Source organism: Trachurus trachurus, assembly GCF_905171665.1.
Source record: "Trachurus trachurus genome assembly, chromosome: 3".
Classification (NCBI taxonomy): domain Eukaryota; kingdom Metazoa; phylum Chordata; class Actinopteri; order Carangiformes; family Carangidae; genus Trachurus; species Trachurus trachurus.
In genome coordinates, this window is record NC_139893.1 from 29,405,672 (window position 1) to 29,473,090 (window position 67,419).

Sequence of the window (67,419 nt, forward strand, 5' to 3'; positions counted from 1 at the left end):
TTTCTAATCAGGTCAGCTGATTGTGACAGGAGTGAGAGTTAGAAACAGCTTCCTTTCTTGTTCCGTCTCCTTCTATTGTTTTTTTAGTTTTTTTTTTTACTTTTTTGGTCAGATCCGAAACTTTTTTGTGGACTTGTCCTCTTGGCCCTCTCATCTCTATCGGTGAATCGTCTGCAGAGGCCGATGGATCTGCCCGATCTCCCCTTCCCTCTCTCCTCAGCGGACGACCTCTACGATGACCCCTGCTTCAGCACCGCTGACATGAACTTCTTTGATGACCTGGACACTCGGCTGTTGCACACTGGCCTGCTGAAGCCAGAAGACCATCATCATCATCATCATCATCATCACCACCAACATGTCCCCAAGGATGAACATGTGCGGGCCCCCGGGGGCCTCCACCAAGCCGGCCACTGCCTGCTGTGGGCCTGCAAAGCCTGCAAGAGGAAGACATCTAATGAAGACAGGAGGAAAGCAGCGACTATGAGAGAAAGACGAAGACTCGGCAAAGTCAACGACGCCTTTGAGACCCTGAAACGCTGCACGTCCTCCAATCCAAACCAGAGGCTGCCCAAAGTGGAGATCCTGCGCAACGCCATCAGCTACATCGAGTCCCTGCAGTCGCTGCTGAGGGTCGGCCGCGACAGCAGCTTCTACCCTCCACTTGAGCACTACACCGGGGACTCGGACGCCTCCAGCCCCAGCTCCAACTGCTCTGATGGCATGGTGAGTCCAACAGCTGAAGATTTCATGTGCTGCCTCATGAAATGTGAAGAATGTGTCCTGGGTATTTATTTCTGGACACAGTGATTCATTCTGATAAATGGAAAATGCACGTTTGAAATGTTTAATACAGCAACTTAAAACTCGATTTTCTACACATTTGTTAGAGTTTGGAAATAAAACAGGTTTCCAGTCATGTTGCATGTCGCATATCTTGGGACATATAACAGTTTATAGAGGCAGTTCTTTATTGTGTGTATAATTTCAATGGTTTTTTCTGTTCTTGAGCAGCAGATTTGAGAAGATTTGATAACATATACTGTAAAATTTTGCTAATAAGATTCAGGCTGAAAGGAATAAAACAATAATACTAGTATTCACTTTTCATTTACTGAAAACATAATGAAGTCAACAGTGTGTCAGCTCTTTGTACCTGCTGATTCATCATCGATATTCAGTTTGTGGACTCATTGATTTATTGATCTGTGCTTTCAGATGGATTTCATCTCTCCGTGTTTGGACAGAAGTGAGAACAGCAACAGCAGCCGGACAGACGGTCAGTTTCACAATAAGTCCATCAGCTCGTCTGCTCTTACTAGTTTCTGTTTTCATATGAACAGTTTCATTCTCTGCTTAGATGTGACTCATTTCTGTGAACATGTGTGATCGGTGTCTCCTGCAACAACCATATTCTCCTTTAATATCATGCATTCCTTCATAATGATTTAGATTTATCTTTTAATGTGACCAATATATAATGTTATGTTACTTATCAATTCAACCCTCCAAAAAAAATTCAGTTTCCTCACTCAATAACAACCTCAGCTCAGTTTGAAAACGACCTCCTGACGTCTTAGGGTGTACTGGAAAGATTTGATATTTGACACCAAAACCTTTTTACTCAAATAAGATACATGGAAAGAAAAAAACATTGCAGAGCTGAAACCTTTGACTTTTACTGCAAATCACTGACTTGCTTTGGAAGTTGTATGTGGCTGAAAATGCACAACATCCTCAGTTCAGTTTTGTAACTTTAAAAAAAATATTTTTAGTGCTACGCTCATGCACATTCAATTGAAGGCAGTGATGCATAATGAAAATTCCTGCAGTGGATGGTCAAACTCTAGTGATTTGGTTCCTTCCTTAATAAACCCCCAAAAGAAATAGTTGAAACTAGTCTTTATTAGATAAATATTAGAATTAATAGGATTTTAAAAGGAAAACTGGTTATTTCAGGGGTAAAGTTACATTATACCTACCATGTCCCTAATTTGCAGGTGTATCTTTTAGTTTGACCTGGTTGTTGTGTTGGTGCGACTGAGTTCATCTTTGTGACACAAAAAACAAAACATTTTCAGTCCAAACTGACATCTCCTTTTTTCCCTACAGATTCCAGCAGCACTAAACCGTCCCTCATTTCCAGTTTGGACTGTCTGTCCAGCATCGTTGAGCGGATCAGCACAGAGCCAGCCATGGCCCCCGGAGGAGACAGCGTGGTCCCCCGGGGCCCCGGATCACCTCACAACAGCCCTGCTGCCTCCAGTCCCTCGGGTGAACCCAGCAGTCTGTACGAGCCACTCTGAAGCCGATGGAGCCGAGGACTCAAACCAAACAGAGACGGACTTACTCCCTCCATCTTTATGGAGGAACAGGCAGGAGGCATCATGGGGAAACACTGAAATATTCCCTCTGCTGCTGGAGCTGAGGGATTTTATACCATCCCTCAAAAATGATAAGATTTCTGTTTGGATGAAGATTTTCCCCTGACGTGTCCCTCAGACCCTCAGGTGCTTCATGGCTCCAGCCTCCTGGGGGTTCTGCAGGTCTGATACAGAACCAGGAAGACGAGCAGATTTTCACTGCAGACATAAAGACCAAGGACCATTTTGTGCATCTGTAAATATGAGTGGCTTGTTCATATTACACACACACACACACACACACACACACACACACACACACACACACACACACACACACACACACACACACACACACACACACACACACACACACACACACACACACACACACACACACACACACACACACACACACACACACACACACCAGAAATTCAGGGATTGTTGTGTCATATGTTCGAATGCATTATTTATGAGTGAATGATATTTTAATAAAGAAATATTTATATTCTGACTCACTTTGTCTCCATTGCTTCGAAACTCAAAAAAACGAAGTCCTTATACAAACACTTTGGGACAGAAAACACTCTGCACAACGTTCATTCATCATCACCTTAAAGCTGATATGTCCATGACTTAGACTTTTATGTCAAAGAAAAAACAAACCATAACTCATTTGTTTTGATCCAATCCTTCATATTTTTTTCACTTTTGATGAAGTTTAGTAGATGTAATTAATTAGATACTGCTAAGGATCATTTATTATTTCATATAATATTGTGCTCTTAAGTTATGGATTATTTCATTATTCTTCTCTGGTGATCAATCACTTTTTTCCCACATAAACACTTTGATGACATTTTGAATATTTCTTTATTGGCACTATATTCATCCAGAAAAAATCATGTCACTCAAGCAAACACAGGCAGTAAGATGTCCAGTTGTTGCCGTTGTTCACGAGCTGCGAGTGTCACCAGGGTGCGAGCTGCTACTGTAGCTGGGGGAGGGGCCTCCTGTCTGACTGGACCGGCTCCGAGGGCCCGCTCACTTCCTGCGGCGTGAGGCAGCTCCCTTCTTGCTGCTGCAGGGCGCAGAGCGCAAAAACAGAGTCAGATCTGAAGGGTTTATCTTCTAAATGACCCAAAAAACCAGAACACCACCACATTAACACACCAACAGGCCAGGTGGAGCAATACTGAAGGAGGGAATCTAAATTATATTTGATCGCTTCCACAGATTCTCTACAATGTTGCATGCCCCAACCCTTTATAAAGAGTGGTTAAAAGGGAACAAGATAAGTGGCATTGTTTTAACTTTTGTTTAACCTCTAGATCTTTAATCATTTCTCCATATAGTACTGGGAAGATGACTTTGATTAGCCTCGCTACCATTTAAGCAAGCATAAGTGTTGCCTTTGATATATAGAGTCTGAGTCAGCTGTAAATCTCTTTTTGTATAGTAATGATGCTGTGCTAACTTTTTTTTCTGTGATATTAGTTGATGTCTCAGAGACAAATTAACATCTCTTTAGTTAAACAAATTATTTTTTAAAGACAGTGGTGAGGGTTTTCTGAATCATTAGAGTGCCATTTTACGTTAGACAAACTGCAAAACGAAATGACCATAAGCAGTAGAGATGGTAAAAGTTTATGACTGGTGAGAATTAAAATAACTTTGAGGATAAAATTTAAGAATCTAGGTGTTGAGGCATCTTTGACTTTTGGTCATCTTGGGTGTTTGTGTTTATTTAGGTAATTTTGCTTTGCTTTATGATTGTGGTTTTCATACATAAAAAAAAAGACAAACTCTCATTCAGAGCTACAGCGCCCTCCTGTGGACAATCATATAACTAGATTTTATCACATGTTCATAAAGAATAAAATTGACCAGACTAGTCATAAGCAAGAGCAAACCATGCAATGACAAACTGATGCAAAATAGAAACAGGGGTTTGAAAGGTTGAGGTAGCAACACACAATAAAATCACAGTAACACACAAATAGACAAGAACATGGAGCACTGACCTTCAGTTTGTTGTGTCCAAGAGACACAACAAACTGAAAGTTAAAACACAGAAATAAAGACAAAACTAACCATAACTGATTATATCTTTTCCCAGTGATTCACTGGATTTAAACTGCAGTCTCTCCTACAGTATTCAGCTTTAATAAGCAGTATATAAACATGTAATAAACGTTTTGTAACAGTGTATAATGTAGTTCTAATCAGCCATATGGATGTTTTGAAGTGTTAATTAATGGACAGTAATTATCAACTCCTCATTGCTTATTGCATTGCTTATTACTAGCATGCACTGTTTATAAAGGCTGAAAACTACAGTACAAGTGTTACTGCCTCTACTTGTGTTCAGTAACTTTTCATCCGTTGTTTTCGTCATGCACACACTCAGCCAGTGAACCGGCATGCAGCAGTTGTGTCGAAGCTTGTGAGCAAACACTCACTGTTTCTGCAGCTCGTCGATGCGGTTTCTGAGAGAGATGACCTGAAGACAGAAGCACACACATACGTCTTACCTGAGAGTCTCACTTTACAGCTGGCATTTACACCTCAGAATAACAGATTTTAAAACTACTGTGTCTATTTCACACCCCATTCTTTTGCCTAAAATGTGGTTGTCTCTTTGTGCTGGGACAAGGTGTGATCACCTAACTCAGATGTACAGAGTGTCTCTCACCTCATATCTCTGTCTCTTGAGCTTCTCACAGTGGTCATATTTAATTGCCTCCAGGCTGTGCAGCATCTCCCACAGCTCCTTTGCCTTGTCCCTGACAAACACAAACCAGAACCAATCACAATCTAATAACATGATTCATGGTGTCATGTATTAAAGCAACCAAAGAGACATTTAGGTAAATATTTTTAGAGCCTGTTCTTCATAAAAAAAAAATTAAAAAAAATGCTGGTACGCTGTTTGGACAACAGTCCCAAATATTTTTTTAGACTCTCTGCTGCTCTGTGTGAAGTTTCCGCATTATAAACTGTGACTTGTTTTTTTTTTTTTACCTCAGCTTGTCATCGCTCATGGCGTCGACGGTCAGTGGTTTGCATCTCTCTGCCATAATCTTCTTCTTCTTTTCTCTTTCTGTCTGCTTCTTGCCCCTCCTTTGGTCAACCTAGAAAAGTCCATCTCGTTATAACTATATGTCTACGGAATGAAATAAAATCTGAACACATCAACAAAAACACAGAAGAGAGGAAGAGAAATCAAACGAACCCGCTGCAGATGGCTGCTGAAGCCCGATCCCATGTTGGTCAGAGCAATCTTCTTCTTGGCTTCATCATCAGCCTTCCTCTGGGCATCGGCCTCCTCCTTTCTCACCCGCTCAGCCTTTCAAAACATCACAATTCACATCCAAGTGTGGTTTAATTTAAATGATAAATATTAAGAGTAATGTATCATCTTGTTTTTTCTTTTTAAGCTACAGCCCAAGTTACTGTGGCAGCAGTGACAATAAATATTATGTCTATGCTTGGGTAGCACATACAATACAAGGGGACCTAGATTAGAGCCCAGGGGAACTACTTGAAAAGAGTGAGATGAGGACAGAGATGTTCCTTTCCACATAACTGAAGCCAACAGTAAACTCCAACCATCCCTGGTCAGATGTGCACCAGATGTGAAGCTTCTGGACAGTAAGGGTGTGTAGAGTGAAGTTCAGAAACAAAAGCACTGACATTTCAACAGCAGCAGAAGTTGCATACCTCCCTCCTGGCCTGACGCTCCTTATCCTTCTCTGCACGAATCCTCTGGTGCTCGGCTCGCTCAGTTCGACGCTTCTCCTGAAAACAAGAATTAGATGACAGGATGCAATGATTTCTACCATGTGCAGGATATAATCAATGTTTTAGTTTTTTTATCTGAGTAAAAATCTCACAATTCTATCTTTGAGAGCGATGAGTTCTTCTTCCTCCTTCTTCCTGCACTCAAAGTGAGCATCGATCAGCGACTGAAGCTCAACCAGGTCTTTGTTTTGACGTTTCTTTTGGATGTCCTGTAGAGGAAGTTAGACAAGCTATGATGGACTGACTAGTTTCCCCTGAAATTCCTAGCTAATTAAAAAAAGGAAGGCCTATGTTTTCTATGTGTGCCGTTTTTTTTTGGCGGACATACGTTCACCACCTGTTACTTAAACTGGACCCACCCTAAATAACTTAGAGCCATAAGAAAAAAGTAGTAGTATGAACAGTTGAATACAGACCAAAACTGTTTTGTTCCAGACTGTAAACATGTTTGTTTCTGTAGTAAAGTTGGACAGTAGAGGAACTTTTATTGCTTCAGTTTTCACTTCTGTTTGTCGCACCTTGGCCACATAACATCATGTATTATATATGGAATAGAGGTGGAGCTAACTTTCCTTGTATTTGCGTCAGTGAACAAAACATGTCAACTTACGTCAAAGTCCACTTTGTCGCCATCAGGGATCTTTGGTGCGGAGGGTCTGAACAAAGACAAAGCAAAGGCAAATTATACTGAGGAAGTAACTTTCAGGAATAAAAACAGCTTTGAGATAAATACTCACTTGAACTTTGGCTTCTCTTCTGGTTTTTCAAGCATCACAGGAGCAAAGAGGGAGAGAGGAGAGATATGAAACAGTTAGAGTCACAAACATGGAGGAGATGATGAGTAAATAGTGGCGGTTAATGAGGGGGAAAATCCATCAATCCAGGTGGACAAGCTGAGTTACATCTGAGGGCTGCAAGTTGTTTCACACCTCCAATAGATCACTGTGATGTGAGTGTGAGTCTAAGTCTTAGCCTTAGCAATACCTTCATCATCAGTGGCTTCATTACTGTGCATTAGCCTCAGTTTCAAGTTGTGTAAACACACAGTAACACAGGTTGAAGATCAACACACGCAGAGATATGGACTTAAAACATCATTAACTTTATTACTGCGCAATTACTTTGAAGCAAAGGTAAGTGCACAGGAATGAGGCCACTGTGTTGCCTTACTTATGTTAATTTGTTGTATATTAGTGTGTAAATCAAACCAATCTAATCAGAGACATTTAAAGTGCTAATCAGGATCATAACCCACCACTATTTTTAGTTTGCTTTTCCGAACATACGTCAGCGCACACTTTCACATTATAAGACTTTGACTTTGTAATACTGTTAATTGTTTCTTTTTTTTCTTTTTTCTTTTTCAAAGTTTGTGATTAGGTGTTTTATATTTTTATGAGACCTTTGCATTAAAAAAACATAACAAAACAAAACAAAAAAACAGATCAGACAAGGTTGAAAATGCAAGCAAAGCAACAGTGACTCAGCAGGAAATACAAACTACCATCTTGATCTCCCTCCTCCACTGGCAGGACACATTCATGCAAAAAAGAGAAGAAGCAGAGATAAGCAGTGGGGCCCATAACCATGACTCAGCATTTCTGAACGCTTCACCGTGATCCTCGGCATGGCCTGTGGCAGCCGACGCTCAGGCTAAAAGCCAGCGGGTAATATCTGCTTCTTCCTCAAGGCAGACAAGTTAAACAAACTGATGCACACAGTTTAATTTATTCAGTATTCACATGTAAAGACTCTACCCAACAAGAAAACAGACAACAGGTCCAATCAGAACAACAGAGAAGAATTCAATTCAACATACCTTCCTCTTCATAGGCCTCTGCATGCAGCAAGCGTCCAAAGCAAGAGCAGAACAGAAATCATTAGTGACGGGACTGGGAAACCGGTCCCTGCATGTCCTCTTTATGGTGCACAGCTTATGAAGCACATTTACCAGATTGGGGTGTTGGTGCTGTTGTTTTAGAGGCAGTGGAGGCCACTGTACAAGTCCCACATCATTATTGCATCAATTCTAAATGAACACATTATGAAGGAAACTCGCTGCATGTTTCTGACTGTGTCTACATAAAGACACGTGCATCAACTCCTTGTCACTGCTTTGGCCAACAAGTCAATTTGTAGACCTGTAAACTAGTTCAAAAGAAAAAGAAAGAAAAAAAGAATCATCAATATTTTCATCTGTATGAATTCTGACCTGTTCTTTTTTAGTGTGAACTGCATAGTGCAACACTGAAATAAAATCTGATCAGTTGAAATTACCTGGTGAGTCAGTAAAAAACAGATTCATCAGTTCATCCTGCTTGTCTCCAACGAACATTACCATGCAGATACTGTATACTGAAAAAAACAACGGTGAATTCCAAATATTCTTTGTCCTTTCTATAGAAGCTATACTGCCTGTGTCAATTAGAGTCACCAATCAACCTAATGTGCATCTACTGGTGCTGTGGGATTATGCTGGAGTACCCACAGATAACATGCAAACTCCACACAGGAAGGCCCAGGTCCTGGATTTGAACCCAGAGCCTTATGAGCTTCTACTGAATATTTCAATTTTTCTGCTAACCTGGCCATAAGGGCTAATGACCCAAAGCTTGTTTTGATTTGTTTTTGACATCAACAAACTGTGTATCAGACTCTTCTTACACAGAGAAACTGGATTTTTTCTGACAGCACTGAGGCAGTGACACTGAAGTATTAGTAAAATTGCATTAAATCCTGGGACTTTTGCAGTGACTCCATCTGCACATAAATACAACTTATTGTATCTGAACAATTAAATAGTGAGAATGATTTTGTTGCATCAAAACACCCCAATGTAAATGCTTTAGAGCAGCTTCCCAGTCTCATTCTTCATATACACATAGAGAGAACGATGCTAAACATGGACTGAAGGGAGGTGAAGAGAAATGGCTTTTACATGATTGAAATTACCCATCATCCTCTCTGCTACGGCCTTGAAGATTAATAAATGAGTTTGCCAAAAGGCAAACAATGGAAATGGTCGCTGACAACAACATGAGACATAAAAAATGGATAGAAGGCCTGGGATGAGTCAGGGTGGGTGGTTCATGTAACGCCAGCTTTTTCTTCTTCTCCCTTGCAACATTTATGCACAGCTCAATATTCAAAACACACACTGACACTGTGCAGTGATGCTGGAAACAGCACAAAATGTTGTGTTGTGGTTGAGTGTCAACTAACAGTGATGGTGACGTGATGTGATAACTGTGGATGTTTTACAAAGCAAAGCCCAGACGTTTGCTACAGTGAACTCAGAAAAAACAAACAAACAGGGGTTCATGTGGGTTCTTTGAGAAGCCCAAAGACACCTGAAGGCACCTTACCAGCTGTGACATGAATTACATAAGGGGTTAACACCTGATAATAATTACACATTTTAAATCATTATTTTAGATTTATTAAATATTTAATTAATAATTGATGAAAAAAAAGTCTTCCTACATTGATTCTAATTACTCTGCTATTTATAAAGACAGTTATTGATGTTTAACTCCAGATTAATAAATTCATGTATAATGTGTTGAATTATTTAGATGGACATGGATGCTGCACTTGGCTAGCGAGTGTATTAATAGATGTTTTATTAACATTTATTGATACTGCAATTCATGATTAATTCAGATGGTTACTACTTGTTAGTTAACTATTTTATAAAACATCTATTAACACACTCACTAACCATTAATGTCTAAATCATCGTACTGTATGTATAAATGCAGCATAAATGTCCATCTAGTCAGATAATAATGTATATATGATTATTACTACTATTACTACTACTAATTCATATATGATATGATGCTTGATTTATAATGCTTAATCCAGCATTTCTAAATTATAATACAATACAATTAATGAACACATGGATTAAGTATTCAACAATGCTTCATTGTGTGTTGTTATTATAAAGTGTTTCCTATAAAGCTGCTGGAGATGTGGGAACTGGACATTATCTCGACACTGGTGCACTGACCAGTGACGAGATAATGTCCAGTTCTGTGTTACTGTGTGCAAATGTTGCACAGTGTGTGCTGCTACTGGCTGGCTGCAATATTCATGTCTCTAGCATGAATGAACAAACCCATGATTTTGCTACTCTCAGAGTTTTCTTTAGCAGTGGAGTGTAAATGTTGTTTTGAGTTTGGCACTAAGGGAAATTGAGTTATTGAAATAAACAAAGGTTTGTTGTGTTAAATGTGCACAGCAAATAGATCATAGCAACAATGACACTGGCCAGGTAAAGAGATGCCCTGTGTGTCGAAAGTGTGTAAGACGTTTGTCCTAAGGATGGCGCTAGAAGAAAAGTCATGGAGCAGTCCATGTTGAAACCTCTATGGAGCCCAAAAACTTATCAGCATCAAGATAAATTAATATAATACAGAATGTACACTGTATAAAAACTACATGAATGTAGAGTATTTAATTTGTTTATATTTATTTTATTCATTTATTCATTACACAGTTTGCTGAGCACATCAGTCAGTGCCCTGATCTGAATCTATTGCAGCTAAATGCAGAGGTGAATGGGTCTGAACTATCTTTACAAGAGTGTAAAACCTCTTGGCTTTGGTCTGAATATTAGTGCCTCTTACTGCAACTTTAATGTATGAGTCATGCAGCTCACTAGCTTGAATGCTGCTGTTAAATTTAGCTGGCCAGCTTACATGTGGGGTTGTGTGTGTGTGTGTGTTTTTTTTTTTTAATTTCAGATTGTCTGTTCTGCTGCAAATTCATCCTATAGCCTCTATTTACTGTGCAGATTCACTTTTGTCATACATGGGCAGTTAAGGTAACTCCAGTGGAAAGGGCTAAAGGCAAGCTAGAGTGGGACTACATGAGTGAGCTGCAAAAATATCAACCGTAACAAGAGCTTTGATTAATTACTTTTTTTTTTATTATCTGGAAGCAGAGAAAAAAAAGGAATCTGCCTGTAAACAATAAATGTAAAATATCTCCATAAACTGGCAGATTTCCTTTTACTGTGTCAAGGTTAAAAAAATGTTCGCATGATAGGACTTTTCTAGCACTCCCTTACAATCAAACATTACCTAAAAAATTGCATATCTATTTAAGTAACACTTAAATATGAATGAATGACCAAATATTAACACCCTGATAAGATAAAGGGAAAATGGTCGTTTAAGTTTGGTCAAGTTTTTTAAATAAATACCCCAAAAGGAAAATCTTAAAAGGCTGAGCACTGATTGTCAGGAAATGTAGAAACAAAAGTTCAGATCATGCTGACGCCTGCTCCTGTGAGACTCAAACCTGCGACTTGTCAGGCTGGATATGTTTTGCAGCGTATGGGTGTGGACAGGACTGACTATCCTTGAGCAGAGTGCTGAATGTCCTGCAGGAGACACATACCTTCCTCCTCATGAACCACCTGCTGCACCTCCTCTGGTTCTGGTTCTGGTTCAGGCTCTACCTCTGGCTCTGCTTCTACCTGGGCCTCCGCCTCAGGGGCTACTTCTACTTCTACTACCTCCTCCTGGGCTACGGGCACGCAGCATGCACCAAACCGCCGGGGGCGAGGGAGGGTGTCGGAGAAGGCCGTTAATGAAGACCACAGACATTACAGAGCCATTAGAAACCAAAAGTGAGAGATTACTTTAGTTACAGAGAGGATGGGTGATTGAGCGAGGGATAGCACTGCTGGAGAACAGAGAGAGAGAAACAGATGATGATGAGAGAAAGTCACTTGACCTTTCACACAGAAGCAATATTCAACTGTTGAGGTGGACAGCAACCTGAAGAGCAGCCGGTCTTGTTTTGATGTCTTGCACATCAGCACAAAATCAATACAAACCAGAGTATGGTAGCCTGGAGAGGACACATTCTCTCTGTTTCTGCCTGTTGTTCTGAGAACGTTCTTATCTATTGATAAAGATTTTATGTATTTAGCATGAACAGATTCAGCAGATACTCATTTGGAGCAAACCTGTCGCTTGAAAATGACAAAAAATTTAGATATACTGTAATTGGCATGCATTTCTGTCTCTTCAATTTATTAGTTCTAAACATATTCTACACATTCGTTCAATTAATTACATTGAGCTTCGACTAAAAATGTTTAAACAACCTCATTCAAGTTTTTCTTCTTGCTAATACAAATAAATACAAAATATATGTAATAATCTTGTATGTCTGTTTTAGCAGGATTTGTTTATAATTGTCTTTTCAAGTGTGTTGAATTGAATCGTTTATTTCCAATATTTTACAAAATGACAGCCTGGAAATCACAGTTAAAATACAAACAGACATATATAATACAACGTATTTAATCCTATCCCCCCACTCAAAGTAGAGGGCAGCTTGAAAGTGTCACCTTTTGTATTTCAGTTTGATATAATTATGTACAGAAACTAATAGCTAACTTATCTCTACCTGTATTGTGATGCGACTGATTTCTCTGACATTAGTAACAGTTGTAGTTTAATAAGACTCATCCAGGTAGCTTCCACCTCCACTGTTTAAAATATGGCCGTTGTGTGAATGAGGTCAGTGACAGTTGCACTGATGCAACCGTAACAGATGACCATGTAAACATGTCACATACCAAGAAAAGAAATGCAAGTCATTTTTTTCTTAACCATGTGAATTGAGACATCACACCATCAGAAGAAGTCGCCTTTATCATGGAAGTGTTTGAATGACAGCTGTAGCCTTACACTGGGGTAAAGAGAGGATGTAAATACCCTACATATCCGCATATACTTTTAGTTTTGCACAAATGTGAAAAAAAGCTCTGCAATAAAAGCACAATACACAAAAAGAGTTATCATTATACAAATTCTATACTGTGAGTGATGCAGCTGCAGATAATTAAGGAGACAATGTTGATCTACACAACTGAGATTCTGATCTGTTAACGTTTTACCAACTAATGAAAATAAATTAGGTTTCCTTGTATCGCTTTGCATGACGGAAATTCTGCTAAGAGTTAATAAATAAAATCTGTGCAGATGTTGTTTATTCTGTATAATGAGCAGGTGTCAGAGTCAAACACTTCAAATAAACGGTGACAACAAGCAGCTGATAAATTAGTGCAGTGGATAAAGGTCTTAAATGTCCTCTTTACCTTCCTCGTCTTCAGTTTTGGAAACAAACACATGGTGGGAGAACAGAAATAGAAACAACAAAAAGTCATTTCATTTCACTACACAGAAATATTTTGTGGGTCAAGCTAAACATGAAATTAAGTAACATAATATAGGTACAGTACATGCATAGCATTTGAGACATATTTCCAATATATTTAGAAGAAAGTTATGATAATAAATGAGATGGGTGACAAGTGTGCAAATTGTACCCTGTTATGGACACAAAATAAATCTGAAATAAAAAATAACATGAATATATAATAATTATGTGCAAATTATATGAATTTCTAAGCTTTAGTTGTGATCATTTTGCACTTAAAATGGAGATAATATATACTGTAAATGGTGACTGGGCGAAGCCTCTGTGTGAAGTAACAGATAATATTCATCATTTGAAAGTCAAAGATAAATGCTAAAAGACACAAATTACCACAAAGACACAAAAACAAGTAAAGAGACAAAAAAAAGACCACAAAATGACAAAAACTGCCAAAAATGAACATACACACACAACCATAGAGACTAAATATGACAAAAAAGAGACACAGAATTACTACAAAGGGACAAAAAGGGACCATGAAGAGACACAAAACCTTCCACTATGTTATACTGTATGGTCTGGGGGTCTTTAACATGTCTGTGCACAGGGGCCCCCGTCCATGTGTATCTGAAATGTATTTGTTGTGTAGAACTTACAGTAGCCGAAACAACAACCGTTTGAACAGTCGCCACTTACCTTCGTACCTGAAACACAAAGAAATGAGACACTGTCAGTAAAATCCTACATCTACACCAGTGAGTCAGAAAGTGTGGACAGTTTGTGTCAGTGTGGGATTCACTTACACTTCCTCAGTGTCAGACATGGTGACAGCAGACTTCACACCTGAGGGCAAAGACAAAGGACTAATGGGTTGACACATACTGTATAGCAGCTGAGCAACTGTGTTGTTATGAAATGATCATGCGTTTGATCCCCTCAGACATGTTTGTCCTGCTGCAGAGACAACAAACTTCTCCTGCCTCCATACGCTTCGGGTTTTACGCTACAAGAGACTGAACACCTCAAGGAATTTGACATAGCAGGATGTTATCTTCAGAAACGTGAGGGCTAGCATGGCTCTACCTGGAGGTAACAAAATTCTTCCTATACCAGCACCTTCACTAATTTACACGTTTAAGTTCACAAATTAACATGTTACATCTCATTTAACTAAAGCATAACTAAAATGATTAGGCTATATAAGTGTTAATTGGTGAGATTTGGCTGTTTGGTTTGATGTTTTTAACTCAAATACAAGCAAAACTGAAATCCTTAGTCAATTGATAACTGATCAACAGAACATAATTGTCAACTATTTTCATGATTATATAATATTTTTTGTCCTATGCAAAAATCACAATCAGAGTAGCTAATACTTTATTGATCCCTTGCAGAAAATTATTATAACTGCAAATTGCAAATTGCAAATATAATAGCCCTGTCAAAAATAAAATAGTATAGCCCTGAATATTTCCAGTGTTTTGCGCTAAGCTAAGATACGAGCACGAGTCAGTTCAGACATTTTTCAACATTTGACTTCAGCATCTATGAATTTCAACATACATACAGTAGCATTTAAAAGAACATTCAGAGTTCAGATGACCAAAGTGGTTTCATGGTAAGTTTATCAGCAGAACTACAGTACTGTATGTTCCTCAGTTAGGGCCCAGTGAAGTTTGATCAGAGGTGAAACTCCGGCCTCTCTCCTGGATTCAACAACAGCTCTCACAGCTCATAAAAGACACCACGCTCTGGTCTCATATATGGGAGTAACCCCTCTAATCAGCCCAAGTGTGAAAATGTCCCCACAGGCGTCATGAAGTCCCAGCATCACTGCCAATTAAGTCCAGTTCAGAGGGGGGTGAGGAGGAGCAGCCTCATTGGAGCCAAAGAGGCAGGATTTCTGCTCACTGAATATTCTCTGTACAAATACATCATATATATATATATATAAATATATGTGTCTTTGGATGACTCCTTCACACTTAGCGGTGGGCACAGCTGCAGAGGACATGGAGGATTAGTTTTGGATCATATTTCTACCCATCAGCTGAGGAACGGTGTCCAAATAGCTACTTTAATCCCTCGGCTCGGTCCAGCGGGAGGATCCTCTGCACTCAGGCAGCCAATCAGCATCCGACCTCCAACAGACTAGCTCTTTGATCGACTTACAGCTGACAGCAATTTCACCTCTGTGTGTCCAGCAGTCGCTCTGCACATACCGACACTTCAGCGCTCTGTATATTTAGTGGATGGTCACTTCATTTCTTCAGTATGAGAGCACTGAATGCTGAGAAGTGTTTCTGAGTCTTTCTGAAACCAAGACTGGGCGTTGAAACTCAGAGACCGATCAAACAGTTGACACCGCAGAGGAAAATCACCTGAGCCAATCGAGAGCAGAATCAGCAGATTTAAAGGCCAATAGGAGAAGAATATATAGACTCATCACATCAGTTCTGATGAAGGATTTGTGTTTTGCCTCTGACAGCAAACAGACCTTGTGACCCCTTGCTATCTCAAAACCTCATCTTGGTAAAATGTTGGCCAGTCTCACAGGTCGACCAATATGGACATATCAGTTTAAAGTTCACCATACTGACCGAGGGGCTTGCAGGAGAGGAAAGGGGACAAAAAAAATAAATAGAAAAGGCAGAAGGACCGCAAAGAGAAACCTCACAATTCAGCATCTGTTCATACAAGACTTCAGGATGTGATGTGAGTCTGTCAGCCAGCACATGTCTGGTACAGGTAGTCACATGTTAACACGTGCGACAGTGGGTCAAAATCCCACGACCAAAGATACACCAGCAAACTCAGAATACTCTTCCAATAAACTGTCTGTGTCGTTTTCAGGAGCACAGATGAGCTCTGCATAACTGTGTATTCTGTGGTGCATTTTGACCTTCATCTGTGAGCCTCTATCACATCATGTTTGTCTACTGTAAGACACAATTTACATCCAAGGCCAACACAGTGAGTGTCAAATTGAGAATAAATGTGGATAAAAATATGTTAAATATAAAGAGTTTTCATTTATAGTTGTGAATCACAGTCCCTAACTTAAAGTACCTAATTACTTAATAACAATACAGTGCACATTAATCACCATCACTATAATGTAGCTGGCTAATTTCAGCGGTTCAACTTTTACCCCCAAGACTCTCAAGTTTCACTCCATCATTTCTAGTGATGATCTTCTTCCAGTAAAAGTTCATAAAAATGTCATTCAGGCTGTCATTTTAAATTGAAAAGTTTGCTTTAATTACATAAACTGACATTTTTATGAACCCGTGAATCAATCTGGGCCGGAGGAAACTGGACTCCAGCTTCTCAGCCTGCAGACTGTCATCTTAAACATAAACTACACATGTCTGACATGCAGCTGAACATGTCTGCGTCTATTTCAAACGTCCCTCCTGATGTCGGAGGACAGATGGGGATCTGTGCTGTTTTCACACAAATACAAAAACGACGAGGGAACTCAATCTCCTCAAAGCAGCCAATTTGAGTTTAAAAGAAGTGAAAGAGAGTCAGATAGGTGTTTGTTAAATGTTGATGAGTGGTATCAGTCTGTGGCTGTCTTACCTCAGAGGGACAGAGAAGCTCCTCCAGCGATGAAGATGAAGATCTGTAAGAATCTGCAGCCTCTGCTCAGAGAATAAGTCCTTGTGTTATAGTGATACTTGAGCTCATCAGGCCCTTATTGGCTGCGGGATGAGACCGAGGTGTGTGTGTGTGTGTAGTATATATGTTTATGTGGGGAGTGGAGGAGAGGGGGGCGGGGGGGCTTCGATGACCCTGGAGAAGGAGATGGATGAAATACTGTGGATGGAAGAGGAGGGCTCAGGTTTAGGAAAGGAGCAGCTGAGAAGCTTCTGTTGCTAAATTTACAGTGATAGAAGGTTGAGGGGGGGTTACACATCAGCTTGGCATCCAGACAATGGAGCGAAAGTGTGTGTGTGTGTGTGTGTATGTGTGTGTGTGTGTGTGTGTGTGGGTCTGCTTGTGTGCATTTGTCAGCTACTTCATCAGACAGCCATTCAATCACTCAAACGCTCAGAGTACAGCAGAGAGTAAAAGAAAAGTGGAATAACAATAGAACTAAAAACAGAATGCTAAAAATAAATCAAGAGGCAATAGCAAGTTTAAGGGCTGCCGATGATATTTGAAATAACCTGGACCAGTTTGTAGACTTGTTCATTGTTTAGTAAAACCTGGTTTAGAATGAGTTAATTCAGATTTATATCTGAAGCTAAACTCTGTTGCACCATTTCAACTTAAACTTAATAGAGTTTATCCATTGAGTTTAATCAATGAGCAGAAGTTCACATATCTAAACTGAAATGAAATAAATAAATAAATACAGTACATTCACTGTTTGAAATGGAGTTTGAAATTTATTGCAACACAATTAAATTTAATATTGGTTTAGAGGAAAATATAACTCAGGTTTAATTTAATCTTTGTTATAAGTTGTTTGGTGCAACAGAATTTGTATCATGATTTATACTGGAAACACTTGTTCAATGTTTCTTGACTTGAAGTTGTTAAGACGGCTACCTGTGAGTGGTGTTTGAAAATAAGGTGAGTTTGTTTGGTTTATTTTAATATCAATATCTCGTGATTAATATATTATTGCAAATATGTATTGTCCTAGCATTGGTCTTAACCCTAGAACACTAACGTCGGGTGATTTTCACCCATGAAATTATTGTTTCATAATTTTCATTATGTTGCTGTTGTCTGAGTTTCATGGGTCCCTGCAGCTTCATACTGCTCATTGACGTCATTGAAGGTAGGCATGTTACCCTGCTCCCATTCCTAGTTTTTTCAGCAGGCACATGTTCGGGTGGATTTCACCCGACGTTAGTGTTTATGTATCTAAATCTGGCGACCGTTTCTGGTGATGCTGAAAATGTTTCTTTTTTCTTTTAACTCCACCAAATATGGCTCAAATGTCCCACAAATGGGTGGTCTGAAGGACAAAGTCCCAGCTCCATTAGTTTTTTTTTTAAGGAAGTTTTTGTATAGGGTCACCATGATACCTTTTTTTCATTTTGTGAAACATTGTATAGTGGAAAATAAAGAAGTGTACTTCAATTTGCCATGTATTGTTGTATTTTAATATACTTTGGTGAGAAATATTTTTTTATGGGTATATTATATCGGGTAAAAAATACCCGGCGTTAGTGAGGATGTTACTTTTTGTAACGTTAGTGTTCTAGGGTTAAGCTGGGTCTGTCACTTTTTTATGTCCCTGCAAACACTTACGTATGTTGTGTTGTGAGTTTTTTTTTGCAACTCATATTTTGTCAAATTGATAAAGTTGTTTTCTGAATTTGTTGCACATTTGTGTCTTTGCATGAGTCCTGTTACTGTAAGTTGCTGCTGAGCTGGGTCAGTTCCTTCCCTGAACAAAGTGGCAGCAGGCCTCCTATGAGACAGTGAAAACAGAATCAGAATCAGTATTTACTTCATTATCTCCATAGGTAAGTTATTTTTTTAAAGTATATTTGGGGGCTTTTTCCCTTTAATTGATAGTATATTGGAGACAGACGAGGCAGTGAGAGGGGGAATGACATGCAGCAAAGGGCCACCCAAATCGGGATTTGATACCCATGTTGTTACCCACTGAGCTAAACAGCGCCCCCTCCAAGTTCACTCTGCACTCTCCAGGATACAAAAACAAGACCAAAGACACACAGCTCACTTGCATGTTGCACATTCACCTTTTGCACACTTCCCACATATTGCAAATATTGCCCATACTTCAGTTTATCAGTTTATTTTTGCACACCACAACACTACACAGTGTTGACATTTGAATCTTACAAGACACAAATGTGTGGAGCGCCAGGTCTCCCTAGAAGCGACTTAAAGCTTATGGTTATAGCGGAAGCCTAAGCAGGTGGCTGGTCAACTTAATAAATCTTCACCCTGTGGCCTGATGTTTTTTATTTATTTAAATCTGGTTAACCTTCATGTGGGTGCTCTCTGACATGAGGAGTACGTTGTCTGTGTGGAGAATATGGGATGGATCAGTTTGTTTTCTCTACTAGCAGACTGGTATGTGTGTGTGTGCCTATGTGTGTCTATTTGTGTTTCTTAAGTGTGTGTGTGCCTATGTCTGAATGAGGGACTGCTGTTCTGTGCTGCTTGACACTGCCACCAGTGGCCAGAAGCTGTACCACAACAACATGCAATAATATTGATTGTCAGTGGTCAACTGTTTTAATTTAGTTTTAATTTTTGGAAATAGAAATCTTTCACTATATAGTCACATAATTGTTCAACTACACTAAAAACGCAGTTGCAATCCACAAATTCTGTAGGTCTATCAAGACAATGTATGTACTCTAAATCTTCACCAGAAGTGGGTATGTAATCAATAATGGTTGTCAAAGCTGAGACGAAATTGTTTCGCAGCTACTGTTTTGGTAGAGACTAAAAGAAAAGGTTCGGATGATTGAAAGCTGCAGGGTGAATAAATGGCACAGTGAGGGTGACATAGGAAACAACAGTTTGACAGAGGGACTGAGTTAAAAAGCAGTTGAACTGACACTTATCAGTGTCACATCAGGGACTCGTGTCCTGCTAATATACAGGAGCCCATCTGTGATCTGCTGAGCTGACACAGGTGACCACCTCCCTTCAGGTGGAGGTAGCTGCTGGCTGCCTGTAGGGGCTGCACCTCAGCCAGCTCAGGTGGCCTGGAAACCCCCATCTGCCCCCTGCAACACATACTGAAGGCAACAGTTTTATTTTTGGAGTGACCACGGGCACTGTGGCTCGCTCCCTAAAGCTGCAGTTCACTTCAGGATGGGACGGCCCTGTGGCACGGCATGAGCTGGGATTAACAAGCAGAGAGCAGTTTGTCCCAACAGCCGCTCGCCGAAGGTAAACCAGTCAAACTGAGTGTCTGTTGATTGACAAGCTGGTGGTACTGCAGTGTGTTCCTGTCCCGTTAGCCAGGTGCTAACTTGCAAAGGGTGTGTAGGATTTGATAGTGGCACGTGCACGACCTGAAATCTTAAATGCATGATGCATATCAGACATTATATCCATCAGAGGAAGGGCTTGCAATGCTCTATTTACCATGTTGTATGTTTCTGCACAATTTGTGCCATGGAAGATCAATGTGAGCATGAGTCAGCCGTTAACACACCTTCACACCATTACACTGATTAAACTTGAATTCCTTATTTCAGTCTATGTGTCCATGTTTTTATTGTAGGTTGTAAACAAATGAATTATATCTATACCTCCTCTCACACAGTGAATATGTTTTTTGCTCTGCAGCCTGTCCAGCACCACACAAGCAACGCCTGTTTCTACTTCAGGTAAGTGTTGCTCTGATTTGTAATGTAGCAACCTGATGATTAGCAAAGGGATCACCCCCCATTTTGTTTAATTGAGTTCCTTTAACTTGGATAGATTGAGGTCATGGCACAGTTTTATCACAGGGCTAATCTTATACTTTCCTCTTTTGAGCTGCTCCAGTGAAAGCCTCTCAGATATCCAACGGCAGAGCCTTAAAAGGGGGACTTCTCATGTGTCAGCAGGCCATCTTGTCACTGTGACTGCAAGAGTCACAGTGTTCACTTTAAACAGCTCAGAGTGTTACAACTTACAGCATCGACACTTCACAGAAGGCATTTCTACACTGGATCTTTTATTCCTTAATTGTCCAAAGTTGGATATTTTCAAACTTGCAGTGAACACCCTTAAGGTTTGATTATCCTGCATCTCTAGGACCAAACCAGTGCAAACACGACATAAATAAAAATTTAAGAGAATCATCACCCCCGAAACATGAGGCTAAGCTGATGGCTAGAGCAGCTCTGAGAGGATTTGGACTTGGGATTGATTTCCAGCAGACTGAGTCTGTTTGTGTGAGTGTTGGGACAGCAGGCAGCAGGTGCTCGGTGTCAGGATGTTTGCTCTTATTTCCCTAGGTGTAAAATTAGACTGTGTCCCTTTTCTAGTGTCACCCAAAGACCCTCCAATATTCAGAGTGAAATTCACAATTCAGCTCACATTGCCATTTAATACAATCAAGTAAATGTGTACATGTATTATATAGTTAATAAAACCAACTCACTCCACCACACCATTAAATCTCACTTTTGAATATGAATGAATTTTTTACAATACATATATGAATCAACAGCAACTCTGATGTACAGGGTCTCAGATGGACAGAGGTTTCTGTTTCATGTTGTATGTATTGTCAGCTAATTATGTCTTTGACCTTTGATCTCTTTCTAACTGTTTGCTTGCAATGTCAATTACCAAGTAATTTGGACCCACTTCACAAGTTTTTTCTTTGGTTATCAACACAAGCTAAATGCAAAACCCCTCCCTACTTACATGACCCTTGCCACCTTACTGTATCGTTTTGCTTTGGATTTCCTTCTATTTTGTGCAGAGGTCATTTTTAAATTTGACTGTCTCCTTGAGCGACTATTTTCATAAGTAGTTTGTCATCATTTCAAAGTAGCCCTGCCATAAGCCATGAGGCTACATGCCTTTCTATTTCCACCAGTGACGCGTCTTGTAGCCATGCAGCATCTTCAGGACCCAATTAAGAGTTTCAAAACCTGTTAATGAGCCCGTTGTCATGCAAGCTCATACTGTAGTTACTCAGCTGCAGACTTGTCTCAGGGCCATTAGCATGGGTTAAATCAGTGCAGTTGGTTAAGCAGCTGAATAAGCCATGCAGGGGACACAGTGGAAGGCAATGAGCTCACTTTGACTGCATATCACAATAGAAGCAAAGACACAAACTTAACAATGAGGAATCAAACACCAGGAATGCTTTCATTTGTTTTTATTTTACCTAAATCAAAGATATGCTGCTGCTGAAGAACCATGAGATATTATTCACAGGAACAAAATGTCCAGTTTAAACAGAGAAGATTTTTTTTTTACCCTTTCACCTAAAAGAAATGTGAAATGATAATGGATTATTGAAAGAAATGTTCATTACAACAAGATTGAAGATCAGGTCTAGCTTAAGGCTTGAAATACAGAGGATGGTGAAGTGATAGTGGCTAAGATTTGTGCAGTATCAATGTTTTTCTTCTCTCCAAGTCCAAGGCGTGTTTCACAAATCCTCAAAGAAATGTCCATCTGTAAAGGAAAAAATACACATGATCAGCATACTGGATGCATTACAAACTAATTAAAGTATAAGATAATGTAAACCATTTCCTGGGCCTAACTCCAAAACTTATTGATTATCTTCAACAAGGTGATGAGTAACTCTTTGATCTTCTGAGTAGTATTCATAACAAGCAAATAGGCCTACTATAAAAACTATTTTTGCATGACAGACCTCTTGAAGAACAATTTCATTGTTTGTATCTGTGTTGCTGTTGCTCTAAAAAGTAAACTTTCCATTGATTAAGTCTTATCTGTCTTGCAGGAGTCTGAAATGCTGATGGAAGTCAGCTACAGCAATGGGCTTGAGCCTGACCAACAATATCCTCCACCCTTGCTGCCAAAACCAGGCAAAGACAATGCAAGGCTTCAGAAACTCAAGAAGAAGAGAGCCAAGAAAAAAGGCAGTCTGTCTCAGACACCCATCCCCTTTCGCTCCTGTTTGTCACCTGTCAATGAAGCGAGCACAGACCTTGAGCACAGTGACCAGTCCAGCCCACCGAGGACACCAGATTCAGTCTACCTTGCAGACTCCTCAGTGTCCAGTTTTCCCTTCGGTTCCCTTTATGATCACTCTGCATCTGCATTCCCTCATCCCCAGAGCATCCCCTATTGTCAAGGTGGCAGCTCCCCCCCTCAGTCCTACACAACTCACATGAGGACTTCTGAAGAACTGGTGGCTCCACTCTTTGAGTGTTCCTCTTTTCTATTTGATGAGGCAACTCCTTTCATGATGCCACCTTTGGCTTCACCACCCCCATCGCCACCTGAGCAGTTCCCGGCACCACCTCTTTCTTCTGCCTTCAGTTCTAACATGACACCAAATTCCCATGGGTCAGTCACAACAGTCCCTCCAGTTGCTATGTTGCAGTCCAGCCCTAAAATATCAACTCACAGCCTGACCCTATTCCCAGCTGCCCCCAACAGTGGCCCAGGCCCAGCAGCTTCTCAAGTTGCAGACCAACCTCCTGTTCAAGTGGTGCCATCAGTCCCAAACACCCAGACACAGCCTTTTATTCCCAGCCAGGGGGAGACAAACACAATTTTAAAGGACAGCCCTCAGAGCCAGACATCATCTTGGAATGCCAAATCTATGACTAACGGCAACTTTGTACCAAGCCAGATGTCGCCGGAAATAACAGCCTCAAAAATATCACTCGTTGAAGCAATGACAGAGACAAAACCTGCCCCACAAACCAGGATTTATACATCCAAGGCAACATTTTATGAAATCTCTAAACCTTTTTCCATCCAGGACCTCACAGTAACAAACCCTACCTACCAGGGAGAACCTTTATCTGCTGTACACAAGGACAAAGTTGTACCTTCAGTGACTGATCAGAAGGTGTCTCTATCCAGGACCCTAAGTGGAAGGCCGAGGACCCCGTCTTGCAAACCAGCCCAAGTATCCACACCTATTTTTGAAATATCCAAACCTAACCCGCTTTTATTTGCAGCAAGTCCTGCTTTCAACTGCTCCCAAGATTTGCAAGCTCCTGCTATTCCCAATGAGACTCCACAACACAACTCAGCATTTCAAACCAGTGGTACGAATAACCCTCCTGTCGTCACAGAAGAACTAAAGCCAACAGATGTTAAACTTATAACCTCCATCCAACAAACCAGCAATAACAAAGAGATAGAGATTCAACAAAGTCGAAAGAGCACAATAAACCTCAGTGTTGCCAATTCAGGGCTGTATCACAGAGAGAATTTAGCATCAAGTATCAGTCCACCTGAATCCTCTGTGGTCAAACAAACACTGATAGAAGCGGTCATCCCAAAACTAAAAACAAACCATGTTGCAGAAAGTGAGACTCCATCTTTGCCAAAAGTTCCTATATTCCTCTCTGTGCCAAATACTTCCAATCTCAACCCTACACCTGTGATTTCAATGCAAGAATCAACAAGTCCAACACCCATGTCATCCACTCATCGACCTCCTGTGTTTGAGGCACGCAAGTCCTTGGCGTCATTATTGGAGACACAAATGTCATTAGCAACTTCAAAGCCAAAATCACGGTCAACATATTATGGCCTTACTCCAGCTGAGTATGTTGCCTATGGTGGAATTAGGACCATCGCATCTCATCAAAACCCTGTACCCTGCAGGGTTAATGAAACCTCTTCAAACAAAGCACAGTCAGCACAGCCACAGTCTGATGCAACAAAACAACTCAATGGGCATCAAGACCTTCCCACCTCAGTGATGGTCTCTGCTGCTCACAGTTTACAGTCTCAGTCATCTCCAGAAGATTCAGGGCATCCAGCTGAAAGGATGGTCACGTGTAGCAAAGATGTGTTTGGGGAAAGTTGCTCTGAAGCTCACAGTACTGGAATACAATCACTTAAAGCTTCTAACGTGGACACAATAAAACCAGAGTTCCCTCTTGGCTTGGCACAGAAAACAATGCAACAATCCACAAGTGACGTATCCACACCAAAAGCCTCATACTCTGAGGCTCCAATACCAATACCTAAAACAGGTGAGGTACACACACAATTATTCTCTATAGAGGCAGCACTAAATACAACTACGTGCCTGACTGATAGCTGTGGTCTGTTGAGTTCCTCCTCACCGTTACTGAAAGTAGATTCAAAGGCAGAAACACAACATCGTGCAAAAGGGTCAAATGTGACAGAAAACGATCACGAGAAAACTCCTGCAAAAGGAGAATCTAAGGTGACAAACGTAAAACAACAGTCAGGACCAAAAGACATAGTGCCAGTCCATTCTTGCCAAACTGCTGGGGAAATTAGTCTGTCAACAGTCAATGGCTTCAATGTTCAATTTGCTGCCAAGCCTGACCACAAAAACCAGGGTACAGTGTTGGAGCCCAAATCCTCAGGGAGTGTCATTAGACAGAATACATTTATTTCAGCAACTAAACAATCCTCCAAAGTGGTTTCAAATACACCACAGTCAGGTAAAATGGCTGCTGAGACCATCTTACCCCATCAAAGGGAAAAAATTACCCAGCAAAGCAAATTGAGCAGAGAGGTTTTTCTACCTAGTAAGATAAACAAAGGGAACATTTTGCCATCTGTTTATACAGACAATATTCTTGACAAAACAAGCACTGCGTCCAACTCATCAAATGCAGTCTGTAAACAATCAGTGCCTATTTCCACAGGATCTATGCTGCCTCATGAGCCTGTCATGGCTTCTATATGTTCTGTCCAGTCCAGCATCTGCACAGTGTCTGCAGCCAAGCAAAGCACCGAATTCATACAAAAGCTCAGTGCAGAAACACAAATTTACAGTCATGGTCAAACAGCTGAAAAGAATATCAATTTTTCTGGAGCAGGTCTCTCTTTGAAATTGCCTAAGGAACTAACTGTACCAAGTCCATCTGCTGTAAATACTACAGTGGGTAATCCTACTGCTGTAGCCAAAATCCCAAGCCAATCCATCATTGCAACCAAGTCACCAAATATTCCAGAGATTAAATTCCCTTTAGAGACTAATTTATCAAATATGCCATTTAAAGAGCCCCAAAAGCCAACCAAAGGTATTGAGAATGTTCTTGTAAACACACAGAGTAGTATAGATAAAGTTGTACAAGGACCAAGTTTCTGCACAAATTTGAGCAAAACTACAGCAGAAATTACACAAGCCACTGAGACCACATCTAATATCCCGGATAAAGATGTAATACCGTATAGCCAAGCAAACACAGAACCAAAACTTCCAACAAATATTTATAATAACACTAAGAGCGCAAGCAGTTCAACAGTGAACACTATACAGTATCCACAACTCACCAGTGAAAGAGTGGGTTTACTCACTGGGAAAACGGAAGCAGAGCATCCCCCCTCTATAACTACAGGAAAAACTCTAAGAAAACCAGCCTCTAATCTCTCAAAAGGAAATGTTGCACCGAACACACCTATGAGTGAAACCAAACTGTGCAACAAACAATGTGCAGAATTAATTAGTGTCAGCACATCTTCCAAAGACATAGTCTTACCTGGAGAACCAGAGGATATGGAGGCTGGTCAGCACAACAGAGCAGCTGCAGAAACTGCAAAGTCAAACAAATCAATTTTGGGCAGCAATGCTCACAGTATTCCTGCCACTGAAACCAGAGTCACCAACAAGCTTCACACAGAGGCTATTCTGCCAATGACAGATCCGGCAGTGACCAGTAAACAAACATTTACTAAGGGGCAGATCAGTAAACAAACTGTGCCATGTAGCCCAATCATGAGGCACATCCCACCAAAAAGCCCTCAGATGAGATCAGGAAGAGCTGAGAGTCAAGCTGAAACCAAGCTACCTACTGATGCTAAATTTGTTTCTGGCTCATTTGCTCAAAACAGGGTCTGCACAAACTCACAAACTGATAGTAAACAGATTGGCAACAGCCCTGTTGTGCAGAGATCATTTGAGGCATCTGCATCTCAAATTAGTAAACCTGCTGTAAAGGAACAATCCCCTCTGATCCAGCCAATCATTGACAATAAAATCTTAGCAAGCCCTCGGATGAGATCAGGAAGAGCTGAGAGTCAAGCTGAAACCAAGGTACCTACTGATGCAAAATTAGTTTCTGGCTCATTTGCTCAAAAAAGGGTCTGCACAAACTCACAAACTGATAGTAAACAGATTGGCAACAGCCCTGCTGTGCAGAGATCATTTGAGGCATCTGCATCTCAAATTAGTAGTAAAACTGCTGTAAAGGAACAATCCCCTCTGATCCAGCCAATCATTGACAATAAAATCTTAGCAAGCCCTCAGATGAGATCAGGAAGAGCTGAGAGTCAAGCTGAAACCAAGGTACCTACTGATGCAAAATTAGTTTCTGGCTCATTTGCTCAAAAAAGGGTCTGCACAAACTCACAAACTGATAGTAAACAGATTGGCAACAGCCCTGTTGTGCAGAGATCATTTGAGGCATCTGCATCTCAAATTAGTAGTAAAACTGCTGTAAAGGAACAATCCCCTCTGATCCAGCCAATCATTGACAATAAAATCTTATCAAGTCCGAAGACAAAACCTAAAGACTCCATTTCCACTGGTCATATCACAGGTAACATATCTAACATCAGTGTACAACAGCAAGCCATTACAATGCCAGGTCACATCATGTCAGTAAATAATGTTGAAACCTCTGCAAATTTAATGACCTCTCAGACTGAAGTGAAACAGTTTCAGCAGACTGTTACTGAAATAAAAAAATCTATAGAAACTGTCACTCATTCTGTAAATTCTCAAACCTTCTCACAACCTAGTCTGAGTAACTATGCTGCTACAAATATTCAGCCACTTAGTGAAGCCAACAGAGATTTCAAAGCCCCCTTTAGCCCCCGAACAGCAGCCAGACCTTGGATTGCAACAAGAGCTTCCCCTTTACCTGAGCGAAGAGTGTGTAGGACACCTACACAGACCTTTATGCCAACCTCACCACAGTCACGCTCTAGAACCCCTGTATCATTTTACCAAACTACAAAACCAAAACCATCATCAGTCATTATGAATGACCAGGCAAATCGTCCCATTACACCTCTTCAAAATAATACTTCTGGTAGCACTGTTCAGACATCTGCTAAGTCATTGACAGAGAATATCTCAAAAACAGAAATAAAATTACCCACAATTAATGACACTTCAGTCCCTGAGGTAAATGCACATTCCCAAGTAAAAACAAACATAGAGTCAAATTGCAGTAAGGATACAAAACTGTCCCCACCAGAAACTGAAGGTAGTGCTCCCAATCATTTGACTGATAAAAACAGTAAACCTTCTCTACAAGCAAAAGTTTCCACTAACCAGACAGAGTCTAGACCTTCCTCTACCACTGTAGAAACAAAACCCACAGTTGTAAAAGCCGATACCTCACAGTCTCCCCCCGATCTGGTCCAGATTAGCTCACACGCCAGTAATGCTCAGCCTTTGACAGAACTACCAGTGCAGAACAATACCCCTTCAGAACCAGCAACAGATACTGTCATGAAACCACCCATAGTTAAAGCTGCAGTGATTGACTCTACCACTCCTGCCTCTCTGCCTCAGGCCTCAGTCTCAGTCAAAGCTCCATCCCCAAACAGAGGAATGTCACCGCCATCTCAGCAAAAAGCTGGACACAAGGACAAGGATGTTCTGAAGACCAAAACGACACCAGCACCGACGGAAGCCCCAGCAGCCGAACCCTCCATGAAGTCAGCGACATCAATTGCATCTTCAACTTCTGACAAGAAGATTGTAACAGCAGAGAAAGCCCCTACATCTGCTGGGCCTAAGGCAGTCCAGAAGCTGAAAGGCCTTAAGGGTAAGCTCAGTGGATGGACACGGCTGAAGAAACACATGGTTGTTGAGCCAGAGGAACCTACGTTTCCAGAGCAAGATGCCAAATCTCAGGTTGATGCCACTGGCATCAATAAGAAAACAGATCAAGGTGATAGTGAAAAGTCAGACCAGTGTGATAATCAGGATGTAATGGTTAAAAACACAGAAGATCCCAAGGCTTTGAAGATGTGGGACGCCCTGCTCTTTCAGATGTTTTCCAGCAAAGAGCGAATAATGCAGCAGATCAACACCACCAAGAAAGATTTAGAAAAGAAAAAGGCCCCTAAAGATAATCAGGCAGAAGTTCCCTCTTTTGTCAATCGTCTGCCAATTTTACTCTACAGTCCACGTTTTGATGCCAGGAAGCTTAAAGAGGCAGCAGAGAAGCCACTCACGAAAATAGCAGCAGTGTTTGAAAGGGGGCTGATAAAACGCAAAACTCAGGAGGATGAACGCAAAGACTTTAATAGAACAGCCAGAGGATTCAATCCAATATAAAGTTTAGCTATATAGGCTGATGTGCACTGATACAAAAGTAAGGGACTGACACTGAGTAATTCATCAGGAGATGGATAGATAAGGGGGCTTCATAGAAAAGAAATCATAACGAGAGAATTTGTTAGAAAATACTTGTCACACCATTTTTGCTATAGAATAGTAGAAGGCGATTTTATAAATCAGGGCTGCAGAGGGGAGGCAGATTATTCTCCCCATTCTAATAAAAGCTAAAACAAACAAACAACCAAACAAACAAAAACCATCACTGATTATTGCTTAGTTACCATCAGAAATCATCAGTAGTTACCTTTTCAAATTGGAAAGTAAAGTAATGTCAATGAAACAAAAATTCAATGCTATGTAAAATAAGATCATATGGTACATTTCTGATGTTGTCTTACTGTAGGTTGTGTTTATTGAGGACATATAAGGTTGTGTATAAGCACCTGTGATTGCTTGTAGCGTAAAACAATATTAGTATAGCTATAATACAGGGGTGGCATTTTTGCACTTTCAATGAAATCAAGTAATGAAACGTTAAGGCAAAGAAAGCAACATATCTGTGCACCTGTACTAGATAGGTGAACTAGGGTAGATTTTTCTTTTTCATTTGATGATGGCCTAGATTGGATGTAGTGTTGAATGCATGAACTGTCGATACTTTGATAGGTAAAATATTGTTTTATTTCTCATGCCTTTTTCTATTTTTCTAAACAAAGTGAGGCTTTTAGTGTACACCGCTGGTAGGCAGGTTTTAATCTCTGTAATAAATAGGGCTTTTACATTCCTGGACAACAGGGCAGATGGACGTTGAAAGAAGGAGAACAGTTGAATGAAAGAAAAGATTTAGGTTTCTGCAAGTCAGGTATGAAAGGGAAAGTGGTGGGATATATTCTGGGTTTTGAGGAGGGCAGGAAATTATTACAGACTAGTGCATTTTGGGGCTGGGCAACAGAGTATCTAAATAATCCTCTGATAACTGATTTCATTTAAGAGTTTAGATGATGTGTTTTTTCCAGTGTCCTGAGGGATGGAAATGTTGAGTCTGTTTGTTGGATAGTCTGACACTGTGGTCTTGATAGAAATATTTTATCATGTTTAATGGATTGTTATGAAAGTGTGTAGAAGCAGTCATTATCCTCAGAGGATGCATCCTACTGAGTATCGTGATCCCCATGACGTTTCCAACATAGGGCTGGCAACTGAAATGTTTTGACAACAATTGGGCAAATTGCTAAGAAATTTACAACAGATGTTCAAGGTCTGTAGACAAATACAAGTGTAGCATCTGGCTCTTGTTGTACCATTTAACTGTATCCTGGTGTAACCATTGCCCAGCCCCAATACATCAGAATCAAACTGTTGTGTCACTGGTGTTGCGTGAAAACTCCTCAACCAGCTGAGGAGTGTCTCAGACAGTATGTCAGAAAGATATTGTTTTACTGAAAAACATATTCAACAAAGTTATAAATATGTATACATCAGACTGTTTTCAAGTTGGAGATTAATAGTTTTCATTCAACGGTGACAATATGGTGTTTCCAGTCAGTGTTAACAAACACAGTGGTGGACAGTAATTTCCTGCTTGGTGATGGATCCATGAACCATGAACAATATTAAGTGTCGAGATTGATGTGGAAGTAAATACCAGTGAGTAATGATGGTTAAAGTGAACAGGCAAGACCGGAAGAAATGGAGCGACAGTTTAAAGGGATATTTCAACATTTTGGGAAATTCGCCTATTGCTATAATCCTGGTTCAATACCTTTAATTGTCCGTGTAAGCTGTTTTGAGATCTGCGGGGCAGACGTGAGCTCTGCACGGCGCACAGTATTTCCGGGCTTTCCCTCATCAAACTCATCAAATAAACAATTTGACAACTCCAAAACGCTCTCATGGACATGCTGTGACCTGCACATTCACCATGCTATGAAAAAATAATGAAACGTTACGCGACAGAGTTGTTTTATGGTAAATACGTAACCGGAACTACATTCCCGACACGGCTGCTTGGCAGAGTGACTTCAAAAGCGAAAGTAGTTCAGAGTATTTGCTTCATGTGTCGAAATGTTACATTATTATACATTATTATTTCATACTAGCGTGGTGAATGTGCAGGCCACAACTTGTCCATGAGAGCGTTTTGGAGTTGTTGGATTGTGTATTTAGTTTGATGAGGAAAACGTGGAGATACCATGAGCCTCCGTTGCGTTAGCTGAGCAGCTCGCATCTCTGCACAGCCGATCTCAAAACAGCTTGCACCAACAATTAAAGATAATGAACCTACTCCTAAAACTATAGAGATTATGGCAATAGGCAAATTTGCCAAAATGTTGAAATATCCCTTTAAGAAAGAATGTAGAAACAATATACAGTATGTGAAATTTCACAGCTCTGGAGGATACTGCTGCTATCGTAGCATGTTGTACTGTATAAGGTTTTTTTTTTTTACCCTTTTTTTCTCTGGATTGATTTTTTCAATTTGTTTTTGTTTTTGTTCCACATGATGTGGAACTTCTTTTAGGTGAGGACTGTACCCCTATAAGCTACCTACAGCCCTATTTATCACATTGATGGTTAAACTGTAATATTTTTATGTTTATTTGTGCTTCTCAAAAACACATAAAGTTGAATGTGAAATTATTGTCTTGTATTTATTTTTGTTTAAATAACAATGCAATACCTGGCACTGAAAATATCCTAAAGCAATTTACAACAGTTACTGCTAAATATTTAAAAGACCAAAGCCAAGTGCATTAGTCCATATAAATATTTAAAACTAGCTCATAAACAGTATACTGTAGGCTACAATCTTCTCAAAATACAAAATACATGCTAAAAAGTAAAATATTTCATCTAATTTAATAATTTACAGGGCCCATATTATGCAAAATCCACTTTCTACTGGTTTTGTTGCGGTCCTACAGTATGTGTTCCCGTGGGCTTTCTATGACGCCTGGAGGTGAAAAAAGTCTGTTCACTCCCTTAATTGATTGCTACACTTTTTTCCGGATATAAATGCCCGACCCCATCCATATTCCCAATGTCAACATTGGCACATGTACCTGTAGTGAAAACCACACCCTCTCCCCGTGACGGCTGTGGAGTGGACGTGGTTTACACATCTTATTTGCATTTCAAGGTGCAGACACAGAAATGGCTCGTTCTCATGAGAGCTCTGGAGAGCCACTTTTAGATTGACCCATGTGAAATGGTTGAAAAACAGCATAATATGGGACCTTTAATAATGCATTTGAAATGTATGCGTAATGCAGCTGGAAAACATTACTTTCATTTTCCATTTAAGTCTAACAGGGTTGAGGTATTTTCTTACCTGACGGACAGTTTCCGTCTTCAGGAACCTTCTCATACTTGCCATGACCAGTCACCACAAATTTATACCTTTTACCAGGGGAAGTCTCCTGAAATAGAGTAGATTCAAACAATTTTATTAAAATACAGATTTTTTGAAATGTCTGCTGTAACTTTGGTATCCCTTAATCCATTCAATATTTCATTGATCCATCAGTCCAAAACTTTGAGTTCCGTTTTCCAAATTTTTCAGCTCCTTTTCCTTGAGCAGAAATTTCATATCTTTTTCCCTTCTTCCCAGTCTTGTTAATGTTGCCAAAAAATTACAACTGTCAAGATCATGGGCCCTAGTTTGCTGGCGCAGCGCAGGTGGCGCAAGGTAGCGCAGCCGGTCTAATGCAAGTTTCGACCAGCGCAGCCGAGCGCAAAGTCAGATTGGAAGATTGGCAGATCGCGCTGCACTGAGATAGGCGTGGCGGCGCAGCAGGGGGAGGCGTCACAGATTCAGCTTGGTGCAGTGGAAGTTTCGTCCGAAAATGTCCCGCCGAAGTTGCGCTGAAAGCTCGCCACCTCCAACCAGGTCTAGTCTCAGCGCAGCGCGGAGCGCAGCAGGTGCAGTGGAAGTTTGGCTGACTGACCTGCAGTGCACACACGTCACCAAGACCTCACAGGCAGATCTCCACAGTTCCAGACACATTTCAATGCAATAAATATCCACAATAACCACTATTTAATGCAACTAACGGAATCAACACGTGAATTTATATCTATATAGATTGTCCCGTCACATCTTACGTCAGATCAAAGCAGAGATCAAAGGCTGTCGGCGCGTAATGGAAACTCCACCTGAATTAACACAGCAGGGACGAACTGGCACTGAAAAGCAGCTGTGGATGTCCCAAGCAGGACTGAGGGTGGATGACTGCATGTCGCTGCCGTGTTGAGATACCACTCTGCCCTTGTGATGATCGCTGTATTTATTTATTTATTCACTTATTAATTCATAAGCACGTGCGACCGCATCACGCGGCCGTAATGAAAAACAAAACACAAATCATCATCTCTCTTAGTCCAGCACAACAGCCTCGGTATCAGATAGTCAGTATATAGCCTACTACAGTACTCAGCATCTCTATCACAGAAAAAAAAAAGAGAAAAAAAGAGACGGACAGAGAGAGAGAGAGAGAGAGAGAGAGAGGAGGACAGAGAGAGAGAGAGAGAGAGGGAGAGAGAGAGAGCGCGTCCTTGCTGATTTCATCCACATGGTGTGTGTTTATGTTGTGATTAGTGTAGCCTACACCTCTGATCTTATACACAGGGTTTGAATAAATGTGAGTTTCTTTATTAGTTTATTAGTTGTTGTTTCTTAGATTGCGTAGGGGTTCTCAGTGTATCAGATCAATCCTGGTTAAGTATATTAGTAAACTCATTATTGGTCACTCTGAGCTCGGACCTCCGGGGAAACAGCTGTTTCCTCCGGGGAGAGGTTCGGCCTCTGGTGTCGCTGTCTCCTCCGTCCATGTCAAAGTATAAAATGACAAACTTGCAGCGCGCATCACCCGCCGCGCAGTTAAAGGTGAGGAGAGGAGCTCCTTTGATTGGTGAAGATCTGACTCGGCTGTGTCAAACCCACTCCACGCCTTTCTCTCCTCCTCCTGTCTCCCTCCCGCCCTCTCTCCTCCCTCTTCGCCGTTTGCGCCGGTGGGAGGGACGAGGGGAGGGGTTGCGCCGGTCTAAGTCTGACTGCGCGGCCCACGAATCTTGCGAAATGGACCTGGGCCACACCCCGTTGACGTGGCGAAGCTGCGCTGATCACAGACTTCACCTGGTCGACGAAACTAGTTTAAAAGCACACCTTTATAAAATAGGTCTTTAATTTCAGGTTAACTGTAAAGATTTTTTTATTTTTTTTGTCTTTGTCTTTGTGTAACTAATTTATTGGTTACACTTTCTTCATTTGCTGTCATGGTGTCCCTTATCACATTTATATAACCAGAACTTAAAACCTTAAAGTTTAATTTACAAGATTTAATAATGAGCAAGGTGTTAAAAACACTGTCTGTGATTGCAGCTCAAAATTAATGTATGTCTGAGTCTATTCATTTTATGGGAAACATTTGTAATGTTCTTTCATTTCTTTCGTGACCTCAGATTAATATAGGGGCCTCCAATGGAAGACATCCTTAACTCTACAACTCTCATGACATAAACTAAAGCAGCTCACAAGATCATACCATTTAATTTTTTTCCTGACAAAGTCAGATTTTTTTCATCTTTAAACTCTCATCCACTAGAAGAAAAACTTTTAGCATTCACATTAAGACCATAATCTAATAGACACTGACTCATTCTAGGTCTCAAGCCTTGAAGTGTCTGGTTTTCAGTGATATAAGTCTGGTGAGGATGGCTGATGGCTGATGAAATTCTGCAGCATTGCCAATGTAAACTGATGACTTTTAGCATAACAGAAAAGGGGAGTCACGGTCACAATGTGCCTGAATCTAAGTAAAAGTAAAAAACTATTTTAAACAACAACAGATTCTGATGTGACTTCATACCTTCCCATCCCTGCCAGGGGATTCGGTGTCTCCAAGACTCTCCCACAGGTTTTTCTTGTTTAAAACACCACCAGGTTTTATTTCCTGCAAACACAACATACAACACTGTCGCCTCTGCTTGATTGATGTCAGAGTGAATGACATGTAAGTTGCTGCTGCTGCCACAGGGGGGCAGACCTTCACACACTGTTACACACCACACGAGAGAAAACTGGGGTGTGGCTGCAGGAAGCAGAAAGGAACAGAGGCAGAGAACAATGTGTATGAGAGAGAGAACAGAATATGAAACAGAATAATCTGCTGCTTAAGAAAAATAAAGAAAGACATGTTGAGGGGGAATCTCAGAAGAATGGAGACAGTGACAGAACAGTGATGTCACAGAAATTAAACTTGGTGTGAAAAAAAGTGCATTTTGTCAAACACACAGCAACACAGCAACACAGCAGGTCATACAAGAAAGCAAAGTAAATCCGGTCTTACTGCTGGTTTGGAAGGTGAGCTGCACCTGCTGCCATCTTCACTTCCTCTCACCCACTGATTGATCAGATCAGCCACAGCCACTTTTAAACCATCTGCGTCCTGAGGCAAAAAAAAAAAAAAAATAGTAAGAAAGAAAGAAAGTTTCACTGTTTCATTCTACAGGTCTTCCCAATCACATTGGAGCAAGCCTCCACAAACAATTGAACAGATCAGGTGATGTTCAGGTGAAACAACTTGGGTCAGGTTGGTGCAAGATGTGTGTATGTGAGAAGTGCGTCCCAGCAGCTACTGTATCATTTTTACTTGTTTTTTTTCTCCCTTAATTCTGGTAGCAGGCTTGTGTGCACTGAAGATACCTCTGTTGCGTTTTAGGACTGAATTTGTAAGTTACAATACTGCCATTGTGCATGCGGTATATGAACTGAGATAAAGTGTCAGAGACAAGCAGAATTTAATGTAGGCTACTCGACCACTTAAAGCCACAGAGGCTGCTGTTCAGCAACAACAAAAAATCTTGCTTTTAATATCTAAACTCTTTATCAGCGGGCATAAGAAAAGGGAGTAGGAACTTATTGAGTGTGGTGTGAAAAGTTAGATATAGTGGCTGATAGTTAACTTCATCAGTTAACCTGACAACCTTAGATGCAGCGACTGAGATGTTTTGGTTCCAGGCTTCTCCGGCCTCAAACAGGTTTTTCTTGGAGGCGACAGGTTCAGTGGGACTCGTCAGGTCTGTTAGACCCTGGCCGCTGGATCTGCCTTCCTTTGAGGAGACCTGAGTAAGGGAAGTTAGAATAGAAAAGTAAGAATAGTTATGTAAATCTGAGGATTTTCTGTTGATACAGGGCCATCATAAAGCTGGAACAGAATATATGAGCTGTGTCTAAGCTCAAACAACACCAAGAACAGGCTCCTCTCTGAGTTTAGTTGTGTTGCAAAGAGGAGCTATTAATCAATTCCAGAGAGAACAGCATGTAAGAGTTGCTCACATTTGGGAAAACTGCAGTTGGCAGTTTGTTGAGGAACGTTCAGGGCAATATGCACAATAAAAGTTTCCCAAAATACCTGTCACAGTCAATAAAAGGAAAAATCCCAATCAAGGAAAAAGAAACTGAGAGTGTGGTCCTACCTCAAGAGCATGTGTGTACTGCTCTAGTTTCTTGTCAATCTTGGACACAGCAACAGGTGGTGGAGTCTTTTTTGAGTTGCTGGTGCTTTAAAAGAAAGGAAAAATTACTGTTCAATTTTTTTGTGTGAAGTGAACTGTCTTCAGAAATTAACCATTTATACTTCGACAGACACACATAAGTTGGGGTAGACTTAGGGCTACACAAAGACAACTCACACATACAGGCGAATTCCAATAAATTAGAATATCATGAAAAAGTTAACTTTTTCAGTAGATCAATTCAAATAGTTAAAGTAGCCTAATACATTATATAGATTATTTACACACAGACTGAAATATTTCATGTTTTTATTTATTTTAATTGTAATGATTTGACATTTAATGAAAACCCAAACTTCAGCATCTTAAAAAATTAGAATAGCGAAAATTTCACTATTGTAACCTACAGTAATGGTGTCACACTCCGGTATCAGCTAATTGATATAGGCTTAGGCTACACTATCATGGGGATGAATACTGAACTCCATGGTATTCTAATTTATTGAGATGCTGTATAGGATACATTTTATGCAAATGTGCAAATTTGATTGTACGTATAACTACAGCCTTTTGCAGACATGTTTTAAACTCTGTAAAAAAATCCTCTGCAATGGTCAGTATTTAATTTAGTACAGTTTTCCCACATAAAGACTCATCAGTAATGGATAAAGCCTTGAGCCCCACCCACCAACTAAAAGAAAGAGCAGAGAGCATCAAGATGGTTAGAGGAGGAAACATCAGATAGACACAGCCACATGTTTGGGCCTCAGTCAGAACCAGACTCAGAGGGAGGAGACTGTTGAGACTAGAAGATGGGTCCAAGCTGTTTGCATGGTTAGCATCTTTAAGAGTGGTAAGACAGTAAGCATCTTCTATTTGTTTAGGTTGTTTGTTGCCTTTAACCAAGGACTTTGCTTTAACTAGCAGTGGCTGACACAGTGTTAGCAGTTGGGCTAAAGCTAAGCTTACTGTCTGTCTGTACTAACATGGTTTTAGCCCCACCCCCTTTCCCCACAAGTTGGCAGGATTGGTTTCTTGTAGGTTAGGTTCCTTCAGGTCAGGGGCCAATATATATAACCAGAGGGCAGATGGGACAGTTTCAGAGCCTTATAAATAAACAACATACAGTACAATGCTGTAACAAAGTCAGTCATGATGACAATGACCACATCACTCCTGTTCTCCACTCTCTCCACTGGCTCCCTGTCAAAGACCGCATTACATTTAAAGTTCTCCTCCTCACTTACAAAACCCTAAACCGCCTGGCCCCCCCTTATCTATCAGAACTCCTCACTCCTCACCGCCCCACTCGAGTCCTCCGTTCCTCTGCTTCCCTTACCCTCACCATACCACCTCCCAAGTTAAAAACCTACGGCAATCGAGCCTTCTCCCGCACCGCACCTCGCCTTTGGAACTCTCTCCCCCAGCCCATCAGAGATTCACCCTCACTCCCTCTCTTCAAATCCCGACTGAAGACATTCCTTTTTACAGTAATTCAATTCAATATCTTTATTGTCCACAATGTGGAAATTTGTCTTTGGCTTCACCACTTACAATACGCATACCACATAAAATACAATACAATAGCACACAATAAATAACATAGCAAAAGAGTAAAATAAAAAAAAATTCAAAGAGTAAAAATGTGATATACATAGCTCCAAAGTGTCCTGAAATGCATTTATGAATGTAATATTGTGATTGCATGCGGTATGAATGATTTCTTAAAAATATTTTCTGTAGTTTTGGCAGCTCTAGTTATGGCAGCTTTTAGCCACGCATACAATCTCCCCTACCCCTTAGCATCTCCCACAGACCTTCCCCTCCCTCCCTCACTACCTGTTCATATGTTTCTTCTTTTGTGTGTTTGTGATTGTTTATGTTCTTTTCTTTCCCCTCGTTTTTCTGTATGTAAAGCGTCTTTGGGTCTTTGAAAAGCACTATATAAAATAAATGAATTATTATTTATTTTTATTATTATTATTATAATGTGTTTCTTAATATTTTTTTGCTGCACATGAGCTGAATGCATCAGAGGGTAAAGTCTGGCAATAACAAGTTATGCTTCTTCCAGTCTGCACTTGTTTTTTCTACCTGCATCTAAATTAGATCTTTGCTCTCCAGGAGGTAGAGTGATACCAGAGGCCCAAAGAATCTCAATGATTGCCTCAAAACCACAGAAGAGTAACAGATTTCTGAAGCTCTGGTTTGCTCTAAGAGTCACTGAGGGTAATAGGATTGTTGCATTATTACACTGCTCCGTCATGCTTTTAAATCCATCTCACAGCAAACAGACACAGACTCACCTTTTCCTCAGAGACTCAGTCCTCTCCAGGATCTGAGAAGAGAATGAAGAAAATCAGTGGTTAAAACTGATTGTAAATCACACATGGGAAATGGCCAACAGTAACACTTTATTTATTGAAGCAGACTGAGGTTTAGTCCTACAAACTGACACAAAGACAGACATTATTTGTACAAAATAAAAACTGACATTCTTTTTCATAGTGCAAAGCAGAAACTCATGTTCCTTTAGTGGCTGCTTTTTGAGGCTGGAGTTTACAAGAACCCCACGAATCTGGAACATGGACTAAATTAAAAGGAGCTGTTCCAGAAAGAGACTCTGGTTCTGTTTATTTCACTTCACTGTCTTTTAAATGACATAAGTAAAGTGGCAAAGAATAGTAGTGACCTGTAATAGTTTAGCATCTGTTGGTAGTTGTTTCGAGTGATTTCATTCCTCTTTGTTGAAATTTTTGTCTCTTCACTGAGCATCATACTTACAAAAAAATAATAACAGTCACTTTAAACAGAAACATTTGGTAATCAATATTCAATATTTTAAGGCAGCTGTTGATCTTTGACCCTGACCATCTTCTGTAACTGAACTCACTGTGCATTTTCCGTCTGTTGAGACTCTGTTGTTTACTTCATCCTGCAAAGATACAAAGAGCTGAGTGAGTGGTCACTGCAGGCTCCAGCAGCTCTGACATGTTTGGTGAATTAGTGTAAGTACAGCTCAGTTTCTGCTGTTTCAACATTCAGTGACTTAACAATTTTAAAGCAAACTGTGACACTAATTAACAGTCAGCTGAGACATGGGTCACTTACCGGGTAAAACTGTATGAGGAGTTTCTGGTGGAGCAGCAGGGAAAGAGAACGAAATCGAAAATAAGCAAGGTCAACACATGATTACAGACATGTTTTTTATCATTTGTTGTTGGGAAATGGCATCACAAAGTCACAGATTTCCTGGCTGGCTTTAAGTTTAAGTTTCTGAATACAAGCTGTGTGCATTTCTCTTAATTAATATAGAACCTAGACCTAGACCTTTATTTATAACCACACTACACATGGGCATCTAGACTTTACTATACAGCAGAGATCTGCAAAAGTGCCTTTAAAGACCTCCAACTCATGCATACTGTACGTTGTATATTTAAAATTCAACATTTGTAGACAAATAAAAAGGAATGCAGCTTTAATTGATATTTGAATCAGAGACACTTTATTGTACAGACAACCTATTGTATGAGGTACCTTGAACGTCGGACTCATGGGACCATAGCAGTTTAATGGCTCCTCGCCTTCGCTGCTGCCGAGAGAAACCGCAGATGTGTTCACCTCCTCACTCCAATTTCTGCTTTCCACTGAGATCTATGGCCACACCAACACACAAATGTCAACACAACACACAGGAGCTATCTGAGAAACTGAGACTACGTTTTGAGGCATCAGTCATCTAGTGCTGGTACAGATTTTGTAATACTGATTTATTATATTTTCTCTGTCCATGCTCTCTTTACATCATGATTAAAACTTTCAAACCTCACTCACTCTGCACTCTTTGCTGGAAAAGACTAATGAATAACTGGCAGATCGCTGGTGCTAAAAGTTGGAATTTGTTGCAACATCTTATACACCCGAGCTGAAGCAGCTTTCTTTTCCTTTTATTACTTTCAGGTTTGTAGCCAAATTCCTCTGTGAGGTTTATAATAAGCCTTAGTGTGTTTGATGAAATATTCTATATAACACTGGGAGAAGCAGGAACATTTTGGAGTGATGCCAGCTCACTCAGCAGCAGATGTAGCAAAAGAATGAATCCCTTGTTAACACCCTACTACGTGAAAGTGCTTGACAGGACTCTCAACATGTGTTTTAGAGATTCAATAATGTAAAAATGCAAAAACCATCCTTATGGTGGCACTGGTGTGATGACATATGGATATTAAAGTTGTCCTGGGCAGCACTATGAGGTAATGTTTTTACAAGTGGGTCCCTGTTGTGTGTTTATACTCGCGCACATGCACAAATGACACAAATCACTTTTTTGCCAACAGTTTCATGTTATTCCACTTAAATTATTCCACATATAAGCTGAGGCAGGTTTCAGACCAGTAAGAAAAAAAGGCATTTTTGTGAATGTTTTATGAGGAAAGAAATAGATTCAATATGTTTGTTGTTGAGGACATGCACAGTATGTTTTGGTGAGTAACACTGAAAATAAACAGAAGTCCATGGGGCAGCTTTGTTATCAGAGCTATTTAACTGGTGCTCAACACCCTTTTTGTATTTTGATAAAGATTAAGAAATAATAAATAAATAAACTAATAGAGTGTCCTGTGAGCAGTGACAGAAATCCTGGAAAAATACTTAACCCATGTATGTAGAAACAGTTGCTCCTCTGGGGAGAATGAATGTGCTGAGTAAATTTCATGGAGATTACATCATTAGATTTTTCAAAGTCTGTTGCATGAATAAAAACTTTGTTGTGAGAGTTGTTCTAGAGCAAAATCCTCTAGTCAGTGGAGCAAAACAATTCATCCTCTGGGGATCCATGAATGTCATACATTGAATACAGCACAATTTATGGAAAGCAGACTGTCAATAAAATGTTGATCTGAAGAAGTTCTGATGTGACAAATAAGCTGAGGAGTCATCGTCTTTGGTGACCTTGAATATTCATAGTACATTTAATGACTATCTGGATGTAGTTGCAAACATATTTTAAAGCTGACTGATGGATGTTGGAGCAAACAAGCAACTGACAACTGTCCTTACTGGAGAAATACTAGTGCTAGCTGCAGTAGTGTTAGAAAGCCAACCTTCTCTGTCATCTTGTGCTCTGCCTCCTCTTCCTCCTCCTCCTCCTCCTCGTCCTCCCTGTGTCTCCACTCCCTCCTGAGGTGGAGGTCTTCTCTCTCATCATGTGTAAAGCTCAGTTCTTCTTCTTCTGGATCGTCCTCATCTCCAGGGCTCTGTTGGGTTTCTGCTGACCTCCACTCCCCCTGCAAATCCGGCTGTACCTCTTCTACCTTCTGTACCTCTTCCTCCTCTACCTTCAGCTCCTCCTTCTCCACCTGCCCATCCACCCTGCAGGTCGCTCCGCTGTGGAGGAGAAACTCAACTGCTTAATTTGGGGAATGTGGTACTGATCAGGGCAAACGCTGAACCAAGAGAAAAATTATCTTGAGACAACAGTTGGGTTAAAAAAACTTGTCACTTGACACAAAAAGAGACAGGGCATATCACACCGTGGTCTCATCGTCCCTGCCGCCAGGTAGGACGTCCTGTCTGCCGGTTGGCCCAAGGCATTCTGCAGTCTGGTGTCCTGTTGCAGAAAGACAGATGAGCTATATGACGTCCTCACTTCCTTTTTGTTGCCCAACATCTGAAATAAAAGCAAAGCAGGTTGGCTTCTTTCTCTAAAAAAAAGCGAATAAGTTTCAGATTAACTTCAGCTACTGAGTCAAACATTACTAATACTGTAAGACTGGCTTTCAGATTCATTGCTCCATCTTCGTGGAGACAACAGGCCTACTCTGAGTAGCAGAGTGGTTTTAGAAAGCTGTAATTCTTTCGTTGTGATGACACTTATGAATAAAAGAGTGATGTTTTTGGTTTGCATTCACTTTAATCACATATTCTAGTGAGCACTATTTCCTTTCTAATGATGTAATGTTGGCACACATGTGAACCAAGTCTCTTGTTCTTCAGTGTGTTCTTGCCAAGTATAAAAAAACAAGTTAATAAAGAACGTCAAAGAAGTACCTGCAAATAATTATAGTGCTGGTCATGATTACTGCTATTATGTTCACATTGAATACTTAAACAACACTCATAGTCACGCTAGCATCTCAGCAGCACTGCAGCACTGCACATCAAGCTAAATGCTAACAACAATGTGGCTCACAATGATAAAACTACATTTGAAAACTTTAATTCTTTCTCCTCTCCTGTGTTTTATTTAAAGTGTTGCACAATAACAAGATTTTTTGGGTGTATATTTTTCTTTAAGAGCCAAACACCATCTCAGTGTAGTTCTACATCTCCTCTTTCAGCTTCTCTCTGGCGCTCTAATAACAACAGGTTGGTGTCAGGAGAAGAACAGAGGCTTAGAGCCTCTCTTCTGATTGACTGAGTGTTTTCTGTGTAAGCCAATGAAAATAGAGCACATTTCAGCTTCAACACCCAGACAAACCAGATCCTCTAAGTATTGGATGGTGGGTCCATGTGGGCGGCGCTTGGTGACTGCTTTGCTGTAACATCACAAAGTCACAGAAGTCCTGATGGCTGGTTTTAAGGTTCAGTTTCTGATAGGCTGTGCATTTCTCTTCTCTATGGACAGAGGCTTTTCTACTTTCACAGCATTAATATAGAACCTAGACCTGATCTATAGTCAAATCAAATGGCCTACAGACGATCAAACTGCACCACTGACATAACGATATTGAAATAGTGTAACAGTCCCGGGGCGTCTACCATGGCTTGAGTGCAATGTTGTGTTGTTGCTCTGCAACAGTATTTTTTGCCGCTGGATCTTACTTGACTCTGACCTGAGTGACTAAGAACCAACTTGACATCCCAACACTCCCAGTATTGATCATTATACCTTCTCTGGAGGTCTTGTTGAAGCTTCTGGGGGCCGACTGCTTCTTTCTGGTTCCCATCCCTTCTCCTTCTCTTCGTCTTCACCCTGCCGTTTCCCCTCCTCAGGCTGCGGTTTCCACTGTGGTGCTGAAGATGTCTGCTGCCTGGCCCTGCTGTCATACTGCGCCTCCTGCTCGCTGCGGTGCTCCAGCCTGTGGCTCCAGTCACTGAAGCCCTCATCCTCCTCCAGAACCAAGCAGCAGCTGGGCTTTAGCTCCTCGTCCAACCTGAAGAACAAATTGAGAACAGTTACCTTAGAGGACTGGATAAATGTACTTTCTGGCTTGGATTAGTGCGACTGAAACTGTCTCTCTCTCTCTTTCTAGCCAGGATGAATCCTCCAGTGGAAACGTCTGAATCTCTGTGGATGCATAAAAAACTCAGAGAAAAGCCATGCAAACTACAGCACAGTGCTGCAGCATGACACACACCAGAGGAAATGAAGACCATATGTAGTGTGTGTGTATTTGTGGGTTGACTGCAGCTCGTAAATAGTTTGATCCAAAAAAAAAGAAAAAAAAAAGAAATCAAGGCTACTAGCGTTCTTAAAATGATACATGAACTTGAAACATTGTCCACTAAAAAACACATTAAAAAAAAAAAAAATAGGCTACTGATGATTCAAAAACAAATGTGAACTGAATAGGCCTACATTTCTATATTGGCTTATGGCGGAGGAAGAAGACATCTGATATAGTACTGAAGTAAAATTAGAAAAACCACAGAGTAGAAATTAAAGTCCTATGAAAGTATTGGTATAAAAAGAAACTAAAAACTACCAAAAACTAATGAAAGAGAACAGTCCATTTCAGAACAATAGCACAATTTATATTATTGGATCATAGTTAATACGCATTCAAGTAATTCTACTTTACATACAACATTAACTCTTATCTTAACATACAGTAATCATTAAAAATGGCTTTTTAAATTAATCGATCATTTGTTTTCTTTTAAACCCCAAAATGCATGTTTTTTTAATCATTTTAATTTATATGCTCTCACAGTCCACAGATTCAAAATCTTTATAGTCTTTATGGCATGACATGGCATGACATTGCATGTACTAACAAGAGTCTGTTGCTCTCAACGTGACTGTCACTGTTTGTCCAGCTCACTTCTTAACAGGGTGCAGAGGGGAAAGAACTTTCTGCCACCTCCAAAGACACCTGTCTTGTGTCTACTGTCCTCTAGCTGAAAGAGGACTATAGTCAAAGATGGTGGAGTGTGAAGGTTTCTCTGCTGCTGAGTTCATTATCCAGGTCACTGAGTGTCTCTAATGTCACTCAGAGGTCTCGAACAGGGCACAATGTTGAGCAAGGCAGCAGGTGGCAGACAGCTCCATGGTGACAGAGACAGTAACCATAGGAACATCAAACAGAGCCAGCCTCTTGTTTCAGGTCAACTAATATCAGCCGACTGAACCTCATCGGCACAAATCACCCAGAAAACAGCTGATGCTTTCTCCAGTCGTTTGCATTTGCTTAGTCAGATTAATAATATTCTCATCTCCTTACACAGGGAGCCACAAAGCTCATCACTGAGCAGAGTATTTGATGAGTGTTTATTTCACAGATCTGTAGATGAGCCTGCTTAGCAGCACAGTCTCAGGATATTTCCCCTTCTGAGACCTCATCTGACATCACATGTCTGACCAAAGAACTGGAAAACTGATGCAGCCTCCTCAGCTCATTTACAACAGGTCCTTTCCCCTGTAATCAGCACTGTAGTCGATGGAAAGTGAGCTTCAACATGGACGACAGTTCACTCATTTACAAAATCTGTTTAATAAGACAAAGGACAAGGGGATCAACTAGTTATTTTCATGTATTTTATTGACAATTTCCCATTATTTTACTGCTGTGCTGCACTGAGGACATTTTTAATAATTAAAGTTATCATTGCTAAATGTTTATGCAAATATGATCAACTGAACTAAACTAATGATCAACTGATTCATTGGTTAATAAAACTTTTTACTCCCCAGTATCGGTATTTATTTATTTATTTATTTAATATTCAGGCCCTACTTATTAGGCATGTTATGGTGTTAGGTGTTATGAGAGGAAGTGCTCTAGGAAGGAGGAGAGGAATCTTCAAGAAGATAATAATAACATCTGGTAGCTTGTTCCATCATCGGGGAACCACAAATGAGAACAGTCTGGACTGAGACTGCCTTGTGTGCATCCAATCTGTGATCTAAACACAAACAAATGTTTCGCCTCACCACCAGAATTCAACACGCAGGACTCAGATCATTCAGACTGAGTTTTAAAAGCAAGGACACCAGTCAGAGGTTTTTATACAGCCTGGTAAATCAAATGTCTTTCTTAATGGCTCCTTACTGCTCTATAAATTTTGATAGATCATTCGTTACCCATTCCTCAGTCATTACTGACAACTCACACAGACAGACTGCATACTGTATGCATGCACGAACATGGACACGGATTGTAGCCTATTAGTGAGGTGAAAATCTTTGTTTTAAACAGGGTAGAGTAGCAGTTTAAGTGTGGCGCATGGGAGAACCCCGTGACAGGCACAGTGTGACAAAACTTAACTAGAAAAAATAACTGTAATCTAATAACTAGCCTATTAAAAATAGTTGTAAACCTCTGTCTAGCTAAACTCAGCCATGCATGGACATAAATTGATTTTTAGTAGCTACATGCTCTTTTATGCACTCTCGCTCTGTAAAGCTTTTAGTATCGAGTGTTGAGGTCATCAGTCACGGGATGAAAAGCTCTTTCAGCTTCAGCTTTATACAATATGAGACAAGTGAAGTGTCGTCATCATACTCACTGCATGTTTTGTGTAACGTCGTTGTGGTGGGGCGGCTCTGGACAGGGGGGGCTACCCTCTCCCCTCTGGCTCTCCCTGGCTCTCCTCCTCCGCTCCCTCTCCACCTCCTCAGCGTCCTCCTGGCTGCGCTGGGCCGTCACCCTGCAGTCGGCACAGACATCAACAGACCATCAGCACAGCTCCTACTGCAGGGGTCAGTTAAAGTTCAAGTTAATGTATTCACACAGTCCAGCTACGTATTCAAAACTCAAAATGGAAATATTCCATAAAGTGAATTTCACTTTGGCATATTGGCTATATTTGAAAAAACAAAACAAAACAAAAAACATTTCTGTTGCTTTGATCGATGAAGCTGTGCAGTAGTGTCAGAAACTGCAGTTCCTCTACTGACCACTAGACTGTATCTCCAATAGTGAATCAGTCTCCATAGACTCCCATGTTGAAATGTCCAACTTTACAGCAGAAATAAACATGTTTACAGCTCAGTACCAAAACAGCTTTGGTTTAGATTTATTAAGGCTTCAAGATATGCGGTAATCAAGGGTGTGGTCACCTTGAGTGACGAGTGGTTGACTACCACAAACTGACATCTGCATTTTTAATTTTGCGTTTGAGTTAGGTGGAGTGGCAACAGTGGGGCAGATCACTCTCAGCTTCAAATAATCTTACAGAATGTCTTTGATTTTTCTTGATCATCTGGAAATATATTAAACTTTACTGCTGTGAGAGACACAGACCATGATGGTTATAAAGCTGGTTTCGTAAATCCCTCCCTCCTTCTGGGTTACAGATACACTACAAGGGTGAAAGTATGTGGATGTGGAACATCTCATTCTGAAAGCATGATCGTTAAACTGCTGCTGTAACAGCCTCCGCTTCCCTGACATCAGGCTCTTCACCAGATGCTGAATCCGGCTGCAGGGATTTACTCCCAGTCAAACACAAGATTGTTAGAGAGCTGATGTTGGGTGAAAACATATAACTTGTTCCAGCTCATCCCAGTTCACTCCTGTTTCTTTTAAATAGTTTCTAAAACACGTTTCTTTCACAGACAGTAAAAGTAAAAAGAAAAATCCTGTTTAAATTTTCACACATTTTCCAACATTGCTTACTTGTGTGTCTACTTTTGTTTTTAACAACTCTTTATCTTTGCATGGTTTGTTGCTTGTTTACTGTTATCCTTATGAAACACTTTGTAAGCTAAATATGAAAGTACTATGTAAATCAAAAGGATGCCAAAATCCTTTTTTTTGTCACAAACAAAGATGATGAGTAATGGCTCCAGTCCTGGACTGGAAAACCAAACCTGCATGATCAGAGTCTCTGACCCGGTGTCACAGCTCTCGTCTTGGTGAAAAAAAACAAACTCTCCTCTTGGTGGCCCGTGAACCATAATCTCTTGTTTATGACAGATAAGACTACACAAATACACACATTGTAGCATGATATCCATCAACCCACCGCTTGAAAACAAATGCACACGGCCGGGAGGAGGGTTAAAACAGCGGAGAAGTGTCGACTACTGGCTGGTACAATGTAATGATCATTGTCAAACCCCTTTTTTATGGAAAAGCAATACTCGTATTCTGCACCCCTCTAAACGCCCCGTGGATGTATTATTTTTGAAAAAATATAGCTTTTAATAAGCATTTTCCATATTCAACCTTTAACTGCAGAATTACAGTTGTACCATTTAGCAGTAGACACTGGCAACTACATCAACTACAACTACAATTGAATTCTGACTGCAGTGACTTAAAAGGCAATTCCAGGCTAATTCAATCTGGAGCTATTTTCCTAATATTTGAGGTGAAAAGAAGGAATCTGAAGATTTTCTTTTTAATATCTCCTCATTTGCAGTAGTTCTGTCTGTCCCCGCATCGCCACATCAGCGATGAATGGGACTAGACCGATCTTACGCTGTTTAGGCTATTTACATCCCACAAAACCACATTTTTCCCCCACAGACAACGTCAAATGGCTATTCAAACATACACCAAGGGGTTTTTTTTTACTTCAAAAAGCCCGACATGTTTGTAAACGGAGCTGTACAAAGTCTCACGAAGTCTCGCGCAAGAGTCAAGATGACACGCTCAGTTTACAGGCTGAATAAACAATATCCAGACTAACTCTTACCGCTACGAAGATGTTGTGGCTCCGAGCTGATATTCCTTTGCTGATAAAACAAATGGGAGAGCTTCAGACGACCTGTAAACAGTTAGCCGTCAACTTGACTCTCACACGAGACTTTGTATTACAGCTCCATTTACAAACATGTCCGCTTGCTTGAAGTAAAGAAATCCCTTGGTGTATTTTTAGTTTAGTTTAGTTTAGTTTATTTATTTATTTCATTCATTTATCAAGCATAAAAACAAAAAATAAAATAAACAGTGACAATACTGTAACTCTTGAATGAAAGGGGGCAGAAAGAAGCAAACTTATATTAATTATTTTTGAATAGCCATCTGACGGTGTCGGTGGGAAAAAATTACGGTTTTGAGGGATGTAAATACTCTTAACAGCGTAAGATCGGTCTGCTCCCATTTATCGCTGCTGTAGCGATGCAGGGACGGACATAACTACTGCAAAACAGAAGCAATTAAAAAGAAAATCTTCAGAATCCTCCTTTTACACCTAAAATATTAGGAAACTATTAGCCGCATGTTGAATTTGCCCGTAATTGTCCTTTAAAAGAGGTTCAAACTACTGACAGAAGTGCCAAAAATGTTGCAACCATTCCCTGTCTAAATGTAAAATTTGAACTATCATATGAGCAGCTAATTGCAAACAAATGATCCTTTGACTTACTAACCTGCTGACGGACCCAACAAGCATTTGAGAAATTGCGTGAACATTTTGTTGCACAGTGTGAAGGGCAAGTTCAGTTACGAAGTCCTGAAAGATGGGTCTAAAAACCAAAGTCATCTGCCAGTGTACATGTTGTAAAAATGTGTCTATTATTAATGCTTGAAAAACATTTGATATTTACTTTTATACAAATGTAATGTTAAACTGAGAAGTACCAACCAACTGACAGCAGCTGAAACAAACTCATGTCACATAATGGAAACACTCACTAACACTAACCTTAACCCTTGTCTAAACAGCACCAAATGTTGTAGCATGAGCAGGATATATGCGTTTCTGTACATGTTTGTTGAGAAATGAACATTTTAATCATGCCATATGCTGTACCTACCACTTTGATGCCCAACTGCTCATTAATCACTTGACAGATTGAGACTGAGAAATCTCTATGGAAAACTTTGTGTGAGGTTTTTTCACAGGTAAGTGGGCTGAAAAATCAGAGGAAAAAATGAGTTTGTCTTAAATAGAAAGCTCATTCACTTCTTCTGTATGATCGGCTTCAGGTTCCAGGGGGCGGGACTTGATAACAATAACTCTTTTTATTGTCCAAGCACATCTGGTGGAGCTTGAGCCAGCTGCTGTGCTGTTTCACTTAATTTCAATCTCTGGAGAGAAACAAAGAGAGAGAAAGCGGGAGGGAGGGGAAGGGTGGAGGTGAGGAGATGGAGGAGGAGCAGGAGAGAGGATGGAGAGAGATTTTAATCCTGCAGACCTCCGGATCGCCATCATACTTATGGAGGTCTGGAGAACATCTTGTCAGAAAACTGGAATAACAAGAGCTTTGGAAATATTCAGTCAGCCCTCTGATCGGCTGTTAGCAAGAGATCGTCCACTGCTGAAACCAGAAACTGTTGTTGGACTTTAGTTGGCTACAAACAACTTTTCCAAAGTCTTATGTCATTGTTTTTAAGGGAAAAATCCAGTTTATCACAAATGGACCCTTTTTTTAATCAGTCATGATGGGGTGGTACAAGTTCACTGCAACACTGATGAAAATAAGTTGGGTGGAAAAGAAGCAAAAGACATCAGGGAATCAGCGAGTTTAGAAATAAACTTATTTCAAAGAGAAAGCTAAGGTCAATATTTCCAGTACTGTCTGTAAACCTCCATCACTGTTCTCACCTCAGTTTCATATGCATTGAGAAATTACTACAAAAGACTGAGTACCTCCAAACAAAGTGAACGGAACAACCTGGATGAGTTTCTTCCATCTGTACAGTTTTGTTATTACTGGTCAAACTGAACGAAAGTTTGAAATACATGACAATAAATCGTGTACGTGCTCATAAAATCAGACTCTACACAAAGGGCCCTAGTTTGCTGGCGCAGCGCAGGTGGCGCAAGGTAGCGCAGCCGGTCTAATGCAAGTTTCGACCAGCGCAGCCGAGCGCAAAGTCAGATTGGAAGATTGGCAGATCGCGCTGCGCTGAGATAGGCGTGGCCGCGCAGCAGGGGGAGGCGTCACAGATTCAGCTTGGTGCAGTGGAAGTTTCGTCCGAAAATGTCCCGCCGAAGTTGCGCTGAAAGCTCGCCACCTCCAACCAGGTCTAGTCTCAGCGCAGCGCGGAGCGCAGCAGGTGCAGTGCAAGTTTGGCTGACTGACCTGCAGTGCACACACGTCACCAAGACCTCACAGGCAGATCTCCACAGTTCCAGACACATTTCAATGCAATAAATATCCACAATAACCACTATTTAATGCAACTAATGGAATCAACACGTGAATTTATATCTATATAGATTGTCCCGTCACATCTGACGTCAGATCAAAGCAGAGATCAAAGGCTGTGGCACGCGTAATGGAAACTCCACCTGAATTAACACAGCAGGGACGAACTGGCACTGAAAAGCAGCTGTGGATGTCCCAAAAGCAGGACTGAGGGTGAATGACTGCATGTCGCTGCCGTGTTGAGATACGCACTGCCGTTGTGATGATCGCTTTATTTATTTATTTATTTACTTATTAATTTATTAACGCCAGCGACCGCATCAGGCAGCCGTAATGAAAAACAAAACACAAATCTTCATCTCTCTTAGTCCACCACCACTGCCTCGGTATCAGATAGTCAGTATATAGCCTACTACAGTATACTCTCTATCACAGAAAAAAAGAGAAAAAAAGAGACGGACAGAGAGAGAGAGAGAGAGAGAGGGAGAGAGAGAGCGTCCTTTACGCGGATTTCATCCGTTACGCATGGTGTTTGTTTATCTTTGTCTCATCATCTTGCACAGGGTTTGAATAAATGTGAGTTTCTTTATTAGTTTATTAGTTGTTGTTTCTTATACTATTGGGCAGGGGTTCTCAGTGTATCAGATCAAACCTGATTAAGGATATTTGTATTATTATTAGTAAACTCATTGTTGGTCACTCTGAGCTCGGACCTCCGGGGAAACAGCTGTTTCCTCCGGGGAGAGGTTCGGCCTCTGGCGTCGCTGTTTCCTCCGTCCATGTCAAAGTATAAAATGACAAACTTGCAGCGCGCATCACCCGCCGCGCAGTTAAAGGTGAGGAGAGGAGCTCCTTTGATTGGTGAAGATCTGACTCGGCTGTGTCAAACCCACTCCACGCCTTTCTCTCCTCCTCCTGTCTCCCTTCCGCCCTCTCTCCTCCCTCTTTGCCGTTTGCGCCGGTGGGAGGGACGAGGGGAGGGATTGCGCTGGCGTAAGTCTGACTGCGCGGCCCACCAATCTTGCGAAATGGACCTGGGCCACACCCCGTTGGCGTGGCGAAGCTGCGCTGACGTTAGACTTCACCTGGTCGACGAAACTAGGGCCCATAGTGTTTACTGTGACAGAAATGTTTATGGAGAAATGGATATATCCATCCATCCTTGTAAATGATATTTGACTTATTTTGCCGTTTTAGGGGACAAACAACAATGTTCAAAGAATCAGAAACAGTCACAAACAAAAAAAAAGACAATCCATACACAATCCATGCTAAGGCCAACAATACATGAATTAATAAATATTTTTGAAATATGTTGCCTCTGGTCTTAATCCAGACAGAGATTATATTTCCTAAAAACATATTTGCTGTTGCAGAGTTGTGTAAAAACAGTTTTTCTATGAGACAGATTTCAAGGGCAACAAGTCACTACCTGCATCAAAACATGTGTGAAACTCAAGTCGATTTAGATGAGGCCTGTCTGCTTTGCCTTACTTGCACATTTCTAAAACAATAAATGGCTTGACAAATGAGAATGAGCAGAGAAAAGTCTAAAGTTACATTGAAGTTAAGAAACTGGAGTTAAAAGGTTGCAGGGAGCGACATTGTTCAGTAGGATTTAGTTGTTAGCTGTTAGTTGAGAATAAAAGGAGCCATGAACAGGAGTAGTGGTTTAGTGAAGAGATAAATCAATGTAACTACACTGATTCTCCTCATGTAGCCTACCGAGTCTGGACCTCTGAATGTACTGGGTGTATCTAGTGTTGTTGTGTGTCACTGCAGCACACAGGAACACAATGTGCTGAGATGCAGTGGAGATAAAACATCATTCCTTTAAAATATAAAAATTCAACCCTTGATTTTCTTTGATGACTGCATTGATGATGTGCATTTTTTTTTACACAATAGATTTGTTTGGTTCTTTGTGCTGCGCGGTCTAACACACTGCCACAGCAAAAGAAAACACATGACTCAGTGAGTCACAGACCGCATTGTTAAAGCAAACTAAACTTTGTCAGTGTCACACAGTAATCAAGTGGGTTTTTAACAGCGTTTAAGGTTGTAATGTGTTCACTTTACAGCTGGCACTTAGTTTGGCAGTATATAAAAGGTGAGAAGCCTGGAGAAGGTGAGAAACTCTAGTAATTCTAAAATTTGGTATATCTTTGGCAGGTAGTCGTCTTTGTTGGGAGGTCTGACTCTCTTAGAAACAATCTGCTGGTAAACGCAGCTTGTGAATTTAAAGCAGAAGTGAGTGATCCGGTCGTTTTCGCTAATGCTGCGTTCCAGGCAGGCTTTTGAAATCGTAAATTACAGCTTCAAGTCACAACTTACGACTTTGTAGCGTTCCAGGCAACCCACTCGTGTTTTTCCGACCTGTTTTACCGGTGAAAGTCACTATAACGGCCACTCGTAACTTCCGACGGGTGAACTCGTACCAGATCGAACTGGTACCACTTCACGGTCGGAAAAATACGAGTTTCCTTGAACGCACCATAACAATCCTCGTCGCTACGTCACCACATTCACGGCGTTCCTTGGCTGCACACACAGCCCTGCATGCCGTTCTCTCTCCTCATTGGATAAAAACTGTAGGATACGATAAATGTTTTCTCTTTGGCTCAGAGCACAGCAGAGGGACTGAGAGACCCGTGTTTCAGTCCAAACACTCTATGTAAGTGATTGCTGTCGGAAGATATAACTATTTAAGACTTATATTAACACAAATATATCACTCACTTCTGCTTTAATGGTGTATTATTCATTAAAAGAATGCATCTAACATGAGGACCATTTATCTTTGTACTGGCCAGCTGCCGGTTGAATAAATGCAAATGCCTTCACCTAAAAATATGATTAATTTTCCAAGCATGTCAACCCCTCTGCTCATCAAACATTTGTCTTGGTGAGATCATCACAAAAAGCATCTTTAATATCCAAAAAGACAAATTCTAATATAAAAGGCCGATCAGGACACTTGCCATGGACGTTTGGGAGTGAAACAGACTGCGGTCCTTATTATGTGGGAAAGTGACCTACATAAGATCATGCTCACTGGAGATGCAGTGAGAGCCATGTTGGCAGGAGCCAGTCTTCAGTTCACTGTAAATCGATTTGATGTGTGACAGGCTTGTTTCAGACTCTCACTCAGGACATTATTTGGGTGGAAATGGGTCCAGTGGGAAACAGGTTTCATTGTCTGGACCTCATCATCACTGCAACAACAGGAAGGAATATGAAATCTTCAAAGCACCATGTCAGTGGTTTTGCATGTTTTAGTAGTATACTGTAAGTGAACTAAACCATTTCACCAAAGCGTGACACGACTTTTTAAATTGATTCCCCATTCTAAGGGTTGGTGCCAAGACAGAAAGACATTACTGTAGCAAATAAGTATTTGCATTAATGCCACTGTTTATACTTAGCTACTTCCTGCATCTTTGACTGGTTGGACAGCTATCTAGACAAAGATCCATGGGCTGGGTTAATACAGAACAAGAGGTCAAAGTTGAAAACTTTGCAGAATGGACATAATTGCATCATATTAAATTCTCATCTAAGCTTCCAAGGTTTTTCCAAAAAAGTCACAAAGCTGCTAGTTGCCTTTTCTCTTATTCCAACAACAAATGCACAAGGGGCCTCACTGCAAACACTCATGGCTCATTGGAACAAGTACATATGTTATCAACAATCACGTAGCTAATTGGCTGACCAGCAGTGAGAATATGATCACATTTGTGATTACAGGGCTGGACCAGATCACAGCGGCAGCAGGCACATTTATTCCAAACCATCATCTTCCTCGAACCTTTACCCTTAAGGTGCTTTTGTTACCCAGACTCTAGATGTGAATCGTGGTCTTGCGTGTCTCGTGATAGGAATAATGGTGTTAAAATAAACAACGATACTAACGGCGCTAATTTTTTCAGTAACGAGTAATCAAAAGAGTAACTGTTTCCCCCGTTACAACACCATTACAGTTACTGACAATAAGATGCGCCGTTATCAGTGTTACTTGACTCAAGAAGTATCATCAGAAAATAATACACCCGTTTAGAGAGGAACTATGCAAGTCTGGTTGCTTTTCCTCTGTGTCGCTAACCCTCCGCCTGGCCATGTGCATTTGTTTACAACGAAGCCGGCAAAAAATACAGTACATGGAGCGGTGGATGACGTAACCCTCATAAACAAAAGATTGTTGGTTACGGAGCATGTTTGTGTCATTGTGCCGCAGAGATGAGAGCTGGGACACCAGGGCAGAGCAGGAAGTAACGCTCACCATGGGACCTCAATTCAGAAAAAATCTCCATGTAAGTGAACGGGACTTTAACTTTGTGTACTTTTTAAAAGCAACGCGTCCAACACTGCGCTTGTCACAGTCCTGTAGTTTGGATACCATCCATCCAGCTCCTGACCTCCTGGTGACTGTGCTGTCATTAATAAATCAAATGCTTCATTCATTAAAAAATATGTTGCCTCTGGACTTGAACCAGCCAGTGATTATGTTTCCAAAACAACATATTTGCCATTGCAGATCAAATGAATAGAAACTTTATTTCTGAGAGACAGGGTTGAGAAGCAACAAGTCTAGACCTGCGAATATCAAGAGACATTACGGGAAAAGTATAACTCAAGAAGATTTAGAAGAGGCATGCTGTTACAGTGCATTGTCTCTGCAGGCCAGTCTGGTGGTACCTTGAAGGTCTGCTGGATATTAACATGATGCTGTGAAGCATAAATGTGAAAGGAGGAAATTATGGAGGAAATCTCTTTGATATGCATCACTTTTTCCACCATTTACACAATGAGGCAATGGAGGCCTGGGGAACGGCATTTTCTTTGTGTGTGTGTGCAGTAGGGTGGGAGGGGGGGGGGGTTCAGGTCTCCGCCAGATGATGTCATGGCCATTAAGGAGGTTGCAGCTATAAAAGAAGCCATTGAACTCTGAGTTCAGTGTCATTTTCGGTGAAGTCACGCAGCAATGTTCCACCGATCATCGAGGAAACAACAACCTCACTGACAACAAGGAGCAGTAGTTACGAGACGGGTGCAAATGTGAAAAACAGCTCATGAAATTAGGCTGGATCAACCAGGACAGACTGTATCAGGTGTTCAAACCAAAACAATACAACACAGAATTTAGCAGAGGACAAAACTATATGACAACAGATGGGGATTTACCCTTTAATTTCACTAAATGAATCAGGTCTCCATACAATGACAGGTTGCTACTGGAAAAAGAGAGAGTGGTGGGAATGAGACAATCAGGGCGTTTTAGATGAAAGGAGAATATACTCTGATTGGTTTTGTAAATATCAGGTGCTTTTATGCTACAACTCTGGGAAACAAATCTAAGTGTTTCAAACTCATATGGTTTCAACAGCCTTTTTCAGACCATGTAATTAAAGAGTAAAAAAGGAAAAGCAGCCACACAGTTTATTACAGCCCACATACCTTATTATTACTGCGTAATGAAAATGCAAATTATTAGGTTCCTCGTTCAAGTTAAGTCATGTTCGTCGGTCTATATGTTACATCACTAAATGACTTTATTATGTTGTCTCAGGTGACAGAAGAATCATCTCATAAAGGTTCACAAAAGCACATTATAGAAAATATCAAAGCATTTCTTGACATGACTTCTGAATCATACAATGAAGAATTTGCTTTTTTTCCTCCACACTGTATTGATGTCAGAGAGTGAAGGACATTTGTGGATGATGCCAAATAACTGCTAACTGTTGATGTTGACGGTTGCTGTATTGATATTAATATTTTGATTTAGTTCTTAAACTCAAGCAGGTGTGAACATGTCAGTGTAAAATTCCCTTTTGTCTGTTAAAAAGAAGTATAAGAAAAAAACTGTGAATAACCAAAAAGAAGACAAAATGAATGTAATTACACTACAATAGTGCAAGACTGGGTCAAATTATCTTTTTTTTTCTCAAATTGTGATTTGATGGTGATCTTGTTATAAACACTTCATTATCATAAATGGAGGCTTTTAGAATAATGTTTTATATTGTTTTAATTTCATATTTTATCTTTTTTGTGTGTGTTTTATGCTCCAGTTTGCGTGTTTTCTGGGTTTATTTTGGCTGCAGATACTGTATGTGGATAAGATATGAGTTCAGTTAAAACTAAGAAAGAAAAACAAGCGATCCTTCTCTTGCAGGTCTAGAGAAAGTTTTGTCCTCCAACTAGAGTTAATGGCCATAACACTATAGACATTCAGTATTTTATACACTTTTGGATGTATTAACTTTAACTGTAAAATAAATTAAGCAGATAGACATCAGTTGTGAAAATATCAAATGGAAAGGAACACGTTTGGTTAAACGATCCTGTCAGTATTTTGTTATTATAAACGTGGATCATTTTTCTTATTTATTGATATGTAGATGGTAGGTTCAAGTTATAATTTAAGAGCCAATTTGAACAACTTCATTATTCAGGTTCCCAGTGAAAAACATTAACTGACACAAAGGTGAGAATTTGATTAATGAAGTCTTGAAAGTTGATCCAGACAATTCCTACAGGATGATGAGTTAGGTCAGTGTGTTGCTACGCCAAGTGCTACATTATTATTGCACTGCTGTCAAATTCAAAATGGGGACTAATGAAGGAGTTGGTCAGAGGTTCATGCTACAGCACAATAATGAGTCACAACATGGGAGGAAAAGAACCAGACGGTGGATTGACATGATGGAAGAGCAGCACAGTCTCCAGACTTAAAGCACATAGAGCTGCGTTGTGATGAACTGCACAGAGGGTGAAAACAAAGAAATCTGCAGCACATTAGCAGGAACTTCTGCAACAGCTGCTGCCCTTCTTACCCCATCTTTAAAATAAATAAAGAGTTAGGGTTAAACTTTACTTGTTAATTTTATGCCTTCATCTCGGAAACGCTGGGTCATTAAACTGTGTCAATTTCAGAAACAACTGGAAAAATTGAGACGTTGTGAAACCTTTTAGAGTAGTATTGGTCAAACTTATAAACTACTCTCTCTTCCTCTCTAAAATGTGATAAACAGTCTAGGAAAGGAGTAACAAGTAGTGTTTCCCTCCGATCTAGAAGAAGTACAGAGTAGCAGGGAACTTAATTTTTTTTTTTTTTTTACCAAAGTGAACAGAGAGAAGTTGAATTCAAAAGTAAAATACAATGTCTTAGAATTATCTAAAAGTAAAGTTTATTTCCATCAGTAGTTTATCATTGTTTTCTTATGTGATGATGATGGCATACATCACAGTCTGTTTTTATTCTTGATCAGCAACAGAATCAGAGGTAACACTTTATTTTAAGGGGTCCTTGTTCCTGTGTATCTACCTAATTAATTACAGTGTAATTACCTATGTAACCCTATGTAATAACATGTACTTACATTGTAAATATATAGTGTATTTTGGTGTACTTACAGGTCCTTGTTACACTTGTAATAAGAAATGCCAAAGTGGCCTCTCTCTTTGCACAAGCATTTCTTATTACAAGTGTAACAAGGACCTTTAAGTACACAAAAATACACTATGTATTTACAATGTAAGTACATGTTATTACATACGGTTACATAGGTAATTACACTGTAATTAATTAGGTAGATACACAGGAACAAGGACCCCTTAAAATAAAGTGTTCTGCTGAGCACACCTGCAGCAGACTGATGATTCAATCTTGCAGGTACAAGTGAGAACCAAACAAAGCTGTCATGTGTTAAACACATTTCTCTCTGACCTGATGAGGTTCTGCAGGAGCTGTCTGCTGGAGCTCCTTCTTCTGATGGACTCTGACATGGTGGACTGGGCTGGGTCCTGATCTGTGGTCCCGGGGTCTTGCTGTGGTTGTTGTGTACAGCCTCTGGTTCTGCTCTTGGTTCTGGTTCAGGAGTCTTAGACCCTTTCCTACAGCTGTTCTGCTTTTCTTCTTCTGTCTCTTTAGCTCATGTCACCCTCTCTCACTCACTCTCTCTCTTCTCTCTCCCTCTGTTTAGTGGCAGCTCTCTCCTCCCTCCATGTGTTTTTCATTGAAGCGTTTTAACCCACCCACCCTTACTCTAACAGTGGTCACGTGACTCTCCCTGGGGGAAAAGTAAGATGATATCATAACAGTGGATCACTGACAATATTATATGCATGTGCGTAGTGAGCCTGTGTACTGTAGTTGTGCGTGTTTATATACAAAAACACATTTGAGAGTCCGGCCCCTGTGTGACTCACTGCTCTTTAAAAACCCAACAGTGACTGCAATGTGAAACTTGACCCACTTCTTTTGTTATAATATATATTGATATTTGTTATCTCTAACTTGGAAGGCAAACATATTAATTTCAACAAACCTTCTTAACCTGCAATTTGATCATTGTCCAGTTAACTTGTTAATTTCAGTTGACTAAATTTATGAGTTTTCTTCTGTTGAAGATAGAAGAGAAAACACTGGGAAGTTGGTCAAATACCCCCAACGAAGACAATATAACTTTTAATCCATGGTCATTTACTTTAACTGCACTGTCTTACCTTTGTGTGATTTCTGCTTGTCCCTATAAAAACATCAGGTGATAACTGACCCAATCATGGCCTAAGTATAAAAGAGCTCATAAAGTAGTTTTAGCCCAAATGAACAAATATAAACTTTTACAAGACTATTGGAACTGAGCTAAGGATGTTGAAACAGTGCTTTTCAGTTCATTTTCAGATTGTATCACAGTGTTGACTAACTGAATTCATTGCCCTGACAACAATCAATGGGTGGAGATCCCCTTATTCTGCTGAACATATTGTATTTCCTATCAAATGTGAGTAACATTTGAAACGTTTGCATTAAAGACAGCAGAACACTCACAAACAAACAACAGCAAAATAACAATGGTGACAAACATATGATTAGGAACCGCTGACAGGCAAATTTTACTGTGAATTTGCAAATTGTGAAATTGTATGGAGTGAACCGCTAAACATCCCTTTGTGGGGTTGATAAAGTAGTATATGTGATCTGGAATTATGCAATTAATAATTGGAATGAATCAATTTCATTCAAAATACAGCAATTAAAGTAACATTGCGGAGTTTTTCGGCCTTCAAATAATGTTTCCAGACTCACTGCAATGGTAGAAAAATGGTTAATAGGATGAATGGTGCTGCCGCCGCAGCCTGAGCCGGGTCGCGTCGGCTGAAACTGCACTATGTAACTTCCCTGCACGGGTACGAAACACTGCTGATACGACCCCTGATCATCTGAAGAAGCAAAAACGGATGCATGTTGTTCAAGTGAATATTTAAGGAAGGACAAGCTGAGTCCAAGTTGAACTTTTGTCTCTGTCTTTCTGGTAAGTTTAATTGATATTGGTGAGAAACAAAATTAAAACACCAAGACGGACAGAATGCAAACAGCACTGTGTGCAAATGTAACCTAGATGAATAAGACAATAAACTTATAAAATTAAGATCAAACCTAAAAGTAAGCAAACATAATAATTATTGTGTTTAATTTAACAGAATGTCATCAAAGCAGTCAAAAAGCAGAGTACTGTTCAATTTATCATTATTTTATGTTTACTGCTCCTTTAATAAGTGCCGGTCAGGTGACTATAGCGCCGCTTACTGGAGGGAGAGGAATAAACAGAGTAACAGCAGAACGCTACCGGCAGCAGCAGGCGGATAACTCGTGAGTGAGAGGAAAAAAGAGAAACAATTAGGAGTGAAAAGTGTGTATTTTGAGGTTTTATACCCTGTTTTCTTTACTTTTTGAGGAAGATATTGTACTCGACTGCTGTCCACGTTGCTGGAATCGTTTTTGTTTTGTTTCAAACGAGGATTTGGTGAGTGAAACTATTTTCTATGTGTGTGTATTGCGGCAGATAATCCTTTGCCGTACGAACCCAGTGTGTAAACAATATAACTCGCAGCTAAGTTAAAGCAGTCTTAGGTTACTGTTATGCTGTGTATTTTTTATTTTCATGTGTGTAATAAGTAATTAAGAGCTAAAAGACAGAGCATACGTGGTCGAGTTGCCTCGCGGCCAGGTGAAAGCGAAAGTAGAGCCGCCATGTTAGGATGCGGTTTGTATTTATGTTGGTAATTAATCAGTTTTCAGTACTGGTAATTTATTTTTATTTAATTTACTGATTTATATAATGCTAAAGTGCCTGCTTGTGCATTGCCTTGCTATACGGCAGGCCAGGTTTTTTGTCGGGACCGGTGGACCGTGACAACACCGAGGAGAAACCAAGATGGCGAGCTACCCACGATAGGAGACGGGACCCGAACGGAGGAGAACTGAGGAGCACCTTGCTTGCAGAACCCGCCTACACACAGACACATACACTGACAGTGACACTGGGATCGTGGTAGGACAAAATTGACTGGTTTTGCAACAACACACAGTGGATTCATTTGGATAAAGAACTCAATCAAAAGACTGGTTATTCACCACACTGTGGAAATTTGAGTTATTGTTTACATTGATCTGTGAGATCTGAGAATTGAGTTGTAAGTTGATATTTGATTTAATTTTATTTATTTTTATTTATTTTCCTTGTGTGCCAATTTGGTATTACATTGTTGGGTTTTGAAAAGGTGATTTAAAGCTTAAACATAGCTGATTAAGCAAATTAAAGGGATAGAAGAAAAATAGAACTAAAACTCTTAAATAGGCCTAAACCGAGAATAAAACGAGAACTTAGACTGAACAAACTCAAAATAGATACCAAGAACTAAACAACCAAAATAGGAAACCTAAACCAAAATTATATCTCAACTCAAATAGGTTGAATTAACACAGAAGAAATTAATAGGGATAAATAAACCTGATTTCCTGGGATTTTGGTTTCATTTTGAATGGTTGAAGGGAGATTGAACATTTCACTTATCGAATGTATGTGTGTATGAATGTTGGTACCATTTAATGTTTACTGTTTTCTGATCATTTTCTATATAAATAAGCCGGCAGTTAAAAACTCACTCACTGGTCTGTGGTCTGTTATTCTTAACACTAAACTCACCACTCTTCCTGAACCTAGAGACTAGTCCAAGTTATCTGTATACATTACAGGTGTTACAAAAGTGGCGAGCTAGCCAGGAGTGGTTGCTAGTTGAACTCCGGGAAAAAAAAATAATTCAACTTATCCTTCAGACCACACAGACCTCAAATAGGTAAAGTCCGGCAATATGGAAGTTGTTCAAAGAGAAAACATTAAAGTGCCTAACTCGGTTATTGTTAGTGGGCTCGCTGATACTGAGGCAGATGAGGAATTAATTGATTTCCTAAACAAATATGGGCGCATTGCAAGAGTGGTAAGAGTAGATAGCCCCACTTCTCCATATCACAAAGATGCCATTGTAGAGTATGAGAGTGGATCTGCATTAAACGCTCTTAAACCTACACTCCCATACAGCTACGAGAGCCCCAGCCGAGCCACTTACCGGATCAGAGCCCTGTCAAGTGAATATGTGCCGATTGTGACTGGTAGCGCCACCCAGTGCTTTTTGAGCGAACTGCAAAGTATTGCTAAACTCAGTGGCAGATCCTTTGAAGAAATCTTGAAAGAGCAGCTCTCCGAATGCAGTAAATCCGTCGAAACAGAGTCCATGAGTGAGCCTGCGAGTGAGCCTGCAAGTGAGCCTGCCGTTGCAGTGCTTCAAAGCCCACCAGCACAGTTGCCAGCTCCTGAGCCTCAAGTAAGTTATCAAACTCATTCAGAGATAACACGACAAGGAGAAACTTCTTTGAGCAGCACACCCAGTCATACTAAAGGAGATGAAACACCAAAAGGGGCCACAAATTATGTTAACCCCCCAGAAGTGCAGCGAATGGTGGTAGAACATATAGTGAGAAGCGAAGCCCCAGTCTCGCAAATGAATGTGTCATTCAGACTCAGAAGTTTTTCTGGCAAAACTCCTTGCCCCAGTCATGAGGCTGACTTTGATACTTGGCGCAACAGTGTTGAGCTCCTTCTGCAGGACACAGCTCTTTCAGATTTGCAGCGTTCTAGGAGAATTTTAGACAGCCTAGTATCACCAGCTGTTGAGGTTGTAAAGCATCTAGGCCCCCGAGCTTTGCCTACAGCTTACCTTGAATTACTTGATTCGGCTTTCGGAACAGTAGAAGACGGCGACGAGCTCTTCGCCAAATTTCTTAACACTCTGCAAGACGCAGGAGAGAAGCCGTCTCACTACCTGTACAGATTACAGACAGTTCTTGCCAAAGCAATGAAAAGAGGCGGTGTATCTGCCAGTGAAACTGACAAACACCTTTTGCGACAATTTTGTAGAGGGTGTTGGGATGATGTGTTAATAGCTGACCTGCAGCTTGAGCGTAAGAGAAATGACCCACCTCCCTTTTCTGAGCTCCTGTTACAGCTGCGTGTGGAGGAGGATAGACATTCTGCAAAAGAAAACCGGATGAGAAAGCACCTTGGTTCATCAAAGCAAAAGGTTAATGCACATCTCTTGACTGCCAGCCCCCTCACTGATGACGCGCCAGTAGATAGTGACCTCACTGACATGAGGAAACAAGTCACTGAGCTGCAAAGTCAACTTACCAGACTAAAAGCGTCAAAATCAGAATCCAAGCAGCCTTCTCAAGACAGCGTTGTCGCTGAACTAAAGAGACAAGTTACTGAGCTCCAAAGCCAGCTCACAAGCTTAAAAACACCGAAACCTCCACAAACTAAGACCAATGTCACAAAGTTCAACACAAAACAGTCAACTAGGTCCAAAGAGTCTCCCTCTACTGCAGAACAAAGGCCAAGCAGCAGACCAAAGCCATGGTACTGTTTTCAATGCGGTGAGGATGGCCACATTGCGACCTCATGTCCTAATGATCCAAATCCGACATTGGTGGCTGCGAAGAGGAGACAACTAAAGGAAAAACAGTCTCTGTGGGATAATCAAAACAGCTCAGTTGTTACTCAGCCTTTAAACTAGATCCGGCCCTCATTGTGGGACAGATGAGAGCTGAAGGCAGTAATAACAGTCCCATTTCCGATCCTGAATGCGAATCAAAGAGACAAAAAAGACCGTCCCCACACACAAGATTCGCCCCTGCGAAAATACCTAAAGGGTTAATTGGAGCTAAGTACACTGCTAGTGTATTCATTGATGGACAGGCTTCCACCTGCCTTCTTGATACTGGGTCACAAGTGACTACAGTATCGCAGTCCTTCTATGAGAGCCACCTTTCCAAATTTGACATCCATCCCTTGAATGAGCTGCTTGAGATAGAGGCTGCAAATGGTCAAAGTGTACCCTACTCAGGTTTCATAGAGGTGGACATCATTTTTCCTAAAGAGTGTTTTGGCTCTGAGATCACTGTGTCCACCTTTGTGTTAGTCGTTCCAGACATACAGTCTAATGCACTTTTGATTGGCACCAACACATTAGATCTAGTGTACGAAGTTTATTCCACGACCAACACAGCTCCCCAAGCCATCCCTTATGGTTACAGGGTTGTTCTGAAAATAATGCAGCAGAGAAACAAACAAAAAGAAAACAGCAGCTTAGGGATCGTGAGACTAACAGGGAGAGACCCTGAAGTTGTCCCCGCAGGTCAAAGCTGTGTCTTGGAGGGGTCAGTCCATGTCAACAGCCAGACCTCAGACAAGTGGATCGTGATTGAACCCCCCTCGTTATCATCCTTGCCAGGAGGGGTGATGGTCACCAACTGTTTAATCAGTCTCCCAGATGGTCCATCTCGAAGGTTGCCAGTTGTGTTGCGAAATGAAAGTAAGCATGACGTCACTATTCCAGCGAGAAGTGTCATAGCTGAAATCCACGCTTTACAGGAAGTAATTTCCTCTAAACAGAATCCAACTGACACAACGCCACCAACTAGCGTCCCCATGTCACCTGAAGATACAGGGTTACGCTTTAACTTTGAGGACTCTCCACTTTCCCCTGAATGGCGAGAGCGAGTGGAGCAAAAGCTGAGCGCCATGCCAGAGGTGTTCGCTCACCATGATTCCGATTTCGGTCGAACAGACAAAGTTAAGCACCAAATCAAGTTAAGTGACGAAACCCCCTTTAAACACAGATCCAGGCCCATACGCCCACAAGATCTTGACGCGGTTCGCAGGCACCTACAAGAGCTGAGCGAGGCAGGAGTAATCCGCGAGTCTGAATCTTGTTTCTCTTCGCCCATAGTGGTAGTTAAGAAAAAAAATGGAGACATAAGACTCTGCGTCGATTATCGAAAATTAAATCTACAAACGATCAAAGATGCCTACGCTCTGCCTAACTTGGAGGAGACCTTCTCCGCGCTCTCAGGCTCGAAATGGTTTTCAGTGCTAGATCTCAAATCTGGTTATTACCAGATTGAGGTAGATGAGACTGATAAACACAAAACTGCCTTTGTATGTCCCATGGGGTTCTGGGAGTTTAATAGGATGCCCCAGGGCGTAACTAATGCTCCCAGTACTTTTCAAAGGCTGATGGAGAGGTGTATGGGGGATATCAACCTAAAAGAGGTCCTTGTGTTTTTAGACGATCTGATAGTGTTCTCAGAAACTCTTGAGGAGCACGAAACCCGTCTTCTCCACGTGCTAAATCGTCTCAAAGACTACGGTCTGAAACTGTCCTTGGAGAAATGTAAATTTTTTCAAACATCGGTGAAGTACTTAGGACACATTGTGTCTCATGATGGTGTTGAGACGGACCCCCAGAAAATCGAGGCCCTTAAAACCTGGCCAAGTCCACGAAACCTTAAAGAGTTGCGTTCGTTTTTGGGGTTCGCCGGTTACTACCGTCGATTCATTCAAGATTTCTCAAAAATCGTAAAACCATTGAATGATCTTACTGTCGGGTACCCGCCCCTGAGAAAGGGTTGCAGGTTAAAGGAGGACGGTGGTCACTATTTCCAGCCTAGTGAACCATTTGGTGGGAGGTGGACAGACAGCTGTCAAAAGGCTTTTGAAACAATCATTGACAGGCTCACTACAGCCCCTGTATTGGGTTTCGCCAACCCAAAACTGCCCTACGCTTTACATACAGACGCGAGTACAGTTGGGTTAGGGGCAGCGCTCTATCAAGAGCAAGATGGGATGATGCGCGTCATTGCTTTCGCAAGCCGTGGGTTGTCTAGAAGCGAATCTCGGTATCCAGCCCACAAACTTGAGTTTCTGGCGCTTAAGTGGGCTGTGACCGATAAATTTTGTGACTATTTGTATGGCAGCTCTTTTACAGTGGTCACAGACAGCAACCCACTTACTTACCTTCTGACGACGGCGAAGTTAGACGCCACAAGCTATCGCTGGTTGTCTGCCCTCTCCACTTTCAATTTCCAACTTCAGTACCGAGCAGGGAGACGCAATCTTGACGCCGATGGTCTTTCACGGCGCCCCCATCCTGCACCTGTCAACGATTTTGTGTCTCAGAAAGAAGAGGAGCGAATTAATCAGTTCTTGAAGAATCATTCACCTGTGTCTGACGATGTCGTTCATGTCTCTTGTAATGTTGTGAGTGCCGTTTGTGAGAAACATCTTGTTTGTCCATCTGTGGACAATGATGAACATGATCCCATTGTTCCTCTTGTGACATCTCTTGCCAATTCAGCTGAAGCCGTTCCAGACAGCTTTGAGCAATGTGATGGATTGCCGACGATTTCATGCATATCGGAGGAGGAACTGAAACAAAAGCAGAGGGCTGATTCTGCTATAGGTGAAATTATTCACCAGTTGGAAACGGGGGACACCGCTCCTCCAACAGTGAGAAGAGAGCTTCCAGAACTTTCCATCCTTCTGCGAGAAATGAATAAACTTGAGCTCCAAAACGAAATTCTCTACAGGAAGAGGCGGGTTAGTGAGAAAACTCATTATCAGCTAGTCCTTCCCGAAGAGCTACGAGACATGGTCATGCGCAGTCTTCACGATGACATGGGTCATCTGGGGTTTGATAGAACCCTCGACCTCGTGCGAACCAGATTCTTTTGGCCCAGAATGGCTAACGACATTGAGAAGAAGATAAAGAGTTGCAGTCGCTGTGTTTGTCGAAAAGCACTGCCTGAGAAGGCAGCGCCTCTGGTAAACATTCAGGTCACCAGACCTCTCGAGTTAGTCTGCATGGACTTTTTGTCGATAGAGCCAGACCGCAGCAACACGAAAGATGTCCTCGTGATCACTGATTTCTTCACGAAATATGCAGTGGCAATACCGACCCCTAACCAAAAAGCGAGAACTGTTGCTAAGCATTTGTGGGAGAGTTTTGTTGTTCATTATGGTTTCCCTGAAAAATTGCATAGCGATCAAGGGGCAGATTTTGAGTCGAAAACAATCAAAGAGCTCTGTGATCTTGCAGGGATCCATAAAGTGCGAACCACACCTTACCACCCAAGGGGAAACCCTGTGGAA

At 40.8% G+C, this 67,419-nt stretch overlaps 3 protein-coding genes and 1 pseudogene across 6 annotated transcripts in view; 2 read left to right on the forward strand and 2 right to left on the reverse strand.

The window, feature by feature from the left end:
- Window positions 1-2,626, forward strand: part of LOC311007679 (myoblast determination protein 1 homolog 1-like) — a 2,770-nt gene extending 144 nt beyond the window's left edge. Inside the window, exons 1-3 of one of the 2 annotated variants that reach the window (XM_084000944.1) lie at window positions 1-726; window positions 1,219-1,279; window positions 2,113-2,626. The exon at window positions 1-726 is cut by the window's left edge and continues 144 nt beyond it. In XM_084000944.1, coding sequence (XP_083857070.1) covers window positions 184-726; window positions 1,219-1,279; window positions 2,113-2,306 — 798 coding nt within the window. In that variant the 5' untranslated portion in view covers window positions 1-183 and the 3' untranslated portion in view covers window positions 2,307-2,626. The remainder of the gene's footprint in view (window positions 727-1,218; window positions 1,280-2,112) is intronic. The other variant, XM_084000945.1, reaches the window with a different exon arrangement.
- A 625-nt stretch (window positions 2,627-3,251) lies between these two features.
- On the reverse strand, window positions 3,252-11,788 carry LOC311007673 (troponin T, fast skeletal muscle isoforms-like; annotated as a pseudogene). Its single transcript, XR_014596514.1, has 12 exons — window positions 11,580-11,788; window positions 7,990-8,007; window positions 7,675-7,695; window positions 6,908-6,926; window positions 6,781-6,826; window positions 6,263-6,379; window positions 6,090-6,167; window positions 5,602-5,715; window positions 5,391-5,500; window positions 5,062-5,152; window positions 4,829-4,869; window positions 3,252-3,447 (listed from the first exon to the last, which is right to left on the reverse strand). The product of XR_014596514.1 is annotated as a troponin T, fast skeletal muscle isoforms-like (transcript).
- Window positions 11,789-19,949: 8,161 nt separating this feature from the next.
- On the forward strand, window positions 19,950-31,061 carry LOC311007583 (proline-rich protein 33-like). Its single transcript, XM_084000822.1, has 4 exons — window positions 19,950-20,252; window positions 20,655-20,695; window positions 22,783-25,003; window positions 28,531-31,061. The coding sequence occupies exon 4, from the start codon at window positions 28,570-28,572 to the stop codon at window positions 29,299-29,301; it is 732 nt and encodes a 243-aa protein (XP_083856948.1). The 5' UTR covers window positions 19,950-20,252; window positions 20,655-20,695; window positions 22,783-25,003; window positions 28,531-28,569; the 3' UTR covers window positions 29,302-31,061.
- On the reverse strand, window positions 22,204-59,076 carry LOC311007627 (uncharacterized protein). 2 transcript variants are annotated; one of them, XM_084000883.1, is made up of 15 exons: window positions 58,818-59,076; window positions 46,552-46,692; window positions 43,712-43,976; window positions 42,354-42,430; window positions 41,925-42,207; window positions 40,360-40,476; window positions 39,931-39,954; window positions 39,713-39,754; window positions 39,126-39,157; window positions 36,781-36,865; window positions 36,289-36,426; window positions 35,652-35,750; window positions 35,172-35,255; window positions 32,636-32,723; window positions 22,204-22,487 (listed from the first exon to the last, which is right to left on the reverse strand). In XM_084000883.1, exons 1-15 carry the CDS (start codon window positions 58,874-58,876, stop codon window positions 22,462-22,464), a joined length of 1,560 nt encoding a protein of 519 aa, XP_083857009.1. In that variant the 5' UTR covers window positions 58,877-59,076; the 3' UTR covers window positions 22,204-22,461. The 2 variants fall into 2 exon arrangements, with proteins under 2 accessions (XP_083857009.1, XP_083857008.1); XM_084000882.1 differs by having other exon boundaries at window positions 42,354-42,490.
- Between the last annotated feature and the right edge of the window lie 8,343 nt (window positions 59,077-67,419).

What these genes read in the sequence shown, in the direction of transcription:
- LOC311007583 (XM_084000822.1), top strand. Translation starts at nt 28,570, where the DNA reads ATGTCACCGCCATCTCAGCAAAAAGCTGGACACAAGGACAAGGATGTT.
- LOC311007627 (XM_084000882.1), bottom strand. Translation starts at nt 58,876, where the DNA reads ATGTCAGAGTCCATCAGAAGAAGGAGCTCCAGCAGACAGCTCCTGCAG. An exon ending in AGCACAAGATGACAGAGAAG is followed by an intron (nt 40,477 to 41,924) that starts GTTGGCTTTCTA and finishes GTGTGGCCATAG; the next exon opens with ATCTCAGTGGAAAGCAGAAA. An exon ending in CAACAGACGGAAAATGCACA is followed by an intron (nt 39,158 to 39,712) that starts GTGAGTTCAGTT and finishes TTCTCTTCTCAG; the next exon opens with ATCCTGGAGAGGACTGAGTC.